Below are 59,556 nucleotides of genomic sequence, written 5' to 3' on the forward strand. Positions count from 1 at the left end.
GTGTGTGTGGTTGTGAATGAGCTTGTAAAATAACGGGAGAACACACATGCGCACACACATGCACGTGCATCCTGCAGCTTTACAAAAACATACACTCTTGCAACCATGTGCAGACACAATGGTGTCTGAATATTTCTCAACACTCGGGCCTTGAGGACAGCAGGATAAATCATGTGTGCAGATATTTGGGTCTCAGGCCATCTGAATAAGCAATCAGCGAAAGCTGTGGGTTGACGTGTGAACATGCGTGTGTCCGTTTTTGCTTTGGCTTCAGTTATATTTGTGGAAATTTATGAACTGAAAGGCTAACCATGTGTTTTTTCTCAAGAAAAAGTCTGAGCGCTCGTGGTTGGTGTCATTTCTGCCCAAATACATGATAATAAGTAGTGTAATAAAATGCAACATGAAACTGTGGGCCAAATATTCAAAATGATGTATGATTTTATAAAAATACATGAACTGAAACTTCAGCTTTTATTTCAAAAAATTCGCTGCCCTCCCCAGGCAGTAAGCTCTCATTTAGTCCAGATTTTACTTTGTGATATAACATGCGTTTCAAATCTGTCTCAATTAATTAAACCGGCTTATTATCATTTTGCCCCAATGCTTCATCCTGATAAATGGTCAGTCCTCAATGCTAATTTATGTGTCTTTTTTTAAAGATGGATTTAAATGAGGAAATCAGACATGAAAATTATCCCTGATGGATGACGCCTTTTGAGCTTTGATCATGGAGCCATTTGCTCCTTTCATTAAACTGGCCTGCTTTCATCTGTCTTGACATAAACACCAAACAACTAAACAAGTTCTGAAAAATGAGACCTCAAGTCAGATTAATGATGTGGAAGTCACACATTGTTTATAGAGGCCATCAATTAGAAAAAAAAAAAGTTATTATTATTACTAAATACTTTAAAGGCGGTAAACAGTAAGACACATTATACATGTTAATTTGATTGCTGATACAAATTTAACCTTAAAATGTTCCAGTGAAACAGGAGGTGTTAGCTTTATCCTTATGTAGCTCATTCAATTTAAAGCAGTTAAATCCAGTTTTTCCAGTTTCATTGTTCAGACAATATCAACATAATCATGGGCAGACAGAATTTTAGATTGAACAACAATCTTAACGACTAGAAGAAAGGACACATTTGTTTCTGCTTCGGTTTTCATGACAGGCGTTCCCCATAGCTCTTAAAGCAAGTCAAGTATCCAGCCAGAATCTCAGTATTGTCTAAACCCAGCTTTACTGTATCAGAATGTTCATTTTTTTATTCAAATATTAATTAAACATAAAAAAATCAACAGTCAGCACTGACCTTGTTGACCGTTTTTAAGGACAGTGGGGCATTTAAATGTGTTTCGGACACCCTTCGCTCCCCACCCTTCGCTCGGCCTGGGTGGGTCTGACTGCGGGGTGCCAAAAGTGGTGTCTGTGGCCAGTGATGTGAATTGACATGCTGTTTAAAAATGGATCAGTCTAAATTATTCAGTCTGTTATTTTAGCATCAGCATTCAATGATGATGTCTCGTTGTCACGGAAACATAGTCCCATGATCCCGAGCCCACAGCTGAGTCCCCTCTGGAGGAGGGGAGAGAAAGAGATGCCCTGTAGCAGTCTCATCATTTCAACAGAAACCGAGAAGAAAACAAATAGTGTAACTATGGTGTCAGTGCCTATATGAAAAAAAAAAGTCTTTTCTAGAGAGTAAAAGACTATTTATATGTGCCCACTGGCAGCACAGTGCTAGTAAGGCTGACAGAAAATGGTATAAAATATTATGTGGTGTATAGCGTGAGCCACATGTAGAGGAAACACAATACCTGCCTGAAACTGATGAATACATGCAGGTGCGTCTCTGCCTCTGGCTTTTTTCCTCCTTCAGTCTCTCTCATTTAGAGCACACAACACACAGGATGGGTCCCAGGCTGCACTGGTCAAACTTTATGGATCTCCAGCGAGACATGAACACATGGAACAGTCATCTAGTTTCCAGCTGCTAGTGTGGAGCTTTTCTCAACCTCTCGCTAGGATCCTCTCTGTCTCTGCTGCATCTGGCAGCTGGCACTTCGTGCACTGGACATTTCTCAGCGAGGAAGAAATTGTAATAATTGTCAGCAAGCTCTGCATGTGTCTTCGCGCCTAAAAGTCTAAAAGTGCTTTTGTGTGTGTACAGTAAATATTTCTTTGTGTTCGGTTAGGCTGAGAAATTGCTCAGAGAACAGCTGGGGATTCAGACACTGATTCTGTCTTCCTCCTACAGTAAATGCTGGGATTTACACTCTGCCCAAAGCCCAGACACACAGCACTCTTGTGCCAAGAAGAACATGCATATGCATGCAATCATAAGCACATATTCACACAAAGGACTCTCCAACTTCCAAAGCTTGCATCACACTTTTCAGGTGATTTCATCATCTGTTAGTCATTTTTTATCCTAAGCTTTTCACCTTAAACAAACAACCATAATACGCACATTGATTTCAGAAAAAGGAAAAAGTGAGGAGCACAGTCTCTCGTGTAGAAATTGGTTTCTGTTCGAGCAGCTTTTGTTACCTGCTGTTTCAATCTGTTTCTGTTTCACTCAGCAGCATTTTAACAAGTCATACTCAAACCGTCCTCAAACAAGCGTGCAGTATTAGAGGATACTGAAGCACAAAGAGAGGGTGTGACAGCTTTCCTAAATAACACAGACAATTTACTTTAGCTGATGCATAAGCTAATGTTGTGTTCACCATTATCCCTCCCCCCAAAAAAGAAGACACCTCTGATAACAGGTCACATTTACACAAAATAAATATTTCACTCGTCATTTGAGATGCCACAAAGCACAAAACTTAAAACCAGTTGGAATATGTTAATTCCCGCTGCAGCCATTTGGAGACACGCAGCCTGCTGTCTTCACAGTGTGAATCCAAATCCCACCATCCCAATCCAGCTTTCATCCCTGACTGTCAGCAGATGAGAGCTTCGTACACCTCTAGCAACTCACCCGGTGTGTGTATTTTTGTATGTTTGTGTGTACCCACCGAGGAGCTTGCTGTGCAAGCATATTCACAGCCAGAATTTCTGACAAGCCTAATGAATCTCCAGAGACCCACTACCTGCTAGCTCTCTCTTGTTCTGTCTTGTCTCCATTGTTCTCTCGCTTAGTTTTCTACCTTCTTGCACCCCCCACCCCTCCTTCCTCTTGCTGTTTGTCTGCTTAAACTGGCGCTGCCTCTCTTGCTGCAGCCGGTTCTGCCTCCATCAGCTAACAAGCTCCCTTCTTCTCTTCTGAGTGTCCACCTTATACTCTCCTCATTGACTCCCACAGAAGTAAATGGCCCAAGAGAGACCTTGATGTTGATGGGGGTGTGACAAATTGCTGAATTTCTCTCTCGTCATTGCCGAATGCGATTCAAACTTCTGCCATGTGTGAGAGGGAACCTCCTTCTAGAAAAGCTTTTAATTATAAGTACCAGTGGTTTATTAGTCATGCCTCAGCTCAGCTTGTCTGCCTAAAATCCATTACCTATGCCTGAGGAGGCCTTGTTAGTTCACAATTGATTGCATAATTACACAGCATTATGATACATTGGCCTCATCGTGTGGTAATCACAGTAATTAGGGAAATAATGTCTACATGAGGTCTACATGGGCAAGGAGGCAGAAGATCCATGACTGTGGAGAACAAAAGAACCCAATCCAGTTGCTCCAACATCCACCTTAAATGTCCCTCAAAGCACAAACACGAATGTGCACACATGTATATTTACATAGACTGCTCCAAAATGTCAGTCAGGAAGTTGTGACAGCGTTGCTGATCTGTTGTCTCACTCAAACTGAGGGGAAGTGAGCGCACACAGAGCATGAGTAATGAAACGCTTCACACTCATTTGGCTTTTGCACTTCAAATGAGATTGGCACAGTGCAGCATCTAAAACACAACCATTAGATCTATAATGACTCCGCAGCCTACTCCCCATGGACTGACTACTCGCGCAGACACACACACACACACAGAACCCTTCCAACCCCCAAATAGTCTATGCATTATGCATCCCACCCATCTGCCACTTTGTGAGCACTCTATCCCAAGGGGAAGAGATGGGAGGAGAAGAGAGGGAGGCACTCACAGCTGGATAGAGGAAAGAGACCGGGCTTTTCCACCCTCTCACCCTCTCTCTCATATCTCCGTCAGGATATGAGCTGCTGGAATGTGAGGGGCTCACCTGTGTTTGGGCTACAGACAGGTATGAGCATATGGCTCGGGTGTGTGAGTGATTTATAGATGCCCATGTCTTTTCTCTCTGTACGTGTGTGTGTTGATGGAGGTTAGTGTCTACCACTCGATGATGTGCACGGCCCAGCAGTAGGTGTAAGCTGTGTGTAAACCACAAGACTCAACATATCTGAGAAGCTTCAGTGTTACACATTTATATTCATGTGTGGAAACCCATCAAAGAAACTTGGATGCGTGTGGGTGTGTGTGAGACAGGGAGAGAGATGAGTGATATGCTTGTGTGTATATGTGTGTAACGGGATCAAAGTAGTAGAACAATTATCACTATGATTAGATTCACAGGCTTTAAAATTTCCCAGTTTTTGGAAGCGCTGCGCTGGTGTGCACAAAAGCGTGTCTCTTTATCCTGAAATGATTGCTCAAGAATCACAAGGCCTCTGCTTTTTTAAGTCAATGCGAGCTGGCAAACTGACTGACAAAACAAGTTTAGCTGCAGAGCGAGCTGGAGGCGAGAGAGAGGCAGTTTAAATAGCGCGTCTTTGTCTCGCAGCTGCCAAACATTCACCCTGACCCAAACCAAACTGCAACCCCATGATCCTCATCTGCCCTATTACATCCCTCAGCTGTTTCCTCTTCACTGCTCTGCGTGTGCAAATGTGCGTGTTTTTGCCCAGAGAAAATAGAGGCTTCATTGTCACCGCGTCGTCTGATGCAGCTGTGTGGCTTCAGATGTTTTTACACAAAGGATGAAATGATAGATGAGTGAAAGGAAGAGAGAAAATGATGAAGAAAACAGAAAAAAGAATGTGTGAATTTGACAAAACTCTCTTGTTTGTTTATCTGAGGTTTATCCATGACATCTTTCTTACTCCATTTGTGGCAAGAAAAAAAAATGAAAAATCACTAGAACAGGCTCGTGTCCCAGCGGAGCAGGAAAACATTTGATAACACGAGTGTTTAGAAAGTCCATATTTCGAACGCCAGTGTTTGTTTTGATCTAAAATTAATCTGGGCTAAAATGCTGATATATTGATTTGAGCTTTAATGAACACAAACTAAGCAGCAGCAGTAGTTGAGGAAATATTTACATCCCTAAGAACTTATAACTTGGTTTAAAAATATCTTTGCCATCTAAGAGTGGCATCCACAGACTTGTAATATGAAATTCATGCTATCTATTAGCGTGCTTATGCATTTTAGGACATTATTTCATTCCACATATTATATTCCCACCAGTAATTTTATTAGTTACAGTATTAGTTACAGTAGGGGGTTGGAAGATACAAAAAGGTGCTCGAAACATCCCTCAGAGATTTTGGTCCATATTTACACGATAGAGTCACACAGTTGCTGCAGATTCGTCAGCTGCACATCTGTAATAGGAATCTCTCATTACACCACATTCAAAAAGTGCTCTATTGCATAGAGATCCAGGAACTGTGTAGGCTGTTTGAGTTCAGTTAACTCACTGTCAACTTTAAGAAATCGGGTTGAAATGATTGGACCTTTTTGACATGGTCCGTTTTCCTGCTAAAAGCAGCCATCCAAAGATTGATACACTGTGGTCATAAAGAGATTAACTTGGTCAGCAGCAATACCTGGATAGGCTGCTGCATTGAAGCAATACTTGGTTTGTAGTAAGGGGGCCGAAGCGTGCCAAGAAAATGACACCACCACCACCAGTCTAAGCCATCGATATAAGGCAGAATGGATTTATTCGTTCATAAATGATAAATAATCATATGTCCATGATTACTACCATCATCACCACTTCCATTATGAGTATGAACAGTTGCAAAACAAAAGGGGTGTGGGGAGGTGAGGCATGCTTCAAATCTAAACCACATTTCAATAGTGAAGGCGTTTAAAGATAAGCTATCTTATCTTTACTTCACATTTTTAATAGATTGATCAATGCCACAATGGCGTAATATTTTATATATACAAAATAAGGAAGTTTAAAAAAATGCTAATAAAGTAAATGTATCTTAAAGCTGTACTTATGCAGAGAAAGCACGAAGAGAGAGCGAGAGAAGGGAAGGCAGGTTTTTTATTTTGGTTTTATGCTAATGCCACTCAGTCAATACACATCGACGGACTGTGCGGGGATAAAGAGGCCGGGGCTGAGAGTGTAAGGAGAGAAGCATCAATGTGATAATCTCCCACTCTGGCCTCCATTAAAGGAATTCCCTCCCGCTGATCTGAGTTCTCTGATGACGTTACATTTCTCTTCAGCATTTTAAAAAGATAAACTTACCCCACGATAACAGTTCTTGCTTTTCTCCACTCTGACACTTTCTGCATTGAGGCACCTGAAACCACCCTCAGCCTCATTTGCCTTTTCTTTTTTTGTGAGTGGGCAGACACAGGATGGTCTGATAAGGCCAACTCAGGTAAAACACAACATGAGTTCGGCCTGGGAGAGAAACAGCTATCAAAAAGGCTATTAAAGGATTTGGTTTCTACTTGCGTTACGAGAGGCTTTGATAGCTGGATTTTATCTGCTTTGTTATCGTCTCACATCAGGAATACAAACACACACACACACACCTGTGCGCTCCTCTTACCTTTACCACACATCTATGAGTCAGGAATCAGGTGTGTGGAGCTTTTGTGCGTGTGCTTTGGTGGCTGGCACAGAGAATGAGAAGGGCACAGTTTATTACAATGCTGCGTACGGTGAAGTGGTGGAATGTGATTAAGTCCAATTTTGGGCTACTTGTTCATTTTTTTGTTTTTACATAATGCTGTCTGATTGTGTTTCACAGTGTTTTCATGGCATCATTTGATCATTTCACTGTGTGATACTGTTGTTGTTTTTAATAAAAGAGTGTGATGCCCTCACACAAATTATAATACACTTGATTCCGCTTCCACATTTGACTTTATAATATCCTCCTAACCCCTTCAAAACATGTAAATATTCCAACTCATTAAAAATGCTATTCAGTTTTTCTAAACTGGCTCAGGCTGTAGAGCAGATCAACCTATGATCTCATGTTTGAATGTAAGATTCAAATTTAAATCATATGTAGATGATATGTTTGTGTAAATGGGTGAATTTATGCATGCAAGCACTTTGAGTTTCATCATTCTGATGCTGCCATGTAATGTATGTGTTTCAAGATAAAGTGCACAGCATAAAATAAAAATAATCGATAATATATTTATAATATACAGCTGTATTTTTGTGTGTGTGTGTGCTGAAAACATGAGATTTTCATTTTAAACTGTTGAGCTTTTGAAAATAAGGGTTTAATTTTACACTGATGGCTTTAAAAAAAGCACAAGTGTGGGAGTAATTTGATATTGTGCCTTTGATGCGTTTGCAACAATGCAAGCTGTCAAGACTTACACACTCTGGCACACTCACACATGAACACACAGGTGTATTATGGTGAGTGGTGCGAGCTGTTGAATGATAGGCTGTTTGCAGTAGAGAGGTTTAGGGGAGGTATAGGCGGAGGTGGAGAAAGGCAGAAGTGGAGATGGGAGGCAGAGGTGTGGAGGTGAAGACAAGCTGGAAGTTTGGAAACAGATGGCCTTTGTATGTAACACATGCATTCATGGACGGGTGTGTGAATGCATGTGTTACTGGACAAAGTGTGTGTGTGAGTGTGTTTGGAGGGGGGTGAGTTAATTTCGGTGTGCTCAGATCTCTGGTCTCAGCTGTGGTGTAATTGATTAAATGAATTAGTACAGAATATAGAATTAATGTTCATGAATAGGATCCTGTGTTTTGTGTGTGTGTGTGTGTGTGTGTGTGTGTGTGTGTGTACTTGTTTAAACATCCTTGTGAGGACCAAAAATTGGTATGCTACTACATTAGTGGGGACCAAATCCTGCTCCTCATTAATTTAAAGGCAATTTTGAGGTTCAAAATGTGATTTTAAATATTATATGGAGTCCATTTCTGGAAGATTTGAAAACAAGTGTGTGTGTGTGTGTGTGTGTGTGTGTGTGTGTGTGTGTGTGTGTGTGTGTGTGTGTGTGTGTGTGTCAGATGGGTTATTAGAATGAAATATGAAATTAGTCTTGATGAAAAGCACCAGATATGCGCACATGTAATTGAATTAACCAGTCTGTGCTCCGTGTGTCAGCATAAATGAAATGTTCACCTTGCGTGCTTCATCCTGCTGAGAGGTGCATCACAGACAGACCGGCCAGTCAGGAGGCTGTTCTACTGTCAAAAGCACTGCTTGTTTAATTTCTGTCATAATAGGTATCCAGGATGTACAGCTGGGTGGGAAATTACAGTTAAATAACATTATGGGTCTTAGCAGGATGTTGGACCAGTAGGAGCCCTAAAACAGTTTTAGCCAGGCTCTGCTGGCAGGATGAACACCAGTCTTCCAAAAGAATTCACCTTATTTGGTGTTTTGATGGTAACGAGGAGCGCTGTCTAATGTACCAAGGTATATATGGGCTATAGATGTTTTTAAGTTTTAAAATAATTTGATGGAATTATTTATTTATATATTATAGCCAGCAACTTAACAGCTAACTTAAATAGATTAGCCAACATTCTTTCTCTTTCAAGTTGCTTGTGTTCTTGGGCAGTTCAATCTAAATCTAATGTGTTATATTTTGTGAGTCATTTTTATTCTTGAAAGTGGTTAGGGCAGTTGCCTCACAGTAGTTAAGATTCTTGGTTCAAATCTGCAGACTGGCGTCCATCTGTAGGAAGTTTGCATGTTCTTCCCATGCCTGAGTGGATTCTCCCTGAATACTCTAGCTTCTGATAAAAGATGTATGTCTGCTTAACTAGTGTTTCTCCGTTAGCCCTGCAGGTCACATGTGACAGACTATGACCTCACGCTATGACAGTTTTGATGAGGGCAACTGCAACCCTGAAACGGATAAGCAGAAGAAAGTGGGTGAATGGTGGAAAAGTGCTGTTTGCTTCTAAATATAGTGGAGTAGAGGTATAAAATAGCATCACAACAGCAATACTTGAATTACCATAAAGTACCTTAAAATACTACCACTAATAAATGTCAATGTCAGTGATCATGAAACCATGTGATAACACCTCCTGCTCAAAAGTCTCTGTTTGAGGCTTCTATATCACAGGGATCTTCTGGTACTGCTAAAGTTCACTGCTGATCTGCATCCACTTGTCCCCTAAGAGTTAAGGTTCGATACAAATCAGTGCAAGGCTGTTATGAGTGATCATAACAGTCTTATCTTATGATGTAATATGTCTCTCCTGGTAAGAGTGGTCTCTTTCATAGTGACAATAACCCCATCCACCAGACATGAGGGGGGTCACTAAACGATTTGATGATGATGGAAATCAAGTCAATTAAATGCTGTTTATGTATCACACTCATCACATCTCAGTCGAAATGAGCATCTATGGGATATTTTAAACTAGCTCTCTCAACCACCATCATCAAAACATCAAATGAGAAAATATCTTTTGGAAGATCAGAGACTCAGAAATGTATGACTTCTGGACTCATCTCCAAGGTGAATTCAAGATTTTCTTCTTACACTTTACATTGCTTTTTCCCCTTTAATTTTTTCTTTAAATATGTATGCACATACTACACATAGATGTATATGCTATTGTGTAGTATGCCAAAATTAGTTAAAAAATATTAGCATACACATACTGCAAAGCAATATGTTACAAGATCTCCTCGGTCATCTCAGACAGCCTTCCTCACCAGCAGCGTGCACGTTATAAAAATCAGACACACATTATCTGCCCTGACCACACTCACTGTAAAATCTTCAAGAGTTCTGTGTTTAGTTTAGAGACGCATTCAGAGTGGCCGTGACTGAATCCGAGTCATGCTACAGCTGCTCTGACACACAGCACATAAAGTAGCCACAGAGCAGGGTTATTTGATGAGTGCTTGCTTATACTCGCATCCATATAAACAGGTTAAAGCCAGGGTTGTCGAGTTTGGCAGAACTTAATAGATAATAGAAGATTACACCAGGAAGCCCTGCACGTACGCACAGAGAACAAACACAGGGTAGATTTGCAGACTTAGTAAAAAATTATCTAACTGTAGATGCTTCGGTGCTTGCTTTGAAATTTACCCAACTGTAAACTTTACGTGAAAAAGCAGGCTTGGCTCAGTTTCAATTTTTTTTTCTTTTTTTGTTGCTATTAAAGATCTTAAATCCACAACCTTCAGAAAGTTATTCATTTATGAATTACAGCTGGAACAATAAAGATAGCAAGGCACAAGTTACTTTGCATATATTTAGTGGCTGTCATTATCTCTGTTTACACTCCCTCCTGAACTTTCGGCAGTTTTGTTCTTTTTACTTTACAGCATTACGATGGTTTCGGTGTGAACATGTTTGGACGGTGTGTTACAGACATCATCTGGGCATTGTGTTTAGTTCTGTGTCTGTCAACATATTTTTATTTTTTTTTATTTTTTCCAATAAGGTAAGGAAGGATACAAACTTATTAAATCAAGTTTAATGTACGCTACATGTTTTTCCATTCAGTTTGTTTAATTCTTAGGAAGCACAAAATAAAAACTCAAGCATGGACTAAGCCACTGTGTCACTGAATACAGACTGAATAACAGCACACAAAACATCCAGCTAATTTCACTGATTAATTAATTATTAATTACAATACTGTGCAAAGGCCTTGAGTCTTTAGTTTTTGTATAATTTGGCATACCTCAGCCTTTTCTCTCGGTTTCCCTTTCTTAAGAATAGCTTCTTGACAGCCACCCTTCCACTGAAACCATATCTGATGAGACTTAAGCAAACAGTAGATGGATGGAGTGCAGGGTCAGATGCATCTGTCAGGTCTTGTATCAGGTCTTTGCTGGATTTGTTCCTGTTTCTTAAAGACATGACTTTAGATACTTTTCGTCTGCTGAAGATCATTTTTAAGGTCTTTCACTTGTGCAGTTTCATTTAAAAAAAAACCAAATTTAAGGACACACAGCACATCATGTCAACTAAAGAAATTAAAACAAATGCTGTGTTTTTGAATCAAACTGCTAGTTTCCAAGTGTCTAAAGTTACAGTGTAGACACTACACTGGTGTTAGATACCAGTTTGTGCTTGAATGATTCATAGGTCAGTGTTAAGTTGCTTAACAAACAAACAAACAAATGATCAGGTATAAGGACTATACCTGAAAATAAGTGAAAATAAGTAAAAAAGCAGAAAATGTCCAAAACAAATCAAAACTGTGAAAGATCTTTAGAAAGCCTGGAGAAGCATTGCTCAAGACCACTTTATAAAAAATCACAAAAAAGCCTGGAAAAATATAAAGACAGACTTTTGCCCAATACTGTATATCCCCGAGTTTAATAAGTGGATTTATATGATTTATGATTTCTATTATAGCCATGGGGAACACATGGGGTAGGCTGGATATGACTTATGAGATTAAGAGGTGTCCTTTTGGAGTATTTCGAGTGTAGTATGGTTAATTTTCAAACACTTATTTGATGTGGGATTTCAGAAACAACAGACATACAAAATAAAAGGGAAATTGTTTGCACTTACCTGTATTTGTGCAAACTAGAAGTACTAATAATGATATAAATCCTATCAGTACTAAAATATAAAATGTGATTTTATTGTTACTCTTAAGAGGCTTATTTACCTGTGAATGAATGCCATTCTAATTACACCTTGTAAAATCCTTTAACATTTCCACAGCTACTGAATAGCCTCCCTTATTTTTGCATCATGTTTGCATTAGTATTTCTATTCCTTTTACATTTTAAACATGAGTTAAGATTTTTTTTCTGAATAACATTTTTGTTCATCGTCAAATGTTCGACTTCCTTTTGTATTTTGTTCTAATGTTCTTGCTGTTCGTGCGCAATTAAATAGTGAATTGAATAAATCAATAAGCTCATTATTATTTTTAGTTTATACAGTGCTGCTTTACCTAGACTTCATAACTTTTATCAGATTTTTATTTATTTGTTTTTGTCCTATTTTATATACTCTCTCTCTCTCTCTCTCTCTCTCTCTCTCTCTCTCTCTCTCTCTCTCTCTCTCTATCAATGTGGTATAGGCGGGTTTTCCGCCAGCAGGGTTTGGTTGATTCTCTATTGATTTGCTGGGGTGGGAGAGGAGGAGGAGGAGAAAGTGAAATGGGAGGAGAGCAGGAGAAACCTCCGCCTGGCCGGTGAGGGAGGGAGGGATATGATTGTGCGTGTTCTGGACGAGAGAGGAGAGTGATCATAATCAAGGCAAAAGTCCGGCTTGCAGCGGGAGCGCACTCTAATCACGTGGGGTTTGGATTTGTAAAGGAGAGAAAAAAGTAAAAGTGTCGACGAAGTGACTTCTGGTTGTACTTTGTATTTTCTTTCCTCTCTGTGCCTTTCCACCTCCCCCTCCGCCCTGCATTCCGCGGAGCAGCTGTGTTTTAATGCCCCTGCGCACCCGTGGAGGAGAGGAAGGAGAGAAGAGTGAAGAAGAAGGGGCAGAAGAAGTAGTGAGAAGGCCTGGACACCACCCGTCCTCGCCCTCTGGAGGTCTGTCCACTCTCCCCTCCTGGCCCTGCATGGACGGGGATGGGGAGAGCCGGATGCTGTTGCCGCGGGGCTGAGCGCCTCACCTCCCCGTCTATGGTGCGCCGCTTCCGGCCGCTTCTACTGCTGATCATCGCTCTGTGCTGCGGTGCTCACATAGGTAACTAATCACACTTGCAACACTGCAACACCCAGAATCTCTTTGGGTCACAGTAGCAACTGATCTGTAATTTATCTACTTTCATATTCAGTGATGAACTAATTACTGCGGACTCCATCAGCTATAACCATAGTAACAACATTTCTTTTCAGTCGCCATCACTTGATGGTGATTGAAACACTTTGTTAGTTATTAAGCATTTGTAATCACTGTGCGGTTGATCCTTGTGTTGGGCCCAGTGCTGCCTGACAATGGCTCTCTCTAAAGCGGCAGTGCAGCAGTCTGAGCACGGATCGAGTTTCTCCTCTCTCCTGGGCCGTCATTCTCCTGTCTGCCTCTTAATGGCTCATGGAGGAGGGGGAGAGAAGGCAGGAGCGAGCTACCTCTCCTCTTGTCCATATAAACCAATTCTTTTAGTGCACTCGTTTACAGAAAAAACAAACAAACAAAACAAAACAATCTATTCCACCGCTGCACATCATAAAATGTAAAAGGAAGTTGTGCTGTGATTTAAATCTGGCCAAACCTAAATAAACATGTAATGTTGAGCTGATGCTGATTAATAATGTCTATTGTAAGAAATAGGATCAGATAATCTAATTTAAGAACATATTCTTGAATGTCCAACATATTTCTCTTTATATTTGTGGATGTTTATCTTTTAAAACCCCTACAATCATCCAAGGCTTGTTAGAAAAACAACAACAACAAAAAAAACCAATGAATTTAATAAATGAAGAGCCTGTTAACTGGACGTTAACAAGGTGTCTGCAAGGATTTCTGACACTAAACTCAAATGTGACAGTTTTGACATACTTCTGTTTTCTGTGGCTTTGCAGAGCTCTTTACTTTTTTGTGAAACTGTTTGCTGGTCTGGTTTTCTGTCTCGTAAAGATACAGAAGCATTTTACATTTGGTGCAAAAAGGCAGCAAAAAAAAAAAAAAAAAAAATCAAATCTGGCTGAGTCTGAGTGTTTTTGTCTGTGCAGGGGGTCGGCTGTCTGTAGAGCAGTCACACCTCCAGTAATTAGTTTAACACAGCGCAGGCAGTCGGACAAAATGGGAACACAGAGAGAGACCCACTTCACATTAAAGACCCTCTTGGCACCTATGTTGCACGTGCGTCACCTGGAAAGAATGTGTTTTTTTGTTTGTTCTTTTTTTAGTTTGTCCAGCCAAACAGAATGTTTTATTTGTTAAAACTTGTACATGTTTTGGGGTATTTAGATACATTTCTTTGTTGTAAGCCCCATGTGTCTGTTTAGGCAGGGAGGAAGGAGGGTCTGAATTGTTGACTATTGTTCACAGTGTCTGGCCGACGACAGAGAGAGTGAGCTCCTGTAAAGCTTTGCAGCTTAAAGCTATGGAAAGGGTGTTTGTGTGATTTGAGCTCAGCGTGTGAGAGAGTGCACACAACAAGGTGATCAATAAGCACTTCTGGAGCTATTCCCTTGGTTGAGAAATGATCCCAGTAGATCCTTTCCTGATCTCCAGAGATCAAAGGAGTTGAAGGCAGCGAGATTGGGAGGCAAAAAAAAAAAAAAATGCTAAACCGAGCCATTGAGATTCAGCTGGTTGATCTTATGACCTCTGTCTGATGGTAGAGAAGGTGCCTCAGGAAGAGAGGCAGTAAGGAGGTGAGGCTGGCCAGGGAATGAGGCTGAGGGGGCTGAAAGCAGAATAGTGCTGAAGGAGGCAAGTGATTGAAGCTACAAAGGAAAAAAAAGAGAGAAAACTGAAGATATGAGAGAGAAGAAGATTCGAGTCCTGTGGGATTATATTGAACGCGAGGAAGACAGAGGATAAGGAGCAATGTTGAAGGCAATTTTAAACACACGAGGAGTTGTGTATTCTCCTCTTAATAGTATTTGCCAGCCACCGCAGTATTCATCACCTCGGCTTTACTTGGCAAAAAATATGCTAATTTAGAGAAACTGTTTACAAAGGAGATCACATGAATGTTTTCAGAAGCAAATAAGAAAATTGTGCTTTAACATGTAACGTGTAAATATTACAGACGTTATTAAGCATCATATGGAAATCCTAGTTTTTATTTCCGAGAGGTCAGAGTGCAGGGTCAGCATGGGAGCGACACAGTGGTGTAAACTTCAACAGAAGCTTTCCGTCAGTAAGGTTTTGCAGATCGATGGTTTAATGCCAGAGCCCTGCAGTCAGAGGGTCAGCTTGCTTCTCGCTAAGTTATCCTTCGGAGAAAATATTAGTGAATAAGTGCTTTTTGTGCAGCAGCTCATGATCCTGATAACTTCTGAAAGAGAACAAACTGCTCTGATTAGATTGGGAGTCGCATTTGGGTACTGCAGGCTAGATTGGAGGGAAAGAAGGAGGCTGTTGGTGCACCAGTCAAAGACACAATGTGTCCTCAGTACTCAGACCTGTCTGTGCAGCGGTGGTTGGCATAGGAGGCAGCCTGTGTGTGTGTGTGTGTGTCTGTGGGTTGGTGTCAGTATTTAACAGTTAGGAGAAAGATTCTAAAGCGCAGTGTGAGTGAGGGTCCGTACCTGCACCCCGAATAGCAAAATTCAGAGCATTACTGCCCCCATTTGGTGGCATCACACTCCTTCATGCTCTAAAATCAGATAAATCGACAGAGAATAGCGGACGTGTGCTGCCAGCTGGTTAAGTGATGGAGTAACGTTTGAGTGATCGTTTCTGTAAAAACTCTTGCACTTTCGGCCTTTTCTTGGCCATTAAGAGACCATCATCTAAAGATCACCGACTGTGTGTGGTTAACGGAAGTACAAGCAGCATTCTTTCTAAGATAGCTATTGCTGTGTGTGTGTGTGTGTGTGTGTGTGTGTGTAGCTGCTCATACACTGCAGAGCCTCTCTCTCTCTGGCCTAATCTAATTGGAGCACGTTGTGACTAATGCATTAGGTCTGGTCTCTAATCTCTTTCTCGCTCTATCTTTCTCTCTCTCTCTCCGATGATCTATGATATAAAAGGCGACTTTGACCCTCGTTACATTTAGAAACGCAGAAAAAGATAAAACATCAGGGAAATCTGTTTCTGATGGCTACACGAGGTGCATTTTTGATTATGTTTTTCCTCTGCAGAAGCCACCCAGGATCACTAACACAATTATTCAGCACCTTGCTGACGAAGATTATTAGCTTCAAAAAGTCACTGTGTTGTGTTTGTATTCACAGCACAGCTGCTTTGCCCTGTTCCTTTTGTCTATAATGCTCTATATGCTGTGTGCTCCTTGGCTGTATGGGCACTTTTATCTCACTGCTTGTGGTAAAACATGCTTCGTCTTCCCTCTCTCCGGTTGCTCTTTGGTTTATTACACTTCAGGTTTATTACGCTCACAGAGCGGCACTGATGATTGATCCAGACTTTCAATCAACAGCTGGTTCTTTTTCTAGTTTTATTAGGTTTTTATTAGACTGTAAAAAGACTCATATCACTGCGTGCTTAAAATCAAAGCTTTCTTCACACGTAACCTTGGTAGTCTTGTGTGATTTCACAACCCTTTCACTTCCACTGAGACATAACTGTGTCTAGTTCATGCCTAAATTATCAGACATGTGTGTATTATATATTAGTATTCCAGACTCTATCTGTGTGTCCTCTTCAGGTCAGTGCCAGGTGGCCACACCTCAGTGTCGTATCCAGAAGTGCACCACCGACTTTGTCTCCCTGACCTCCCACCTGAACCCTGCGGTGGATGGCTTTCACACTGAATTTTGCAAGGCTTTGCGTGCGTACTCGGCCTGCACTCAGAGGACAGCAAAGGCCTGCCGTGGAAACCTGGTCTTCCACTCGGCTGTTCTGGGCATCTCAGACCTAATGAGCCAGAGAAACTGCTCCAGAGACGGCCCCACTTCTCCCACACACCCTGAGATTCCCTTTGAGCCATGCAACTATCACAGCCGCACTCAGCACGCCCACACGCAATCCCATGCACACGCTCACTCACACTCACACACTCACAGCCACAGCCACTCTCGGGCTGAGTACCTGTTTTGTGGGCTCTTTGGTGACCCCCACCTGAGGACATTCAAGGACAGCTTCCAGACTTGTAAAGTGGAGGGAGCATGGCCTCTTATTGATAACGACTACCTTTCAGTGCAGGTCACTAATGTTCCTGTGGTTCCTGGCTCCAGTGCAACAGCAACCAATAAGGTAAGGAACCGGAAACTGGCTTTTGGGCTCTTATTTTTCCATTTTTGAAGCTGAAACACTCTTACAAGTGCAAGCAGGGTTAACAGTCTAGTTATATATCTCTTGTTTGGGTTTCCATAATGACGTCCAAGCTACTTTTATGCACGTCAGAATAAGAAATCTTATCAAAGTCAACCTGGAAAACATGCTCTCCTTGACTCTCATGCTGAGTGTTTCTCGCTCCCATAGACTCACAGGTGTAAGGCAAACAGCCTCAATCTTGTGACTCTTAACTCTTGTGACTGAAGCAGTGTTAGAAACCTAACTTGGTTAATGTCTGCGTACAGCCTGACCTTTAATAACATGAAATGAGATGTGTGAAAGGACCCACTGTTTACTTGTGTGTGTGTCTGCAAGCACTTGTGCGTGTGTCTCATAAGTTCACGAGTGGCACTCCTTGCGCTCTGCTTACGGCACTGTGTGTCTTAGAGGACACAGTGCAGAAGACGCTCACTCACAAGCACACACGCAGGCACACACCACTAAATGGATGACGAACCACACAAGGTGATCTTTGTGGTGTTAAAGAAGCAATGTTGTTTCCCCGCGATCATCTGCACTTTCTAGCACAGTCGATAGCTTTAATTATTAAAGGACATACACACCCGTGCATACACTTAGTCACGCACACACTCGCAGAAACACACACACATTAAGCAAATAGTACAGCTGCTACACTTTGGAGCTGTAGGTTTGACCTTGTGTCAGAGGTGGGGCAAGTTATTAGTCACGATTATTAAGGACACAGACACGCACACATACACACTCTTTCACACACATTAACGGCCCTCCAGGCTTAATGGCCTGCCAGGTCTCATTCCTCACGGCTGTCATATGAACAAAGCAGCCATTCACCGGAACTATGATGCTAGTGCTAACCGTAATGCTCACACCACACCCTGCATCTACCACTTCCAGCTTCCACTCACCACTGGATCCCTATGTGTGTGTGTGTGTGTGTGTGTGTGTGTGTGTGTGTGTGTGTGTGTGTGTGTGTGTGTTTCTGCCAGCCTGTGTGTTCGTGTGCGTGCATGTGTAAGCATGTTTGCATAGCTGTGTCAAATTACAACTTGTTAAAAAGTCATTAAGTCATTTCTCAAATGTAGCCTGATGAGAGTTGGTGACCTGTGCAGTGGGTGAGTGTTGATATTTGTGAAAAACAGACAGATGGAAATTTCTTCTGCTTGTCATGAGATTTTTTTTTCTTGATTCAATTATTAACAGTTTAGTGCATAAAATGAACTAAACTGAATAAATTGACTCTTTTTATTTTAGGAACCCCAGGATGCTCAGTTACAACACAAAAAAGGGAAATGTATCAAACATTTGTTTAAAAGGTTTAAACTAACCAGATAGTTGGAATTGCAGCTTATTATTATTTTATGATTTATTAGGATTTTCTGTCTTCCTGATCAACCAAAGTGCAGCTATATTCATATTTTCTGTTTTGTTCAACTAGCAGTCTGCTTGCTAAAGATATTTCATTGACAGGGTCCAAAAGCCACTGAAATTCATTAGGAAATGATTAAATTAGTTGGTGATTAATTTACTTTCAATTTACTTGCTCTATTCATCTTTTTGATTACAATTGTTTCTATCATGTAAAATGAAATTAATGAAATGTCTCAATAACTGTAAACTGAACACATTTGAAGTGTTCCTCTAAGTTACCTGATGCTCTGCTGCTTTATAGATCACCATCATCTTCAAACCCTACGAGGGCTGTACGGACCAGAGGGTCTACCAGGCCGTCACGGACAACCTTCCGGCTGCCTTTGATGATGGAACCGTGAGCAGTGGCGACCCCATGCACAATTCTGCTGGTGCAGACGGAGCAAGCAGGAAGGTCCGGGCTCTGTGGATCTCCGAGCGCAGCCCAGGGCGCCACGTGGAGCTGCACGCTGGCTACATCGGCGTGACTGTAATTGTTCGCCAACTGGGGCGCTACTTGACCCTGGCGGTGCGGATCCCAGAGGAGCTGGCTCAGGCCTACGATGCCACCCAGGACCTGCAGCTCTGCCTGAACGGCTGCCCCAGCGCAGAGCGCATCGACCAGGCGGGGCATCTTCCCCTGCCCGTCTCCCCTCCTGCGCTTGGCCTGCAGCTTCAGCAGCTACGTCGGCCAAGCTACTCCTCACAGACACAAACATCCGCCTACGGCTCCACGCAGGTCTCTGGTGTGGAGGGGGCGAGGGAGCGGTGCAGGGAGCAACTGGAGGTAGAGGACATTTACTTCCACTCCTGTGTGTTTGACCTCCTGACCACCGGGGATGCTAACTTCACAGTGGCAGCATACAGTGCGCAGAAGGATATGGAGAGTCTCCATCCACACCGGGACAGCTGGAGGATCTACCCCCGTAGTTTTGCCACCTCCTCTTTACACTTTGATTCTCAAAATTTCAAACGGCTTGCCCTGCTCCTGCCATGTTTTCTGAGCACTGTGTTGATGTAATAGCGGGAGTCTTTGTGTGCGCCTGTATGTGTGTAGGTCTGGGTATGTGTGTGCACTACAAATAAATGGTTTGGAAGTTTTTTGCTGAGCACTGATACTTAACACTGGCACCTGTTTCTTGCAGTGAGGAACCAGCAGCCTGAGCAGTTATTAGGACTTTAATTTTCTTTAAAGGTGAAAGACCTCCCAGTGGACGCAGGACATGCTGGTGTCACTAACTATAAGAGAATCACCTCTCTGGAGGTAAAAAATGCAAAATAAAATAAACAAGACGTCACGACGGCTTCTACAATCTGTCTTCAACTTTGGATAGAACGCACCTGACAATGACACAAATGTCTCTGTGTGTTTAAATTGACTGTAAATAGTTCATTTTGTCTTCAGTGCACTGTGTAATGGAGTCAAGTTTGTTTTTGTGCCATTTGATGTGATTTTTTTTGAATACCTCAGATGAGGAGGTTTGTTTTAACAAATGCACTTTATTTTAATTTTTTCCACAAATCCACATCAGTGTTTTTTTGTTTTCTTTCACTTCATGTCCTCCATTAAAACTAGCTCAAACTTTGGAGCTCTGTGATTTGGTTTTGGATCCTTTCACAGTAAAAGTAAGTAGAACAATAGGAGATGTCATTTATTTTTAAGTGCAACAAGTACTAGCTGATTTGCTTCAGCATTTTATTTTAAGTAATGTGAGCTGTTCTGTTGAATGTATTTTGAAACTCGTCACAGCGAATGCCATCAGTACTACTTTGTTTTTCTCATGCCTGACTTTGACTGCTTGTGTGAGTCTGTGTGTTTGTGGGTGCTTCAGTGTTTTTCTTTTAATGTGTCAAAGTGTTTTCATTTCAGCTGATTTGCATTAGAAGAAGTCCCGCCTTTTTGCTAAGACGCTGTGACTTTACAGGCTCGTGTTTTTTACTCGGTCTACTTTTTTTTTATTATTCGTATAATTTGAGCCAAAGACAGATTTTATTTTTTTTTGTTTCTTGTGCAGCGAAAATCAAAACTCAACACCAAACCAGCACCCTCCACCCTCTCGGAGTCTTTTTCTCCCTAGTTTTTAAACTTACTACTGTAGATTGGTTTTGTTGGAACTGACAAGCTGCTCCTTGTTGGGATACATGTAAAATACTGGAGAGAAAGCAGTGCAAATTACTGAAGAAACCTTATCACGCTAGGCTGTGTTTTCTGCATCAGCGTTGTGTTTTAAGAATTTGATACCTGGTAGAAGTTTCTACCTTTAAAAAAAGCCTGTGAGCCTTTTGAACGCCAAATTTGTTTGACGATATTGGTTCATCTCAGTTTTTTTTGTTGTTTTTTTGGCATTGTGGTCTCTTACAACATGTGTGAGTGAAGAGTGACTGATCAATGTTGAAATACTTAACTTATTTATGAACGTAGTGCCCCGTAGAGGAAGTTAAGCTCCATATTCTTGCTGTTAAATAATAATTTAAAAAATGTCAGATGTGATTGTACTGCCACCTAGTGGTAATCTGTTGATATGTCAGTGTGTTACTCAAGGCTCTCAAAAAAAGGAAAAAAAAGGAAATAAACTGTGTGAGTGTTTTATTTAAAAAAGCGAACAAACATGAAAGTCAACACAGTTCGATTTTACTGTCTATTAATTTTACATTCACAGGAATATAAAAAGAAAAATGAATATACTAATAAAGTAAAACAGTATTAATGAGTAAACAAACAAACAAAAAAAAATGAACAAACTTTGAGCTGAAATTCACCCACAGGAGTTTAGAGTTAAATAAGAGCGAGACTGTACACACACACCTTCCCACAGAAGCATTAAGCCATCTGTCTGTGGTTAGCTTTTGATCAGATAACAGGTTTGGCCTCACAAACACGATCTGTTTTCAACTGCCAAAGGCAGCGACACCTGGATGTCTCTGTGAAAAGGCTGAAAAAGGCGCGTCTTTAAGCGTTACAGCATACTCCTGTCATCCTGGCAATGGATCATTTCCCGTTTAATCCGTCAAACCATGTCCTTAAAATCAACCACGAGTGGGAACATACTCATTATCTTCCAGTGAAGAAAACTCCTCTATGAAGACTTCAGACCAGAAACAGTTATCCTCTCTAGGTTAGTTTCCTTGTCAAGGTCATATGTTGCATGAGAAACCCATTTCCATCGATCTGAAAAGTCAAATACTCCGTTCAGACTTACATAATTAAATAAAATCAAATGAATTACACTCATAGAAATACATGAAGATTTACATACGTATAATAATCAATGACATGCAAAGGTACATCTGTGTACTGCATGATGGTACTTACCACTTAATAACAACATAAATGGTCATCAGAGTGTCAAAGGCGAGGATCTTCATGAGAAGCAGCCTCATAACCAGGATAACCACTGTGTTTGTCCACACATCAATGCCTGAGAGCAAACCATGCAGACCAGTATAAGATATCCTCGTGTGTCAATTTATTGATTTTTTTTTTTTTTTCATTTTTGAGCAACAACAAATTACCTTTAATTTTTTCTTCTTCATGGCACAGTTTGTCTTGATGATCTGAAAAGATAAAATGTGAAATTCCAGCTCCAAATTTACAGATATGGTCACATGAACTCATCTTTACCTGATGAGGTGATGCGGCGTCTCCTCTTGCTTTTTGAGTGTCTCTTGCGACTTACTGAGCAACTGTATGATGGCCAGTCTCTGGTTGTCACAGTGATAACAGCCACCACATTGGGGACATTGTGCTTCCTGGTTAAAGCGATGCTGTATGGCGTGGTGGGCATGTGACCCTCTGACGCTGAGCTCCAGCTGACCTCCAAGTGCCCTCTCCTGAAGTCATTCACAATGCACACCAGCAGGGTCCAACCAAGCCTCTCCCCTGACAGGTGAACTGGAGGTGCCAGTGAAGCCAGCACATCGCCCTCTACCCCTCCTGATTCAGGTGGAGCACAGAAGATCAAATAAAAAAAAAAAATCAAAAACAGAGGTAAGTTGTGTGCGAATCTTTGCAGTGATGAATTATTCTCGTTGCTGAGCTCTTATCACACATATATGTTTTATAATCAAAGTGGTGATATGTTTATATGTACTACATGTATTTCTGAATTTGATGTAGTAACTCCAGGAGCTAAAATTAATGTATGCCACCAGAGATGAAGGATATTTCCTACCTGCTATTTTCTGTGTGAATAATTAAACTAACTTTTATTGACTTGCAACAGTTACAGAGGAGAGCTCTTAAAACCAAACTCCTAGAAATCCTTCTTTAAAGTCAGTGTTGTGGACATTTATGATTCATGTGATCATTTAAGACTAATTATTCTTTCATATTGATTCAAAAGATATATTTTAAAATATATTTAAACTTCTTACCTGTCCACAAATAGATGATAGGAAGGTAGAAGAGACCCCTGGATGGCTCAGTCATGTCAGCTTCAGTTAGAGTGACTTTTGTGATTACTGATCGTTCTGTGCGTTAGTGTATGTGTTTGTGTGGCTTGTGTATGTGTGTGCTAAATGGGGGCATGCCATTTGGCTTTGGCAGGAGCATTGCATTGTGGGGGACTCACATGTCTCATTGTTGTGACCTTATACTAACAATGGAACCCCTTTGCCCCCACCCAAATGCCTGCACAAAACCCAAACACATGCACACACAGACACAGGGACAGAGAGAAAGAGACAGGAGGACTGTGTGAGCTTTGGATATGTAAAGCACTATCTGCATTTACAGAGAAAGGACAAAACAGAGGACAAAACGGAGGACAAAACAGAGGACAGGACAGAGAACGGGACAGAGTATTTTGGACAGCAGCAGAGAGTAGCTGCAGTAACTGGAGAGACACACCTGTTCGCAGCTGTTAGATCTGAGGTGAGAAACTGATAATATCACCAAACCCAGAACATTAGACAAAACTCTTGTAGGTTACACCTGCACACACACACACACACACACACACACACACACACACACACACACACACACACACACACACACACACACACACACATATGCATGCACACACGCACAAAAAGAGTTTTGTGTCATCACTAGTGGGTGGAAACTTAAAAGGGAAAGTGAAAGTTACAGCAGGGCCTTAAAGGAAGCATGATGAAGCTAAAATGACTGAGGTAACGCATTTTGACATTTCTTTAAAACTTTACATCTGAAGCAGACTTTAGACGGGGCTTTTTTAGCACACTCCAACATTTAAACGCTCTTCCACCGTCTGGTGCATTTCTGGTGAGCTCAGAGGTTGCAGCAAGCAGCCTTACCTTTTCACTATGGTACAGCACAACTAATGTCTCGGTAACCCGATTTGAACTGCAGCTCCTGCAGCTGTTGTCACCTTACAGTTATAGCTGTGTCCTTATTTTGTTTTGTCCACATGGAAAGTCATGTGGCTTTTTTGTCACATGTTGGATTCTCTTTCAGGACGAGACATGTTGTAGCCTAACATCCAGCAGCGTGGTTCAGTATAACACCATTACTGTAAGCCCTTTCTCTAATTGCTGCTTCGCTGTGCGAGGAAGAGAAATTAACATCAGACCAGGGGTTCCAAGTGAAGTCACTTTAAGTCCTGCAGTGTTGAAAAATCTTTTTTTGGTAGTAGAAATAGGTAAAAACCACAGAATTCATCAATTACAGTTTGTCCAAATTTTACAGCATGCACCTTTGAAACCATTTGCCATATTTGGAAGGAGGACTTTCTTAGACCTCTACAGATAAGAAGAAGAATAAAGGGTTCGTCCCAGAGACTCATCTGGTCATGATCTTTCATTTGTGTCTTTCAGGTTTAAGGAAAGAAGTCCCAAGAGCTTGCTGTTCTTGCTTTTGCTTCCTCAATATCATCATCTGACAGTCACTTCAGCTCCCTCTTATTTTTTCCCTGTGTTCAGGATATGATAGAGTGATATTAACACTATCTGTCAGCCTGTCACGTCAGAGTTTGGCATCTTTCTAATAGGTTGTAGAAATTCATTTAGTCTGCAATGGTCTCTGCCAGGCTGTTGGTGCTGTCCCTCTTTAGCGCGTCTCTGGTTGGGTCTCAGCCCACAGAGAGTTCACAACAGGTTTCAAGCCCTCCTGCTCATCCTGCAGGGGAACCATCTCTGAGTATCGATAACCTGTCCTTCCCCTGGAGTCGCCTTCGCCTACCAAAGTAAGTTCTGCACTCGCTTTTAAATATTGTATTAAAATAAATCAATCAATAACAAGAAAGCTGATGGATATTTGTCAATGTCTTAATTTATCTCAGGTACATCATTCCTCTTCACTATCACCTCCTCCTGCACCCCAACCACACAAGTCTAAGTTTCACTGGCTCAGTGCAGATTCAGATTGATGTGCAGAACAATACAAACTGGGTCGTATTACACAGCAAGGGTCTTCAGATCTCCAAAGCCACCATATTAGACCAGAACCTCACTCATCTATCAGAACAGGTAGTTGTGAATGCACATCAGCTCTTTTGTCATTGTGGCCTACATCAGACCCATCAATCTCCTTCTGTTCCAGGTCCTCCCAGTTCTTCATAACCCTTCCCATGAGCAGATAGGCATTTTTTCTCCCAGAGTGCTCAGCAGTGGGCAGAAGTATTTCCTGTATATCGAGTTTGGAGCAGAACTTGCAGAAGGTTTCTATGGCTTCTATAAGAGCACCTACAGAACCAGTACAGGAGAGACCAGGTGAGACCAGGTGTACTATTCCACAGCATGGACTGTAAGCTATCTTACACATACCTACAAGTGTCTTTTCTAAAAATCTGATAATATCTATTCTTAGAACCTTGGCTTCAACTCATTTTGAGCCTACGAGTGCTCGAATGGCATTCCCTTGTTTCGATGAGCCAAGCTTCAAAGCCAATTTCTCTGTACGAATTAGGAGACGTCCCGAGTACATTTCTCTGTCCAACATGCCAGTAGTAAGTGTTGCATATGTGCCAGTTGTCACAAATGTTCAAATGAAAACAAAACAAAACAAAAGCACTTCATTTGAGTTTTTGTGGTTTTCAGATCAAAACAGTTGAAGTCAGCGGTGACTTGCTTGAGGACCAGTTTGCTCCAAGTGTACAGATGAGTACTTACCTCGTGGCGTTTGTCATTTGTGACTTTAAGTCTGTCACTGGAACAACATCCTCTGGGGTGCAGGTGTGGTCTACATGATAATGTCTCGTATGAAATGCCTTCATTTCTTCCTTACTTTCTCAGTCTAAGTGCCTGTTTCTTGTGTTTTCACTGCAGGTTTCCATCTATGCAGCCCCAGAGAAGTGGCAACAAACCCACTATGCCCTGGAGGTTGCTGTTAAAATGCTAGACTTCTATGAGGAGTTTTTCAACATTCGCTATCCTTTACCCAAACAAGGTAATTATTATTATTATTTTTTGCTTTGAGAACAAAGCCAGAAATATAAACTATAAGTATCCTGATCCATGTGCTCTTCTTTCAGATCTGATAGCCATTCCAGACTTCCAGTCTGGTGCTATGGAAAACTGGGGTCTGACCACCTACAGAGAGACCAGTCTTCTCTACGACCCCCTCACATCCTCTGTTTCTGATAAACTCTGGGTTACAATGGTCATTGGCCATGAGCTCGCCCATCAGGTGGGAGTATGACAGTGTATGCATACAGTAATGACATGTAGGTTTAAATGCTGTCAGGCAATCACTTTATTACAGAAAGAGTCAAAATTATAATTCTTGCTGGCAGTGGTTTGGCAACCTGGTGACCATGGAGTGGTGGAACGATATCTGGCTGAATGAAGGATTTGCCAGATACATGGAGTACATTTCTGTGGAAGCCACTTACCCGGACCTCAAAGTGGTATGTGCTTTAATCATTGATTGACAGATTAATATTAAACCTGAGAAAGAAGATTAATATTCATATTGTGTGCTCACTCTTGCAGGAGGAATATCTGCTGCACACCTGCTTTGCAGCTGTGGGTCACGATTCATTGAACTCCTCTCGGCCAATATCTAGCCCAGCAGAGAACCCCACTCAGATCAAAGAGATGTTTGACACAGTCTCTTATGACAAAGTATGTCTTTGTCTTTGCATGTTTCAAAATGTTTCTTTGACAGAAAATCTTTTCAAAACCTTTTTTTTCCATTTTCTTGATGTAAACACTCCTTTGAGCCTCCAGGACTTGTCCCGACCTTTTCTCTCTTTCTTACCAGGGCGCTTGTGTCCTGCACATGCTGCGACACTTTCTGACAGATGAAGTGTTTCAGAGAGGGATTGTGCGATACCTCCGCAAGTACAGCTACAAAAATGCACACAATCAGGATCTGTGGGACAGTCTGGCCAACGTAAGAACCCAAATTACGCTAACTGTGTCAAAAGGCACCGTTTTCTTTTGTGTAAATTATGAGAGATGGTCAAAGTAACACGCAGCCTGACAGAGATATATTTTACATTATTTGGCTTTTTTCCCCATATGTGGTCCAAACTATTTTAGTAGATCATGAAACTAAAAAGGCGACATAAGAGTTTGATTACAGGTAGATAGAACAAATATTCATTGAAAGCTTCTGATTGTCCTTTTATTTCTGAAATACTCACCTTTTTATGATAGTTTGTCATCTTGACGTTATCATGAAAGAGCAGATCGTGACAGATCCACAGTTATGTTATGTTAACACAACACTTGACATACAAACAGTAACTTTTAAGAAAGTAACTCCAAATTGAATTGAGAAAATAACTTTAAACTTTGGGTTACTGACTTGAAATTTTGGGATGAGAATCCAGAATTTCAATATATAAAAGGATTTTTTTTTTCTAGTTGCAGAGACAAGCTTAAAGGTTTCAGTATAAAAAGATTTGTAGTCTTAACCATAATCGCTGAGAAGAGGCAGGATGAAGTAGAGGAGAGGAGGGAATACTGGGACCCAGAGTACGTGACTCTGTCTCAGATTTTTGTTGACTAATAATACACTACCCTTATAATGGTTTCTGTAACAGCTGGGACTCCATCAGATGATAGTCTTTAGTTTTTTTTTAATGTAGCCCATAAAAATGTAGGTTTTACAAATAAGCATTTTAAACTTCTGGTAACAGCAGTGTTATAGATCTGTTGTTATTTGTTTTCGTTCCAAACAGCTAAGGTTTTCTATTTCATGGTGCAAAAATCGATTAGCCCAGACTTTAAAGTTGCTTAGAGTAGCTAAAGTAACAAACAAAATGAACATTAAATCTGTTTTACTGCAGTCAGTGTTTTGTCTGTGCCTGGTAAAGCTGTAATGAGTGCAGACTGACTGAAAAAAAAAGAATGCATTGCCTTTCCAGGCAAAAATAACAAGAGACAAAAAAAGCAATCACAGTGTACACTGTAATGGATTATCAATGTCAAGCAAATTTAAAATCCCATTATAACAATCACATCCAAAAATTAAATGAAATACATGTCAGGATATGCTAGAGAGAGGTCCCAAATTTACAAGGAAGGCAAAATAAACAAAAAAAGCTGAGATACAGAAAGTCTAATTCGCTAGAAAAAAAAAACAAGGTAGGAATCAAAAAGCAGCTCAAGAAAGACCAGAAACAAGAGGTAGAAAAATTAAGGACAAACAATCTGACAGGTGATGATATTAAACACAACTAAATAGGGCGAAACAGTCTGGCATGGCAGAAAAATAATAGGAAGTAAATCCAGAAAATGTGAAACTTCCAGAATAAAACAGTTGTTAACCAAGAAGGCTAATAACTAATGAAACATTAAAACTAACTAAACATGAAAACTCACACAGAGTCTGGAACAAGATCAGGGACAACAAAACCCGCAGTCTTAAGCAGTTGAAATAAAGGCAACTGTTTGTGAAAATTAAGTCTAATTGCTTTCATCTTAAAGACTATCAAGCGTTGGATGACTGAGCACCTACTGAGACAACAAAACCCATATATATATATAACAAGAACCATGACTGTAGTGTATTATAACCCGTGTTGGGATTGTCACTCAAAAAAGTAATTTAATAAACATTGCTTGTTACTTTGTTACTTTATTTAATTACTCACAGAAGAAAGTAATTTGTTACACTACTCGTTACATTACATTATTTTCATGTTTCTCTGTAAAATTACCTGAAATGCATTGTCACATAATTACTGGTTAGCAATATAATTCTTAGGCTACAGTCCCACACACCAAGACAAATCCCTATCCTAATGAGTATACACACAAGAGCTTTCTTTTAGTTTTCCTGAATGAACACAAAAAACGACAACCCAAAGCAAAGCTGAAAACCATCCGAAAGAGTTCATAAAGCGAATGCCAAGATGAATTTACTGTAGCGACATTTACCGGTACAAGTAGCAACAGAGGTTACAATGTTACAAGCCTTTCTGTTCATTACTGTTTTTGTTACCTGTGGAAGTTCCGGCTCTGGCTGCTGGACTGGGGTCAGCATGCATTCGGTTTTAACATCGCTCTGGGTTCCAAAGAGCCGAAGGTCTGTTAGCACTATAAAGCAGTTCTTTCTGTCTTGGACGCAGTTGATATTTCACCATTGCACTCTTGTCCTTTCTTTGAATAAAAATAAAAGTAATTTCAATTTCTCCTCGCTCAAAAGCCGTAGACCTACTCCAAAATGTTCCTCATCCTGCACACAAATTTAAATCAGCTGATTGTAGAAAAATTCAAAGACAGCATAAAATCATCCCTTTCATTCTGTTTTTCAGACCTGCTCAGAGGAGGACTTCATCTCAGGGAAACACTGTTACAGCAGTAGCCAGGCCTCCAAAAATGCAGTGAGCAAACATTTAAAAATAAACTCACTGGGTCGTCTTCGCTGCTTACCTCATATAAATGTCACATAGTTTATAAGATTGTGGTTGCATGTTAATTTCAGTGGACTGTCTCCTACAGTACCTGTTTGCTGGGGAACATTTGAACCTAACAGCCATGATGAACACGTGGACTCTGCAGAAAGGTATCCCTCTGGTAACTGTGACAAGGAAGGGGGCTCGTCTGCTGCTTAGACAGGACAGATTCCTGAAGACAGTGCTGCCCTCTGACCCTCAGTGGTCCACTTTACAGAAGGGGTAAATACGCACATGCCTTTCTAAAATTTTCTACTATTTAACACATTGTTATGTTACTCTACATGTAACTCCTCTATGTATTACTACCATGACTTCTGTTTAAGATGAAGGATTTGTATCTTTTGTGAGTATAAATTTCTTTTTTGTATAGTTTCCTTTGGCATATTCCTCTGACATATAAGACAGACAGTTCCAGCACCATCCACAGACACCTGATGACATCACCTACAGGTAAGAGGGGAATATAAAATTGAATAAAGCTTTTCTTTGCCATTATCTTGGTCTTTGCTCCAACTTTTACTGTATATGTTTTATTCAGATAGTATACATATAGGAGAGGAAGCCAGCTGGGTTAAGGTAAACTCTGATATGACGGGCTATTACATGGTTCATTATGAGGATGGTGGCTGGGATGTGATGACTAAACTGCTGAGTGAAAACCACACTGCTCTGAGCTACAAAGACAGAACTCATTTGATACACAACGCCTTTCAGTTGGTCACGTAAGTATATGTTTGTGTGTGTAACTGTTTGTGGTTTACGTGAGCTAGCAAGAGGTTTCTGTATAAGAAAACAGCTTTGATTACTAAAAGTAAAATAGAAAACAATAATCTTCTCTTTATATTTATTTCTTCTAAAGCGCTGGTCATCTGCCGCTCAATAAAGCCTTAGACTTAATCGGTTATCTGCTACTGGAAACGCACACAGTGCCTCTCCTCCAAGGACTGGGATATCTAGAAGCTTTTTACCATCTGGTTGAGAAAAGAGATGAGTCAGTTTTAACACATAACCTGGGGGTAAGAACGCAGGACACAGTTTGATTTTTTTTATGTCATTATGGCATTAGTTTAATGTGAGTTGTTGTTTCTGTTGTCCTGTGTTTCTACAGGCATACATCTTGCGATTTTTCCGTGCCATCATCGACCAGCAGACGTGGAGTGACAGCGGCACTGTATCAGAGCGCCGTCTTAGGACTGAGGTCCTGTCACTGGCTTGTCACCTGGATGACCCTCCCTGTGTGAAGCGGGCACGTCAGCACTTCAGCGACTGGCTCCAGTCCAACGGAACCCTCAAGTATATCTAAACTACACTTCAACACTCATTCACAGTCAGCAACCACATATATGATTCACATAAACAACTGCTCTTTCCTGTGCTAAGAGAGCTCATATAATCTGATATGTCACCATATCCCTAATATGCACGTCTGTGTTTGTGTTTACTTCAGCCTGCCCACTGATGTGGCAGAGACTGTGTATTCAGTTGGAGCTCAGGATGACCACGGCTGGGCCTCGCTCTTACACACATACAAGATTTCCCTCTCTGAGGCACAAAAGCACAAGATCCTGTATGCTTTGGCCAGCAGCAAAGACACCAGCAAACTTGAAGGGTATTTTGTCTTCATGCTGTTGTTGGAAAATATAGCAGAAATGCTGCCACCTTGTGGTAAATATGGAGGCATGTATGGATTAGTAACCTCAAAGTCTGAGCCTACTTATTGAAGTGTATGGTAAGCTGAAATTGAATTTTAGTTAGTAGTCTTTGTGTTCATGTTTGTGTTTTTGTTACAGCCTGCTGGAGCTGGGTTTGGAGGGAAAGGTGATTCGATCCCAGGATCTGTCCACTCTCATACTGATGGTAGCCAGAAATCCGAAAGGACATTACCTTGCATGGGACTTTGTGAAAAAGAACTGGGACACACTAGTTCAGAAGTCAGTATAACAGAGACTGTCCTAAAAGCGTGCCATATAAATGCAGTTTTTAATGCTATTTTTAACTATAGCATATTCAGTGAAATCTTTTCCCCCCTTCAAACTGGCCTTGTGATCTAGATTTGCATTGTAGTGTTTAAAAGTACCATATCATACAAGCACCACAGTCTGGATATTCAGATATATTTGTCTTGACCTTCTTGTCTGTTGTCTTTCTGGTCTCCAGGTTCCAGCTGGGCTCATTTTGCATTAGAAACATCATCATTGGCACCACAAGTCAGTTTTCCTCTCCAGAAGAACTCACTGAGGTAAATAACATGGTTTATATTCCACAAAGAAGTTTAGATATATTGATATTCTGAGAGGTCAAATAACTAATATGTGCTAGCCTTGTTGCAGTTATAATTGAACGAGTAGATTTCTTTGAACTTTTTTGTCTGTTTTCACTTAAATAGTTGTGTTTTTGCCCCCAGGTGCAGTCATTCTTTGAGTCCATCAAAGAACAGGCTTCTCAGCTGAGAGCTACTCAGATTGCCCTGGACAATGTACTGAAAAATGTCCGCTGGGTTCAGAGGAACCTGGAGACGCTGAGAAAATGGCTGAATGAGCAGATGCAGTGAAAGACAGCAGGGACAAAGGTGGTGGCTTTAACATACCACAGAGGGACTATCTCACAGTTTTTTTTTTATTTGTTTTTTATTCAGAAATGTATATGCTTGAAATCACTGAAGGGTTGACAGACTTGTAAATACAAAACATGTGAATTTCAGGGAATTTGTTGATTAAAACAAGAACTAAAAATTACTGGCAGCTAAGTGGTAATGGTTTGTATAAGAATAAGTTTTGTGTTATTTTTAGTGTGTGTGAAACAAAGAGATTCATTCCAAAGAGGCAAGAAACACAGCATAAATGGATGCTTCACCATCAGGGGCGGAGCCCATGGGTGGCCAGGGGTGGCAACGGCTACAACAGACCAAAGTCTGACTACTCACTGCAACCAGTGATGAAGTCATTAGGGAGCCACAAATATAATCAGAATTCACACTGAGTTGGGACTATATATTTTTTTAGTTTTTCACTACAGTTGTTCTCACACAAACAGACTTTGACATCAGCCACACGCAAGTAAAATTTGAGAAGCTGGTAAAAAACAAACAACGAAAAAAGCAATGTCAGCATCAGAAGGGGCAAGTCTGCAGAATTTGAGAAAGATGGGTCACATGACAGTAAACCAAAAGAGGAAAAGAGTTAAACAAGTTTGTCAAATTTAGTAAATACATAAATAAACTGGAAAAATATAGCTAAGATCGGACTCTTATTAAAAGCAAACAGTAGTTAAATTATGTTTTAAGGAATGGAGTTCTTCCTGACCCTCCAATGCACTGCACAGTTCCTGGCTTTACCATATTCTTTATGTGCCTGAACAAGAACAATGAGCAGAAGCCAGTTATCTAAAGGAGTCATATAATGAAACAGAAGCCTTGTTACACATTCACAAACATCAGAATCAAAACAAACGGGTTTGAAGTTAAACACGAACAGTTAAATGAGTACTTACAAAAATCAAATTATTAAACACAACAGTTAATGCACAGCTATGCTCCTCAGTATTCAAATCAAATGCAATGACTTGTTTGCTTTAAGCTGTAATTTTTTATATATATCAACAACATAAAAAGAAATCAACTTTGTAAACTTTCAAGATTTTTTATTATGCCCTCATGTGGAAAGAAAACATTACAGCCATGTCATGAAAAAGCAATTAAATGAAGATTGTTTTCCCCACATTTTCACACATGAGAAAAAGAATGCACAACAGTGCCACCACAGTGTAAGTAATAGTTTCACCCTGACCACATCTATACAAATGGCCAGATTCCAACACGGTTCACTACATGGACAATAAAAGAGTTTGTTGTACTTCCTGTATCTGCGTTTTTGTTGCATAAACTGAAACATATCCTTTATGTCTTGAGTGTAGATTGTGTACGCCTATATTATGTTAGGGTCTTGGTATGAATACTTAATGCCTATCATTAGGGTTTAGGCTGTAAATGAAAGTAAAACAATTTAAATAGCATGACAACAAAAACAAGGGAGAGAATAAAGGAGTAGGAAGAAGTATAAGCTTATTATTCCCACCACATCGCCACTGTTTAGTATAATCATCATTGTAACTTCCTATTTAAGTTCTGTCCTATCATAAATCTTTATTTGTTGTTATTATACTAAAACAACAAAAACACACACATAGTCCAAAACGTGGAGCTTGTTAATGATCTGAAGGCAGTTGGGACCACAGTCACAGAGAACACTTTCTGTAACACACTACACTGTAATGGACTGAAATCTTGCAGTGCCTGCAAGGTCTCCCTGCTCAAGAGGGCACAGTACAGGCCGTCTTAAGTTTGCCAGTGAACATCTAAATGATCCAGAGAAGATTTGGGGTCATTTCTGCTAAGGGTACAGGACAACTTAACTACAATGAAGGGTTGATGGACGGCACTGTAAAATCTGGATGAAAACCTCCTTCCCTAAGCCGGAATACTAAAGATGGGTCGTGGATGATAAAACCAAAACAAAACATACCACCAAGTCCACAAAGGAGTGGCTAAAGAAGAAGCAAATTATGATCATGCTGTTGCCTAGACAGTCTCTAGACCTCAGTCCTACAGAAAATCTGTGGAGGGAGCTGAAAAACAGCAACCAAGAACCCTAAAGGAGAGGGAACAAACCTGCTGACCAACTCCAAAAAACATCTTACTGCTGTGCTTGTCAAGAAGGGTTTGTTTTGCTTGGGATCAAATAGTCCCCTCAATGACATGAAAATCAACCTATAACTTTTATCTGTTTTTCTTGATTATAGTTTGATATTATGTCTCTCGCGATTAAAATGAAACTATCATAAAATCTAGGCACTGGTCATCTCTTTGGAAGTCAACAGGGAATGGAATAATTATTTCCCCCACTTTACACAAACATGCATACACATCCAAAATAGAATATAAAAACGCTGTATTTACCATATACACGAACGTCGTCCTCTCAGGAGAACCAAAAAACCTATTTTGGTAGGGGCGCAAGCATCCGTCGTGCACGTGGCCCCGCCTCCCGGTGGGAACATCCAATCAGATGTGAGTATTGTAATTTGACGGGAGGTCGTCAACAACTGATCGGAGAGGAGGAAAAGTGTCATTTGCTCGTGTGTTTGTTGTTTGCCGAGCGTTTTAGCGAGCAAGAGTAGTTCATGTGTTTTTAGCTCAAGGTGTATTAGTTAACGACAACCGCCCCTTACTCGCTTTTTAACTTGAATAAACAGCTATGGGCGATAAAGTTATGGAAAGCGGCTAACGTTAGCTAACTGAATGTATTTCAGTCGGTTACAATTGTCAGAAGTTGGCTAGTTTCAGGCTAGCTACTACGTAGTTAGCTACCGCTAGTGTAGTGTCAGGGAGCCTGCGGTGGGTTGTTGCCAGCGATAAAATCATTTCGGCTGTCTAGCGTCTTTGAGAGTGCAGAGGTTTCCCAATTTTTTTGTTTTGGACGGGACAAGATCTTTTGAGATATCTTACCATGGATTTGTTTGACAGTAACAGTTCAGGTAAGTAGACACGGGCAGAGGGTACAGTAAAAGAGCAAGCTAACAGCAGCAGGCCAGCTAATAACTGTCGGGACATTTGGCTGGGAGTGACATTCACCCGAGGACACATGCTGCGATTGACTTTTTAAAAACTGTATTAAAGCAGCTTTGTCTTTGCTGCGTAATTTCCTTAATTTTACTCTCAATCGATCTTGTTGATTGTTGATAGTCCTACCGTGACATGACACTTACATTTGCATACGAGTTTCATTTCCCCATAAGCATCAATCAGTGGGCTGCTTAAATATTTTAACTGAAATAAAGATAGTGAAACACATTTCTAACAGCTTAAGAACAGAGGTTGTGTTAACACAGCACCCTGTTACGTTTCAAGTTATCTGTAACAGCATAGCAGCACTGTTCGCTCGATATAAGTGTGCTTGGTTTGATAGCTGCTGTGTTTTCTCCTGACGTGGAGCGCCGATAAGTCACGCTCCCAGCCGCTCATGTTGTTTATAACCTCTGTTATGGTCCCAGGACGTGCATTGTTTTATTAGAGCAAACAAAAGAGAGGGCTGTGTACACACTATAACAGCTCAGAGGAAAGTAGCAGCAGCAGCAAAATCACTGTAGTTTGACTTCCTGTTTTTGTGTATCTTTGCGTGCATGTAAGGAGGTTTGATTGTGACTTGGTGATTTTCTGAGACCAAACTTGTATTTCGTAATCACATTTTCATCAGATAATGATGTTAAAACGTTTACATATTCTCCCTTCCTATAAACTTTAAAGAGTGAGCCATTTTGCAGTGTGTTTTCTGTGTTTTATTACTTGGGGACACACCTGCCAAACACAGGCACATATTTAGCTGTAGTTCTGTGAGTCTGCTGTTGGGTTTGTACTTGTTTTGCATAAACAGGAAAACCCCAGTTTGCCGATAGACTGCTTTAGTGTATTTACACACAGACCTGTGGGTGTTTTACATTTATCCTGCTTAATCATAACCATCACCATAACCACTTCTCTCTTCTGAGAATGTCATTTTGCTCATATGAAATATCTGTTTAACGTGTTTAGTCACTGCTATTCTTATAAACCCTTGTAGACCTTCCACTTTGCCCATTGCTTAGCTCCTAACCTATTTATAGATATTCATCATGCAGCAGTGTGGTCCAGACAGGGAGACTGTGTCGACCCACGCTGTCATATCAGAAACACTGTACTGAGCACACAAGGAGCAAAATAATTCACCTCTGACATTTCTGGTCTGCTGACTTTCTTTGGGAGTTAAAGCTCATCTTTGTTTGCTGTAGTTGTTTTTGAGTGAACACTTTAGGTGTTCAGTGTCTTTCTGTGCTTTCCACTTACAGCCATGAAATGGAAAGTGAAAACTGTTTAGGCTGTAAAACCATGAATGGACTGTGGGGCTGAAACTGCAGAGTTGCACAGTTCATCATTTTAATACTTTAGTTATTGAATTAGGAAGTTGAACATGCCTCTGATTGTTTCAGGAATTACTGTGGGGAAAGTCTGGCTTCCAGGCAGTGACTTAAAGTTTGTAAAACAAGGCCTTCTCTTGTCATAAAGCTGCATATGCAGGTTAGTTTGAGGAAATGCACGCCTTTAAAAACTGCATGTGACATGGTCTAGTGATGAGTAGTCTTTGCTTTAGCGTTTTCCTATTTGGGGACTTTTTTCACTTCTTTTCCCTGTGGAGAAGAAGTTATTCCAGGTTTGTAATGTCTGCAGTTTAGTCTTTCAACAACCTGATAAACCTGTTCTGTGTAGATAAAAGAAGCAGGAAATACTGAAGAAGGTGTTCTAACGGGAAATTTCAAAAACTCTGTGAGCACTTTATGAAACGTGGCTTTGTGTTGAAAGCGCATTCAGTGACAACATTGCTCTTTGTGCCAGATAGTCTCTTCTGCTACTCTGTAATTCTACATCTTAATTCTGTTACATCTCTCTCCTTTCAATCATTTCCCTTTTTTTTTAGCAGCATCTGTCTGATTTCTCTTCCTCTTTGTGCTACAGAGCGTGCCAGCCTGCCGAGGAACATGATTGAGAACAGCATGTTTGAAGAAGAGCCCGATGTTGTGGATTTAGCCAAAGACTCCACAGCCTTTCCGGTATGCCAGTATGTCAGGGTTGATAATGTGAGCGAATTGGGGCAAATAGTTGTAAGCTGCTTCTGTCTGACAATGCTATCTCTTCATCATGGTAATACTTCATATGCAGTTTTAGTTTTCAGTCACCGCAGTGATGCTGCATCATACAGCCTTATAGATAAAGTCTTTACACTTTCTCATTCTCTAATAGTCACCAAATCCTCTCTTAAAGCTCCTCGATCCTTTTGCAGCTGCAGAAAGGACAGCTACAATCATTATTAAAACACATCTTCTTTCATTACCTGTTATCTGGACTCTTCTCTTACCTGATTATTGTTTTTATCATTCATTTCTCTGCACTCAGTCTCGTCACCCCCTCTACATATGACATTTTACCCCGTGCTAACTAACTTACATGGAAAGTCTATACAATGAATAGGAATCTGCATGATTTAACCAGAGGATAATAGAACCTACTGGATATGCTCTCTCCAGACGTTTCCTGCTCTTGATCCAGATGAAGTGACATATGAACCCCGTAGTTCACGGTTACTTGTGCGAGGCCTGGGGGAAAACGACATGGATGACGATGAGGAGGACTGCGAGTCTTCAGCACGTTTGTTGGGCATGTCTTTTATGAACCGAAGCTCTGCTCACAGATCCAACTCTTCTCCTTACACCAGACAGGCACCACCAAGGTAAAGTATGGGATAATGTGCAGCAAGTTTACTTAAAAAATTTTTTTTTCTCTGTGGCATATAGGGCTTCATAAATACTTTAGTATTATTATATGATCTGAGTATTTTTGGAAAACAAATTTTGACTTAGTGAGTCGGAAGATAAAAGTACAGCATGTACAACAACATTGGTAGTCCCTGTTTGCCCAGCAGAGTTGTTAGTACTGTTGAAAAACAAATATATATTTATGAAGAGACATGCTGTTAGGAGTCCTGTCAGAAAACTTGTGGCTACAATTCCAATTTTGTTTTAAAACTATATTATGTCATTGTGCCAAGAATGAAATGACAGCAATGACAACACAGGCTAAGATGGTCTAAGTTTGAGTTGTGCTTCCGGATCAAAAAAGTAACCATTAAATATAGCAAAGTCATAGTTAAAATAATTGTGCAGGTTAACCTCAAAGTACTGTTATTGACTACATAAGGTAAATGTTAAAAAAAAGCTGTATGCAGATACCACATCCTGTCACATAATAAAAAACTTTCGCATGTGAAGGCTTCAACTTTCACCGGCAAACTGTCTCATACTGAAAGATGATCATTTTTATACTCGCTGTCTAAATGCCGGTTATGAAAGCTCGCATTAACCAAAACTTGACAATCAAGTTAGCAGAGAGATCCTCTTCATATTTAAAATGAGTTAGTGTAAGTAATGTTAATCTCGTTTTGATTTCAGGTCATGTTCACGACCCTCATCACGTACCATAGTTGTATGTGTGTTATTCCTCGTGATAGTGGCCTCAGTGACCATGGTATTCTACTTCCTACCTGGCTGCACCTTTACTAAAGTAAGGAAAATATTAATTAGTCTTCAAGAATATCAATTTCAGAGCAAAAACATTTTATTTTTCTCCATGCTCAGTCACACATTCATTGCTCACTCCAACTCTCTATCCTCTGCAGGCAGGTTGTCATAAGCCAAACAAGACCAATCCCATTGAGCCAGTCTACCCCATCTCCACAAATGGTGAATTGTTTCCATGGGCACAGCTCCGACTCCCTCAAAGCATAAAACCTCTCAGCTATGACCTCACCCTGAACCCCGACCTCGACAAAATGACCTTCACGGGCAGAACTGTTATCAGCATGTCTATACTTCACAGCACAAACCGCATTGTATTCCATGGTGCTAATCTCAACATTACCAAAGCAACCTTCAAAGTGGGTTTGAAGAGAATTTTTTGTGTTCTGATGAATAAATTTACTTTTTTTTTTTTTTTGTCTGCTAGTCTGTGACTAACACTTTCTCTCTTCCAGTTGGGTGATGGGCAGGCCAGTGATGTGACTGTACTGGAATACAAACCCAGACAGCAGTTAGCTGTTAATTTCTCAGAGGAGCTGAAAGCAGGCCAGTACTGTGTTTTGACAATGGAATATTCTGCCAACTTCTCAAACGCATATGATGGTTTCTACAAGAGCTTCTACATTGATAAGGATGAAAACAAAAGGTACCCCTTGCTCATTGGCTGTTTATTAGCAGGCTACTTACCACAAGCTTTTAAGGTGGCGGTAATTAAGGCATTACTTAAAAAGTTCTTATTTGTTCCAGCTGTTGTAACTAATTATAGACTGTTTTTAATCTTCCTTTTAGTTCAAAGAATCTTGAAAGACTAGTTAACTAGACTAGTTAATCAGTCAAGATTGAGAGTGCATCATAGCACTGAAACAGTATTAGTGAAGGTTATGAAACATCTTCTAATGGCCTTTGGCAATGAACTCATATCTGCGTTTGTCCTGTTAGACCTCAGTACAGTGTTTGCTACCACTGACCACAAGATTTTACTACAGATATTAGAACATACTGTTTGTATTAGATGAACTGTGCTGCAATGGTCTGAGTCATATCTGTTGGATAGATTTCCAATTAGTTAGTCGTGGAGTTCTGTGCTGGGACCAATACTTTTTACTTTATACTTGCTTCATTTAGGCAACCTTATAACAAAACACTGCATACAGTTTTATTGCTATGCAGATGATGCACAGCGTTATTTATCCATGAAGCCAGGTCGTGCAAATCAACTAGTTAAATTAAAGGGATGTCATAAACACATAAAGGCCTAAATTACTTCTAAATTCAGATGTAACTGAGGTTATTGTACTCAGCCCTAAAAATCTAACAGGATATTTACTTCAGATGGCCTCATAGTGTTACCTTTAGTAACACTGTGAGTCATCTTGGAGTCATTTTGACCAGGATATGTCCTTCAGCGTGCACATCAAGCAAATATATAGGACTGCCTTCATTCATGTGGACAAGATCTTTAAAATTAGAATCATCCTGTCAGAATGATGCTGAAAAACTAGTTTATGCATTTATTACTTCTTGCTGGACTGTTGTAATGCATTGTTATCAGGCTGTCCTTAAAAGTCCACGAAAACCCTTCATTTGATTCTAAATGCTGCTGTGAGACTAGAAAGAAAGACCGTATTTCTCTTATTGGCACCAGAATTTAATTTAAAATTTTTCTCCTTATATACAAAACCTTGAATAATCAGGTCCCACCTTATATTTAAGACCTCTTAGGACCATATCACCTCATTAGAGCACTTTGCTCTCAGATTCAAGGTTTAATTTTGGTTCCTACAGTTTTTAAAAGTAGAATCGGAGGCTTCATCGATCAGGTCCGTGTATTTTGGAACCAGCACCCAGTTTGGACTTGAAGAGACAGACGGCTTCTCCCACTCTACTTTTACGTTTTAAGATTAGGTTCAAAGCTTTCTTTTTTGATAAAGATTACAGTCAAGCCTGGGTCTAATGACCCTGACTCATACTGTACTAAGCGTAGGCTATTGGGGGCTTCCCATGATGCACTGACAAGTTCATCTTCACTCATTTCTTTTCACTCCCTGTGTGTTTATACACTACTAGTGCATTTAATCATTAGTACTTATAAAACTCCTGCCTTTTCTCTTATAGTTTTCCTTTTGACCTGTTTCTCTCTGCTGTCTACCCTTTCCCTTCACTCTCAACTGGCAGATAGTTGTCATTTCCCGAGCCTGGTTCTGCTGGAGGTTTCTTCCTGTTAAAAGGGTTTTTTTCTTTCCTACTGTTGTCACGTGTTTGCTCACACGGGGATGTCTTGTTGGAGTTTTTTTCTAATACTGTAGGGTCTTACACTTAAAATATACTTCACATTAAGGCGACTATTGTTGTGAATTGGTGCTATATAGGAACAATTGAATTGGTTCTGCCATAAGTACAGACTATGGAGTCAGCTCATCTCATCGCCACAGTCTAACAAATGAGTGCTTTAAAAATAACAAATACAGAAAGAAAATGTTTTATGGAGTTTAAACATTTCCAGCATGGTCATGTTCACCCCCTCTTTTCCCCAGGGTCCTAGCAGCAACACAGTTTGAGCCGCTGTCGGCCAGGAAAACCTTCCCTTGTTTTGATGAACCAGCTTTCAAAGCGACATTCCTGATTAAAATCAGCAGAAAAAAAACCTACATGACTCTTTCAAACATGCCCAAGGTAATTTAAAATGAATGAGTTTTGCATTATGATACTAATGGTTGAAACATTCTACTCAGTGTTTTATAAGGCTTCATTCATATGTGGTTGAATTATTTTTATTCACTTGTTCATTTGTTATTTTTGGCAGTATCCGACTAGATTTAAATGTATGAAAACTGACACAAGGTTTGAATTACATTTGGTTACAGTAGCATGAGAGTTTAACATCCTAATAGAGGTTTGGCTTTTGAAGAAGTGATTCGTCTTTTTTTGTACAGATGCTGAATGGTGACAATTTTAAATTAATGCCAGCTGTTACATACCGGCTTGGATGTACAAAATGAAATATGCTTTCTTCTGAGGAGGCTTACATGATGGGTTTGTCCACTGTATTATAGAGTTCACAGAGTTTCGATTTTTTAAGATACTGTCAGTTGCAGTAAACTTACAATTGTGCTTTGTCACTATGTAACCACAGTTTACAAAGCATAATTATAATAATATCCTGTCCTGAAGACTTTGTAATTCTTGTAACCACTATGGCTTCTCAGGTCACGGTGGGGGTACAGTCAATACTACCAGATGGTGTGCTGCACTGCTGTATTCATCCACAATAAGTCAACAATACTGATTTATTGCAGAGGACTTCAATACATCCTTGTTTTGTGTATTTCAGGCAAAATCCACAAATCTCTCCAATGGCCTTGTGCAGGATGAGTTTGAAAAGACCAGTGTTAACATGAGCACTTACCTGGTGGCCTTCATCGTTGCTGACTTCACCCCTAACACCAAAAATGTTTCAGAAACCCAGGTAGGTCTAGCAGAGAAATATTTTTCTGTTTCAGTTCAGCCTCTGCAAATATTTTTTTTAAAATGTATTTTTCAGTGAGGCTGTGCTGTTGTTGATAAACTATATATATGTGTATACATATAAATACCTTTTATTGTTTGTGTTAGGTGTCAGTCTACTCTGTACCAGAGAAAAATGGGCACACTGAGTATGCTCTGACCATAACCTCTAAACTGCTGGAGTTTTACAATAACTTCTTTGACATTAATTACCCTCTCAAAAAACTAGGTGAGTAAACCAATGGATATTTAATTATACACACTCTGTGCTCTATCCTTGTGTAACTGTTCTCCCCCTGTCCCGTTTTTACACAACCCCATATGCTGTCTTTCTCTGGTGTCAGACTTGGTAGCTATTCCTGACTTCCTGGCAGGAGCCATGGAGAACTGGGGGCTAATCACTTTTCGGGAAACCACTTTGTTAGTGGGCAAAGAGTCTTCTCTCCTGGAAAAACAAGTGGTGGCTTCTGTCATAGCACATGAGCTTGCTCATCAGGTACTTTTGTTTGTGTTTGTATCTGTGAAAAGAAACAGTGAATATGTTCACATGTCCAATGTTTTTTTGTTTTTTTTTGTTTTACAGTGGTTTGGAAACCTGGTGACTATGACATGGTGGAATGACCTGTGGCTCAACGAAGGCTTTGCCACTTACATGGAGTACATGTCACTGCAGGAAGTGTCGCCCGACCTGGAAACTGTACGTTCTGCCGTGTAGCTTGCCAAATTATTTGTCATAGTTTTAAATCAGATAATGTTATGTGCTCCTACATATGCAGTATGTCCTGTTTGTTTGCAGGGTAATTTATTCCTCTCAGTGCGGTTCAGAGCCCTAGACAAAGATGCACTAAACTCCTCGCACGCTGTGTCGACAGACGTTAATACAACAGAACAAGTAGAGGAGATGTTTGACTCTGTCTCTTATGAAAAGGTAAACTCTGACTTATAAGTACATCACATGCTGTTCATTAATTCACTTAACTTTGATTTCTAGCTGTTCATTTAAGGAAATAGTGACCCTCACATGAATTCTTGATAGTTTATTGCTAGTTTATTATTCTTTGTCTTCCAGGGTGCATCCATTCTTCTAATGCTGAATGCTTCCTTCCCCGGAGATCAACAGTTCAGAAAGGGTATCATTGAATATCTCAAACAGTTCAGTGGATTAAATACAGACACTGATGACCTCTGGAACAGCCTCACACAGGTATTAGTGGTGTGTTTTTTATGTTCATGCATATGTGTGTTTTTACTGACACAGTGGCTGGTTATTTTTTCCCCTTTGTGAAGTGGGATTGTGGCAAAATGTAGCCTTGGTAAAATTTACCATAGAGCTTGACCAATACAGTATTTTTAAGACCAATACCAATATTTGTTGATTTAAAAATCAATTTTTTTTTCTTTCTGTCGCACAACACCTATTTATTTACTCATTTACACTCTCCCTAAATCTGCATGGATCAGCTGGTTGTTGTGTTAAAAGATGTGCATGACTAATTGACTAGAAGTTCAAACGTTGCTGCTAGAAATAAGAGTTGGCTATATGTAGCATTCTTATTTTTTTAAATGGAAGATATTGTCAAAGATGTTACACAACCGCTGGGCACTGTCAGACTGCAGCCTTTACAGTTGGCTGCACACACCTCTCTGTGTGTCCGTGAAAGGAAATTGTAAATGAACGAGGGAAAAGTAAAACAGATGGCTGCCAGAGTGCTGCCTGCGCTTATCTGTAGTACTTTATAGTAAAGCATGAGCAGCCGTAGGTTGGTTTTGCCAGAATAAACTGGAGTAAACTGGAGTGTAGAAGCTAGACAGGAAGAAACTGAGGCTACTGCTGCTAGTTCTGCTATGGCTAGCCAAAGGCTGTAAGTTAATCTGATATTGTGCATATTTACAACATTATACAGAATGTAAAGTGCCGCACCTTTAAGCAACATTTAAAACATGATTGTCTAATAAGAAATATGATTAATGGGTTCATATAGCCCTTAAAATACAAATGAAATATTTGTAAGAAGGTTCTGACCTTTGGGCTCGTTGAGTAAACAAAGTTTTTCTCTCTCATTTAAACGGCTAGAAAATTAGTCACCAGGATGTATCCTAGTTCCAAACACCCATGTTACCAAAAAGGAAGATGCATAGTGCCCTCTGGTGAACAAACTATGTAACACCAACACTCATAACCTGGTTAAAGAGTGTTTCTCCTGTCCCTGCTTTACTTTTTTTTTTTTTTTACTTGTCATCTATCAACATTATACTTGCTGATATCAAACTAGTAAATAGATAATGCCTGATGGGCTCTAATCTACTGTAGCAGCAACTACAAGTGCTTTATCTGTACTACACTGTTTACGTCTTTGCATATAAGGAAAGATTTTGTTAGTGGATAGCATTGCAACTATGCAAGATACAGATGATTACATATGAGTCCTGAGTAGGCTCTTATAAGGCCTTTTGAAAATAGTCCTGTTAAATATAGATATGTTATATTACCTTGTTTTCTAACTTGATAAATAGTCTCATAATGGAGATTATTTAGAACTTCTTTTTTTAAATAGATATTTTTATTCTGTTTACTCTTTGCTGAGGTATTGCAGTCAATCTATAATTCAAATGTAGCTAATATGCTCTACATAGAATGTTCCCTTGCTTGTTCTCTTGCTTATTCCCTTTTGATGGCAGAGCACAAGACAGATGCAAAGACTATATAATTGTGACAAGAGTGTTTCAACCTAATGACCTCAGTTAAAGTTGATGCTTTCATTTGCTTAGTCATCTTATTGTCTGCCACAATGCTAACAACTTGATCAACAAGTCTCTCATAGTTTAGAGTTTATCTTTGATCTGTTCATCAAAGAGATCTTTTTGGATAGATTCTGTGAGTAGTGTACACTTTGTTGCCATTTGGATACTAGAAATTGTAATTGTTTGCACAAATTTTGAGAATATAGCTGCAAAATATGAGTCCCCTTCTACACTAATTCTCATGTGTGGAGAAAAAATGAAAGCGTGACATTTGGCTGCACACACAGATCAAATATTCCCCTTCCTATCCTCAGACCGATAAGTCCACGCACCACATGAATGTATCGCAGATGATGACATCGTGGACATCACAGAAAGGCTTCCCACTGGTCACTGTGAACCTCATGGGAAACCAGGTGACACTCGCACAGGAGCACTTCTTGCTCACATCTGACAATACCACGCATACGTCAAGGTGGGTTACACATTACCACACAGACAGACAGACACACATAAATCATAAGGACACCACCGTGCTAACTGTAGTGTGCACTCTGTTTAGCTTGTGGCATATTCCAGTGACGTACGTGAACGACAGCTGTAGTTTGGCCCCTGAGTGCAGACAGGTTTTCACTCTGAAAAATAAATCAGGTAAAAGACTAAAATAGAAACCTATTCTAATTGTCCTTGGCTGAGCTGCTCTCGAATGAAAAGTTTTAAGTGTATTCATGTGTTTATTTGTTTTGTTTTGGGGTTTGTTTGTTTTTTTTGTATTTTCAGACACATTTAAGCTGTCAGAAAATGTAACTTGGCTGAAGTTGAACTACAAAAATACAGGCTTCTACATAGTGGACTACGGAAAGGATGGCTGGTCTGCTCTTGCTCAAGCTTTGTTCTCAAATGTCGGCGTTCTTACACACGAGGACCGTGCTTCACTTATACATAACATCTTTGCTCTCTCCAGGTATCAAAGTCTTTTAATTGTATTTAGTGATGAAAGTCTTTTTTAAATTTCTTCTGCTTCATTTTGATGCTCTTCTGTTCCTCGTTTGTCCCGTGTCGTCACTAGATTGGGACGTGTGTCCTTCCTGCAGGTCATAAATCTACTGAAATATGTCTCAGCGGACACTGAGACTTCTCCTGTGACAGAGGCCCTTTTACAGCTCAATAATATCTACCGACAGCTTGAAAAAAGACAGGAGTCTAATCTTGCATCCCGCATGAAGGTATTGAACTCACACCCAAGAAATTAGATTTTCAGTAAAGACAGAATTTTTAAAGTTTTGCTTCTGACTCCAAAACAATGGATTTTAAATCAAACTGCCAAGATGTGATTGAAGTGCAGACTTGAATCTTTAATTCAGGGGGTTTAATAAAAAACTTTACATTAGCTGTATCTGGGGTAGTTTTCAATACCTGGCTAAAAGTCCTTTGCAGTCCTGCCTGAAGTCTAGGACTCACAGGTATCCCCAGTTGGTGTGTTTTCTCCCTTAAGATGTTCTGCTAAGCCTTTACTGCAGCCACCTTCAGCCGCTGCTTATTTGTGGGTCTCTCTGTCTTCTTTTTCAGTTTGACTGAAAAGTTGCTCTATTTGATTGAGATCAGGTGAATGTCTTGGCCATTGAAGAATGCCTCGTTTTTCTTGGACTGATTTTGCAATGTACTTTGGTTTGTCATACATTTATACTGTTAAGAGTTTTCTGATCAGTTTTGCCGCATTTCTCTGGATCTGAGCAGAGAGTATAGCCCTGTACACTTTACAATTCCTCCTGCTTCTTCTAGCAGCAGTGACTTCAACAGTAAACACGATTGACACAATTGTTATATTTCACAAAACGGCCAGTATGACGTTCTTTAATTTCACTATTAATCTACATCTTTTAACATTACTTCTTTTTTTTTCTTTTTTTTTTTTTACGTCATATTACGTGATAAAACTTTAATTTGCTAAAAAAAAATCTGACTTTGATTTGACACTTAACACATAACGTATCTTTGATAAGGTCAGAGCAAGTCTTTTTCCTAGTTCATCTGCGTTTTGGCTTTATCATGCTAATGAATGTGTTTTGTTTTGGGGTTTGTTTTGTTTGTTTGTTTTTTGACAGAATTTTATTATGAGCAAATTTCGTAATCTGACGGCCAAACAAACATGGGAAGAAGAAGAGAATGTGTCCAAACAGGAGCTGCGCTCTGCTCTGCTGGAGATGGCCTGTAATCTGAATGATGAAAACTGCACCCAGCAGGCCACGTCCCTGTTCAAAAAGTACATGGAGTCAAATGGTACTCTCAGGTACGTCCAGAGCACAACAAACATTTCATTGTCTTACTCTGCTTTGTTTCAAGCTGGTAACACGGTGAACAGTATTAGTCAAACATCATTTTAGAAATAGAGATTGACAGACCACGTGACTTTTGCGCATTGTATTGTGGGTAGGAGTGGCAACAAAATCAAAACACTGCATCAAGAGCTAGTATTTCCAGCATCATTAATTCTGCGGTTTTAATCCCTACTTGCATTTTATTTGCCCCCAAAACTGTTGTGTACAAAACGACGGTGAGTGTATGCACTCACAAAATGTTTAAAAACTTCAGATCCCTACAACAAGCCCAGGTCCAGTTTACTTTGGTGATTTGGACTATTCCATTTCACAGCTGTTGTTACATTTTTTTCTTTATCTCCTGGCCAACGCAATCTATTTGTCATTTCAGGTTGTAGTATTACACAACATTTTCAGATCTAATAGAAATAAAATAAGAATTCATTCAATTCAATGTCTCTATTTATAACTGGCATTATTGTTTCATTCTATTATAGAATCTTACAGGAAAGACGCAACATTGTATTCCATCATGCTTTATTAGCTGCTTCGGTGAAAAACAAATCAACAATGCCAAAAAACCATATTAAAACAACATATTGGAAAACAGTTATTCATCACTTGATTGCTTCAATACAACACTTGGGCACATATATGTGGGACTTTTCATGGCTGTTTTGAGCTCTCTCTCTCTTAACCGATCAAATCCCGCTGTGGTAGCAGCTTTAAAATCAGTATGACCCAGGTTGATAGAGGGTGCCCAGTCTGTATTCCAGCATTTTGTAGGCTGGTTTTCCTACAAAACACAACAAACATTGGCCCGCAAAGCCACAGTGAACAAAGCAGCATAGCGTAACGAATTCATTTCAAATCAATATAAGACTTATTTGTAACCTACATCAACAATCATGTTAAACAGAAGACTTACCTTTATGGAAATGCTTGGAGCAGACTAACATGTGAACTGGAGTGTTCTGGGACATTATATTTGGTCTTCGAATGGCTGCAATCCAGGTCATCCGTCGGCTCTTTGTTACTTCAGAAACATGGCTTAAACAATTTCTCTTCCACAACGTAATCCGATAACAACTGATCTCTTTACCGGTCGGCTTCCCGTGGCTGGTATGCGACCGGCTATTGCAGTTAATAATACAACAGCATCTTGCCATTCTTTCTGTTTCTTTTTATCACTGTGTGACTGTTTTCATGTGAAAGCCTGCGTGTGCTAGTACCGCTTGCCACTCGTACCCATAATCCTTTGCGGTTTTACGCCACATTTTCAATCTCTATGGAAGGTGATGGGACCTAATGGAATCAGAAAATTAGAATTGAGTAGCAAAAGTAAAAGTCTGTTTCTTTTGTATTTATTGTCATAGGATTCCTGGTGATCTGCAGCAGACTGTATTTACAGTGGCTGGCCGGTCTGATGAAACCTGGGACGCTCTTTTCAACATATATGTACATGCCACGTACGATTCAGAGAAGCGGAAAATGCTAAAGGGCCTAGCATCCACTCAGAACCCACAACGTTTAGTACAGTAAGTTTTTTTTTGTTTTGTTTTTGCATTTGTTAATTATGCGCTATTTTAACAAAGTCCGTTTCCCCGCCCATTAATTTCATCTGCAACTCAAAGTCCTGCGATGCCATTAAAATGACTTCACTTGATTCCACCAGAGCAAAAGTTTGACATACTCAAGGTCTCACAGTTACTCACCTTGTCAGTGCTGTAGTTATATTACTGTAGTTTACATGTAAAAATTGTTACTGACCCTGCGAAGTATTTATAGTTTGTTTTTTGTTTCTGGCATAAGCAATCTTGATGTTTACTGACTCAGCAGGTGGAAAACTGTTATTAAATTACTTCAAACTTGTTCTGCGTTTGGGGCATCATTATACTGTAATGTATAATGGTGCCCCACACATCTAAACAAACTGATCTTCAATAAGTTGATTAGACTGCATTTTGGGGATGCTAGATTATGTTAGAATGTAGCTGATGTCTTTTTCAGTAAGTCCATCCATTTATTTCCATCCATGCGGGTGTGAATAAACAGCAGCCTACGCAGAGAAGCACAGACCTTGCTCCACCAGCTCTTCTGGTGTAAAGTCAGTTGCTCCCAGATGTAATCTCTCCAGCATGTCCTTGGTCTGCCCCAGGGGCTCTTACTGGTAGAACAGGCACAAAACATCTCATCCAAAAGGGGCCCAGAAGGGATCCTAGTCACCTCTGCTGGGATCTTTCAAAACAGAGGAGTAGCAGCTCTACACTGAGTCCTGTCTCCATGGAAGAGCCCAGACAGCCTTCAAAGAAAGATCATTTCTGCTGCTTGCATCGGTCTTATTCTTTTGGTCACTACTCAGAGCTTGTGATCATAAGTGAGAGCAGGGACATAGATCATAGATTGATGTGACTGGTGAATCGCAACATCTGCTAGACACTGCCCTGTCTCTCTGTACATCTGCATTTATTTATCATGGATATTTAACAAGTCGTGAAAATGTTGTTATTAAAAGGTTGAGATTTGTATATTAGAAGTTATTTGTTTTAAAACCTGTTAATATAATAGTTATAAACCTTTGAGATGTACGGCAGTGGTGTCAAACGTGTGTCAAACACCAAAGGGTCCAATTCGACCCACTGGATGGCTTTACAGTAAAGTCATTAACTCCCCTGAATTTTCAATAGGATGTATTGTTAAGCCTTTTGTGATAATACCAGCATTAGTATACAGGAGTGAAAGTATAAAAAATGTTTCTAGATTACAACAAGAAGTCAGCAAATGAAGATTTTGTGCATTTTCACATTGATCTGGGAATTGTAATGACCACAGACTTCCCAGTTATTTTGAAGTAATGCTATGTTCTGTTTTCTGGCACATTTTTAAGGGAGAGCGGCAAAGAGCATTACACTTTGGTTTATGGCTTCAGTTTTTTAAAATTCTCCTCTATCTCAACTTAAAGCTTTCAAAATGTACTTCTTTATACTAAAGATTGTTTGATCCCCACGCTGTGTAGTTACAATCAGGGTCCTTTTGACATGTTTGGTTTCTTTCTAGGATTCTGTCGTTTGGTCTGAGGGGAAGTCTCATTCAGACTCAGGAGTTGCCTTTGGTTATCAGCACTATGTGTCAGAGCTTTGCTGGTTGTTTGTTTGCCTGGGACTTCATACAAGAGAACTGGGACCGCCTCATAGAGAAGTAAGTTAGTCTCAGAGTTTCCCTTTGTATAGCATTTTGAGATAATTTCACCTGAAAATTCAACGATTTTGTCTTTTGGGCTGCAGGTTCCCTATTGGCTCCTTTGCCATCCAGGCAATCATCAAATCTGTTACCTCCCAGTCCTCCACACAGGCACAACTTCATAAAGTATGTCCTTAAGTCATTTCTTATGAGAATGCATTTGTTTGACTCTCAGTGTACTTGTTTCGTGAGCTGAGCTTGTGTGTTTTGATGTCTTATAGGTGCAGGCTTTCTTCTCTGGTCTGAAGGAGCGTGGCTCTCAGATGAGAAGCGTGCAGGAAGCTTTGGAAACCATAAAGCTGAATCAGCGCTGGATGGACAGGAACCTGCCTACACTCCAAAAATGGCTGTAACACGGATGCTCCAACAAGTCTCCACCCCAGTAACAAGCAACTGGGCTGTTTCTTTGAGACAACAACAGTATTTGCACTATCTTAGGACTGTGTCCTTTACCTCCCCTCATCCAGACCAGAGCGCTAATCAGTGGTTGTGCTCTAGCTGGTTGGACAGGTTGTTTTAATTTTTGAGATTGGTCCTGTAAGTTGTACATGATAGCTCAGGGTGGATCTGATTGTGTGTGTGTGATTGTGACAGGGGGTCGTCAGATGCAATACACACTCCTCATGTTTTATGCTGTTGACCAAACCTCTTCCGCAGTTCTCATCTAAACCTCACGCCTGAGCAGACAATCATGCTTTCACCCACACTCCTTTGGCCCAACCATCTCTCAGGCACCTTTCATCGTGAGCTGTAAAACGGCCACTTTAAAATAAACTCAATAGTATGATTAATGTCAATATTACTGTGTATGTGAAGATGCAGCTGTCAGGGATTTCTCAGCAATGATGAATTTAAATTAATGTTACTTGATAGATAGGATTATCCTTAGAGTTAAAGTAACCACGTGTCTTTTTGTTGGAAGAATATCTACCTGTCAGCCTGTACTAATTATTCATGCGATCCCAAGTGTTTGCTATACTAGTCATGGTTGGGCTACAAGATTTGTTCGTTGATGAGTAGATGCCAGTGTGTTGGTATTGAATGAATGTACTGACAAAAATATCCCACTGTGTACTGTAGATGATGTACAAAAAATAGTGCAGGTTTAAAATGATAGCCATTGTGTCTTAGGTGAGAGCAGGCAGTGCACACTGGAGCTAAACATTCATTTCTTCCTTCCTTTCTATCTCTCCCCCAAACTTTAATCCCAGCCAAGCTTTAATCAACAATTTTTTAATTTTTTTTTTTCTTTTTAAATTTGGATCACTTTCCTGCAATGAAGTCACTTTACAGACTCACTCTTTGGCTTTTTCCGCTTGTAAAGTTGTAATTATAGTGTAGATATGCTCAACCCCAAAGCCTTTTCCCTTGCCGTTTTGGATGTACCATTTTAAACATCTAAACTTTAAACAATTTAATAATTAGCTTTCTCGTGTGTGTGTGTGTGTGTGTGTGTGTGTGTGTGTGTGTGTGTGTGTGTGTGTGTGTGTGTGTGTGTGTGTGTGTGTGTGTGTGTGTGTGTGTGTGTGTGTGTGTGTGTGTGTGTGTGTGACTGTACACATCTACCTGATCAGGAGTCTTGGTTAAAGTGTTTTACTGCATCTCTTGATTTGAGACAACACCTGGAGGTCATTTGCTCATGAATGTTGTGTTTTAAGGGCTAATGTGCATATTTAAGTATCCAAAGTATACAGAAGAACAATCCATGTTGATAGTTTGCTCAGTAAGCTGTTACTTGTCAGCCAAAAATAGGAATGTTTAAAGTTGGTCCAGTGTTAACCACCTCTGTATGTTCACTATTTATTGTCTTGAGATAGCTCCTCCAGTTTTGCAACAAGATGTTATTTAAGTACAGCTGTACCCTCAGCCAAAGCGGTACTTATTCACTCTATTGCTTGCCATGATTGGCAGGTGAAATGTGATCATCATTACATTCAGGAGGCCTGCATCTCTTTTTTGGTGGTCATAATATTGTTTGTTCCATTGATGTGTAAAAAAAAAAAAAAAAAAAAAAAAAAAACCCAATGTCCAAAACAGTAACAACAGACTGTTGTTACAAAGGCATCTGTGCACAGTTGCTGGTAATGGTGGCCTTTTTTTTATTTCGGAGAATGCAACTATTCCTGTGAACAGGTGAGAACGATGGTGTACGGCACTGTGAAGAACTGAGATGGTACCGATTTGGTTACACTTTACCAGTAAAGTTTCCCCCTTTATTTATTCCATTATATCTATAATGACTTTACAGAAATATTTTGGAATCCTTGCATTTTTATCCTCCTGATGATTTTGGCTCATTTTCCTTAGAAAGGCCTTACTATCTTGTTACATTAGCCGGAGAGTTTGATTTTCATGTCTCATTTTCTGTCAGAGTCCTGGCAATCATAGTATGTGATGATAGGGCTACTGTAGAGGACCACATGTGCAGTAAAGCCAGTCAGACTGTCTTTGTTTTTGTTGCACATTAATGAAATGCTGTAGATGCTTTTATCATTTTGTTGCTCTTCATTTGAATAAAAATATAAATAATAAAGGTTTTTTTTTTCTTCCTACAAAAGGTTTGTATAGTTTATATACTGCTTAAAAACGTTTAAGAAACACTTTGAAAACACATCAGATCTCAGTGGTTAAAAAGAAAAGCATGCTGGATATCTATGCAGATATGGACCGGGTAATGTGTTAGTAATAAAAGGATACCAAATCATTACATAAAGTCAAACAACCAAAACCAAATGATACTCAGAAGTTTTTATGACAATCAAAGGATTTCATCCTGAAACCTAATGGCAGACAGGGTGCTGGTGCCTAGCCTGCAGAGGTCTGTGCATCCTTCTGTGAATACGCCTCTTCAGACCATCACTGACAGCCGTAGTGAATTTAATTAAAGTAACTCTATGAAATAAGCTTGCACCATTGAGTCTTACGTACATGGCTTAGGTAAAAGAGAATCTCTCAGTTTAGGGTTATGTAGGGACAGATCCGAATAGAATATAAAATCGCACTAAAGCTCGCTCAGTATTAAGAAAAGTATAAGATCTGTTTACAGTCAAACTTAAAGTCTGCCCGGCGACCAGGAAGGGTTTGTGGATGAGCAGAACATTGATCTAATTGGTTTCTGAGTCAGTGCATGTTCTCTGATGTGCAGACGAATGGCAGTATGAAAACAGCAGGCACTAGAGCAGCCTGGAAACCTGGAAGCTTTAAACAACCGGAAGTCATCAATGATACTTCTCCGCTGCACCACCAGAGGCCATCATAGCTCTGCTGTAAATGTTTCTACCTGCCCTAATTCATGCTCTTACAGTCCGAGATTGATTGATACTGATACTGACTATGTTTGGATGTATTCATGTAAAACCCAGATGCCCGATCCTTACAGTGGGAAGGTAAAACAGGACTGTTTGGTTGTTTGGCTCCATATATAAAATAACTGGCATAAATCCAGCCATTCAAACTTCAGTTGTCATTTTTATTTTAAATCAAGCATTCTTCGAGAACTTGGTGTACCTTGCATATCGATATACTGTGTGATACCGATTGAACTGAATAGGTCCCAAACTCGCAAATTATAGGTATGTTTTTGATTTTAGGGTAGTATAAAGAACACGTGAAATGCGGGTTTGACAGTGTACCCAGTTTGATAGGATTGAGGTTAATCAGGTCACATGACTGTAAAATCTGCATACCTACAGTGCTTGTGTTGAAGCTACTAGTGTTCCAGTTTGTTCTCTATACAGCAGTACTCATACCACAAATGAAAAGAAGCTTAAGTGTTTTAAACAAAACAGCTATCACTGCAAAGTTTTAGATTTGAAGTATTTCTGTGTTATACAGTCATGGTTAAAAATAAAATGCAGCTTCTGTCATTTTTGTGGTTTTATATATCAGAACATAATGAAAAATGATCCATCCATTACCAGGTCTAACAGTTAGACAAATGCAACTTCAGGTGAACACATGTCACACACTGTGTCATTATTTCCATCCATCCAACAAGCCCAAAGACACAAAAACTAAGTGCACCCAGTTGTTTAGTGGCTTGTAAAACCATTTTTGGCAGCGATTACATGTAGTAATTGTTTTCTGTATGACTTTGTCAGTGTCTCACATTATTGTGCAGGATTTTTGGCCCACTCTTCTACACAACGTTGCTTCATTCATTGAGGTTTGCGAGCTTTGACTGGCTCATGGTGTTGTTGGAATTGAGCTGTCAGACACATGACCAAACATTTGACTCTAGAATATTTTTGTATACTGAGGAGTTTATGGTCAACTGCAAAGTGCCTAGATCCTGAGGCTGGAGAATAAGCCCAAATCATCATTCCTCCACCACCGTGCTGATATTTAGTATGAGGTTTTTGTGCTGACACGCTGTGTTTGGGTTCACCAACATTTCTGCGGTGCATGTAGGAAAAACCTCTCCAAGTTGGTCACCTCTATAGGAGGGAAATTGTTCCAGAAGTCTCGTTGTTTTTTTCTTATGCAACTCTGTGAACCTAGGTCATGCTGTCATGTCCTTTTTTAGACAAAAGAAGCTTTGTCATGGCAACCCTTTTAAACAAGTCAGACTCGTTCAGTCTTTTTCTAATTGCACAGTCATGAACTTTAACATTTAACATACTAAGTAAGGCCTGTAGAATGTGAGATGTAGTTGCTCTGAGCATTGTAAGGCCTGACGCTAGGGTGAATTTGCTGGAACACCACTGCTGGGAAGGCTGCAAATTGTCTTGAATGTTTTTCACTTGTGAAAAATCTTTCTTTTATATATATATATATATATATATATATATATGGAAATGGCCTTGTAACCCTCCCCAGATTGATGGGCAGCAACAATTGTTTCACTAAGTTCACTTCTGATCTCTTTCTGGGCGTTGTGTTAACACACATCTGAAAAAGCTTTTATAGAGGCAGTTGATACGCTCAACCTAGATGCTTTTTACCCTCCCGATGTCTATGGAAGCACTGAGGTTGCACTTATTTGTTTCACACACTGCTTTTGCATTTTGGCTTATTAAATTATGTAAAAATTTAAGACCCAGGTGGGCCAGGTGACTTTTTTTTTTGTTGATGTTTTGATACATAAAGTGCAATCAAAGCAACATATGCACAGATGCAGACCAAAGATGACTATCAGGTCACATGACCACATATGTTTCATTTATTTAAAAGGTTATCTGATCTTTCAAAAGCACAGCAACCTTGTGACCAATGACGCCCAACTGAGGACAAGGAGAGGCTGATGCAGTCACCGGATCAGCGTTACACAAGTTCAATCAGCACTTCGAAACATTACATAACTCACGAGAAAACATTAGATAAACTCTGATCTCTTGTATGATCTATGAATGCGGAAATGTGAGTGACGTGTGCAACACAACGAACTGATCAGAAGTCTATCAAGCAGACACGTTCAAACTATTGCTAATTATCCAAACTTCTGTTCTTTAATACCTGCATCTATTTGTTTTTCTTCTCAGTTGCTCTTTTCTGAAGAATTTGTGACTGCTACTGTTTTTATGTTTAACAAGTGAGCCTTATCCTCTCACAAATATCTCTTTATTGTCATTGTATATGTACAATGAATTTGTGAGTGTTCCACAGCAACTGTGCAGGAATAAAATATAAATAGTAATACAGAAGGAATAAATAGCAAACCACAGGAATATATACAAAATTATATGTATATGTACAAAACAATAGGAATATACACAAAACAATAGAAAAGGCACACATTAAAAGGAAAGGGTTGCGAAGTGCTTGGAATTAGTGCGAAGAAATGACTTGATCTGAATGGACACATGCAGGTGGTGCAGGTGCTGCTGTGCCTTCTTTACCAGGGCCATGGTGTTGCCATGATGCCATGAGGAGTTCTTTCATTTTGCGGACGTTTAGCTTCAGGCCATTTTCTGAGCACCAGCAGGACAAATTCTCTACCTCCACCTTGTATGCTGTCTCATCTCCATCAGAGATGGGCCCAACTACGATGGTGTCATCGGCATACTTGAAGGTGGTGTTGGTTGGTTGGATTGGTGTACAGTCATATGTGTGCAGGGCAAACTGCAGGGGGCTGAGAATGCAGCCCTGTGAGGATCCAGTGCTGAGTGACAGTTGGTGAGGAAATCAAAGCAGCAGAGATGCTGAAAGTTGCTGAAAGCTTTTGAGAATGTAAAATGTCATCAACCGGGGATGCAGGTGCTGCAGGTCCTCATTCAGTGAGACAATGGCAAAGACTCGTCATCTAATGTGGGTGTTTGTCTAAACTGCCATTTTTGGTGTCAGATCACTGCTGAATAATGGCGATATGTTGTTTTTCATGAAGAACTGTACATGTGAAGCTTTATGTTGGTATCTGGGGACTTTCATTGACAATTATGTAACTATGCCGCTCTTCATATCAGTCTAAATTGATGTGTTTCTAAATGGCAAATTAGCACATTTAATAAGGTAGAGTAACAGAGACAAAACTATTTTAGATTTCACTCAGTCACTAGGTAGAGCTTGCTAGTACTGGATTGAACCCCATTTTCAGATTCAGATAACTTTATTAATCCCAAAGAAAGGCAATTTGCTTGGAGGTTACCTGCACAACTTACTCACACAATCTAGAGTCCTTAGACACCAAGCAATAACTACTGTAGCATGTCAAGGCAAAGCTCAACAAACAATAATGTTTAAAAAAGAATAAAAATCAACAATACAATAATTAAATAGAATAACAAAAACTAAAATTGAACAAAGAAGGTGTTATAGCCGAGGGAATGAAGGAGTTTTAGCATTTCTTTGTTCTACACTAGAGTACAAGGAAGCAGTGATCTGAGAGCAGCTTCCTGAACTCAGATGACACACATGGTCAGGATGCAATAATAATGTGTTTTTATGAGAAGGTGTTAGCAGATGCTGTGGGAGGTTTTACCCTGAACAGGCAGATGAAATAAAATGTTAAAAGCCTTTCAATAAACTGCACAATAAAAATGACAGAACTGCTTTAATCAAAGATAGCATAGATTCAACAGGGAGCATTCCTTTTAAGACTTTGGCCCATATTAAGATGATACCATCACATAGTTGCTGCAGATTGGTCAGCTGCACATTCATAATGGGAATATCCTGTTCCACCACATCCCTAAGGTGCTCAGTTGGAATGATATAATCAGCCATCAGGAGATTGGTGAACTGTAGGGCTATGGGTTTAAAAACAATCCTCATTTGGTATCCAAAAGGGATCCAATTTGTGCCAAGAAACGATGGCACAAATTGTGTGAATGTGTGTGTGAATGGGTGAATGACTGGATGTAGTGTAAAGCGCTTTGGGGTCCTTAGGAACTGAGTAAAGCGCTATACAAATGCAGGCCATTTACCATCGCACCACCATCAGCAGCCTGAACTGTTGATACAAAGCAGCATGGATTCATGCTTTCATGTTGTTTACACTAAATTGTGACCCTGCCAGCTGAATGTTGCAACAGCAACACCTGGTGTGGTCTTCTGCTGCTCTAGCCCATCTGCTTCAGAATTTGACATTCAGAGATGCTCTTCTGCGTACTTGGTTTTATCTGACTTACTTTTTCCTTCTGATCAGCTCAAACCAGTCTTGCCATTCATCTCTGACCTCTGGCATAAAAATATTTTTATGCAGAGAACTGCCACTCAGTGTATATTTTCTCTTTTTTTAGGCCATTCTCTGTAAAACCCACAGGTGGCTGGGTAGATCAGCAGTTTCTGAATTACTGAATTACAGTCTAGCAGCAACAACTATGCCATGTTCAAAGTCACTTAAATCACCTTTCTTCTTCTTTTTGTTGCTTATTTTGAACATCGGCAGATCATCTTGACCATGTCTAAATGCCTGCATGCAGATGCTGCTACATAATCGGGTGACTAGATATTTTCTTCAAATTGCAGCTGAACAGGCGTACCTAATAATGTGGTGTAAAGATTCTGTTTTGGTAAGCAAATACATTTTTGTGCATGCCATGTTAACAGTACATTAAAATAAAAAGATTTTAATGTTCAGATCATGCCGTGCAATTACACTGACAAACACTCATTTGTCATCTAAAAGACACCCGGAAATGTTGTGGAAATATTCAGTAGATCAGATGAGCAAGAGCAGTCATTTCAGATCACAGTAATCATGTTCCACATCAGATAAAATTATGTAATTACAAAGTCACGAGGGCTGTTTTTCAAAACCCGCATCACAAACACGCTCAGTCACCTCTAGATAGTTTCACTTTATGTAGAGTAACTCATTCCAGTAGTAGTTACTTTTGCAAAATCTTTAGACAAAAGCGAAGAAAAAAAAGACAAACAAACAACTGTTAAAATACTACGCCGATTGAGACTGCACAAGATTTTTTTTAAAGTGACAGTGCGATCACGCCATGATGTAAAACATTACTTTGAAATCACAAATATTTAACAGAAAACAATCCAGTCAAATCTTCCTGAGATGGTTTTGTTCGTCTCATATTTGGCTCCACTGAATTTGAGATAAGGGACTTGGCACTTTTGTTATCAGTGTTCTGGACCGACTGCTGAAAGGATCCGAGTAGGTATACATGCCTACAGCTATCTGATGTTTTTTTAAGAACTATCTTTATTTTTGATCTCACATTCTTGGCTCGAGGAAGAACGCACCAGAAGCTTCTAGAAAGGTTAAAGTTACAGAATCTCAGGTTAAACGAAAGTACACCCTCAATAAATTGCAGGGTTTTGCTATCAAAACAAAAATAATACTACAAAAGTACAATTAAATTAAAAAAAAATGTAATTAGGTAAATACAATCTCAAGCAAGTGTAAACACAGGAGTGGTATAGCCTTACTACTTCCATAGGAATTAAGAAGGTTAAGTAGCAGACAGTTTATTCTTTTAGAAAAAGGCTGTTTTGGAAGGGTTGCCATGAGAATGCATTTTCTCTCTAAAAAGAAATCTCATCATCACAGAACCATGTCCTTTGGACAGATGAGACCGTGTTTGGTGAAGACGAAATGCACCATATCTGCAACTATCAAGCATGGATCTGGAGACCTTGGACATGGTCACCTTGGAGTTGACCATGAGCTCCTCTTCCTATCAAAGTATTCCAGAGTCAAATGCAAGGTCATTTGTCTGACAGCTGAAGCTTAAGACTTGCCAAGGACCAGGTTATTTTTCTCATATTCTGATATGTAAAACTTTAGAAATAACTGAAGGCATACTTCTCTTTACCTTGACTGTAGTTTGAAATACTACTTAAATTTTGCGACCTTACTCATAAAAAGTGTCGTAAAAGTGATCC

The 59,556-nt window shown here is 40.0% G+C and overlaps 4 protein-coding genes across 4 annotated transcripts; 3 read left to right on the forward strand and 1 right to left on the reverse strand.

Annotated features, from left to right (window-relative positions):
• Positions 1 to 12,297: 12,297 nt before the first annotated feature.
• Positions 12,298 to 21,038, forward strand: rgmb (repulsive guidance molecule BMP co-receptor b). Its single transcript, XM_082553473.1, has 3 exons — positions 12,298 to 12,863; positions 16,462 to 17,009; positions 18,742 to 21,038. Exons 1-3 carry the CDS (start codon positions 12,746 to 12,748, stop codon positions 19,498 to 19,500), a joined length of 1,425 nt encoding a protein of 474 aa, XP_082409599.1. The 5' UTR covers positions 12,298 to 12,745; the 3' UTR covers positions 19,501 to 21,038.
• Positions 21,039 to 21,199: 161 nt separating this feature from the next.
• On the reverse strand, positions 21,200 to 22,950 carry LOC309718431 (uncharacterized protein). Its single transcript, XM_082553656.1, has 5 exons — positions 22,854 to 22,950; positions 22,102 to 22,413; positions 21,993 to 22,034; positions 21,793 to 21,898; positions 21,200 to 21,648 (listed from the first exon to the last, which is right to left on the reverse strand). Coding segments are annotated over exons 1-5 (516 nt in total). The 5' UTR covers positions 22,909 to 22,950; the 3' UTR covers positions 21,200 to 21,647.
• Positions 22,951 to 23,553: 603 nt separating this feature from the next.
• On the forward strand, positions 23,554 to 33,159 carry erap2 (endoplasmic reticulum aminopeptidase 2). Its single transcript, XM_082553655.1, has 21 exons — positions 23,554 to 23,612; positions 24,276 to 24,643; positions 24,740 to 24,926; positions 25,000 to 25,169; positions 25,267 to 25,405; positions 25,497 to 25,631; positions 25,725 to 25,845; positions 25,931 to 26,085; positions 26,192 to 26,305; positions 26,391 to 26,522; positions 26,662 to 26,793; positions 29,165 to 29,233; positions 29,352 to 29,527; positions 29,679 to 29,758; positions 29,847 to 30,030; positions 30,168 to 30,324; positions 30,417 to 30,601; positions 30,756 to 30,917; positions 31,099 to 31,239; positions 31,466 to 31,547; positions 31,713 to 33,159. Exons 2-21 carry the CDS (start codon positions 24,474 to 24,476, stop codon positions 31,857 to 31,859), a joined length of 2,838 nt encoding a protein of 945 aa, XP_082409781.1. The 5' UTR covers positions 23,554 to 23,612; positions 24,276 to 24,473; the 3' UTR covers positions 31,860 to 33,159.
• Positions 33,160 to 34,395: 1,236 nt separating this feature from the next.
• lnpep (leucyl/cystinyl aminopeptidase) lies at positions 34,396 to 52,305 on the forward strand. The gene is made up of 22 exons (XM_082553654.1): positions 34,396 to 34,840; positions 36,852 to 36,946; positions 37,421 to 37,623; positions 38,342 to 38,453; positions 38,569 to 38,826; positions 38,923 to 39,113; positions 41,002 to 41,140; positions 41,799 to 41,933; positions 42,080 to 42,200; positions 42,316 to 42,467; positions 42,555 to 42,668; positions 42,768 to 42,899; positions 43,041 to 43,175; positions 45,028 to 45,188; positions 45,276 to 45,364; positions 45,494 to 45,677; positions 45,783 to 45,939; positions 46,819 to 47,003; positions 48,408 to 48,569; positions 50,089 to 50,229; positions 50,316 to 50,397; positions 50,493 to 52,305. Exons 1-22 carry the CDS (start codon positions 34,813 to 34,815, stop codon positions 50,622 to 50,624), a joined length of 3,108 nt encoding a protein of 1,035 aa, XP_082409780.1. The 5' UTR covers positions 34,396 to 34,812; the 3' UTR covers positions 50,625 to 52,305.
• Positions 52,306 to 59,556: the final 7,251 nt, after the last annotated feature.

The sequence above is a fragment of the Aulonocara stuartgranti genome (assembly GCF_965226115.1).
Source record: "Aulonocara stuartgranti genome assembly, chromosome: 12".
NCBI classification, from domain to species: Eukaryota; Metazoa; Chordata; class Actinopteri; order Cichliformes; family Cichlidae; genus Aulonocara; species Aulonocara stuartgranti.

Coding starts and splice junctions, on each gene's coding strand:
- erap2 (XM_082553655.1), top strand. CDS start 24,474: ATGGTCTCTGCCAGGCTGTTGGTGCTGTCCCTCTTTAGCGCGTCTCTG. Junction 24,644..24,739: donor AGTCGCCTTCGCCTACCAAA/GTAAGTTCTGCA, acceptor AATTTATCTCAG/GTACATCATTCCTCTTCACT. Junction 26,523..26,661: donor ACACAGTCTCTTATGACAAA/GTATGTCTTTGT, acceptor CTTTCTTACCAG/GGCGCTTGTGTCCTGCACAT.
- lnpep (XM_082553654.1), top strand. CDS start 34,813: ATGGATTTGTTTGACAGTAACAGTTCAG. Junction 42,201..42,315: donor TTACCCTCTCAAAAAACTAG/GTGAGTAAACCA, acceptor CTCTGGTGTCAG/ACTTGGTAGCTATTCCTGAC. Junction 45,678..45,782: donor AACATCTTTGCTCTCTCCAG/GTATCAAAGTCT, acceptor TGTCGTCACTAG/ATTGGGACGTGTGTCCTTCC.
- LOC309718431 (XM_082553656.1), bottom strand. CDS start 22,908: ATGACTGAGCCATCCAGGGGTCTCTTCTACCTTCCTATCATCTATTTG. Junction 22,414..22,853: donor TATCATCTATTTGTGGACAG/GTAAGAAGTTTA, acceptor CACCTGAATCAG/GAGGGGTAGAGGGCGATGTG. Junction 22,035..22,101: donor ACGCCGCATCACCTCATCAG/GTAAAGATGAGT, acceptor TTATCTTTTCAG/ATCATCAAGACAAACTGTGC.
- rgmb (XM_082553473.1), top strand. CDS start 12,746: ATGGGGAGAGCCGGATGCTGTTGCCGCGGGGCTGAGCGCCTCACCTCC. Junction 12,864..16,461: donor GTGCTGCGGTGCTCACATAG/GTAACTAATCAC, acceptor TGTCCTCTTCAG/GTCAGTGCCAGGTGGCCACA. Junction 17,010..18,741: donor GTGCAACAGCAACCAATAAG/GTAAGGAACCGG, acceptor GCTGCTTTATAG/ATCACCATCATCTTCAAACC.